This window comes from Cebidichthys violaceus, unplaced genomic scaffold (assembly GCF_023349555.1).
Source record: "Cebidichthys violaceus isolate CVI_PGR_0920_01 unplaced genomic scaffold, fCebVio1.0.p SCAF_20, whole genome shotgun sequence".
Taxonomy (NCBI): Eukaryota; Metazoa; Chordata; class Actinopteri; order Perciformes; family Stichaeidae; genus Cebidichthys; species Cebidichthys violaceus.
The window spans coordinates 3,669,040-3,739,188 of record NW_027176373.1 but is presented as its reverse complement, the minus strand read 5'-3'; the positions used below and the strand labels follow the sequence as shown (position 1 = coordinate 3,739,188).

Genomic DNA, 70,149 nt, shown 5'->3' with positions numbered 1-70,149 from the left:
ACCACTTCCTGCCCCATTTTCAAAATAAAATACTGGACTGGTGTTATAAATATTTAGACTGTATCAGAAATTTGTTCTATTTAATTTTTCCATGCCTTCACCAACGTACCTCTTGGATACCTCTTTCAAATTGTTTTTTAAATACTTCAGCTTTATAAGAGATACATGAAACTTTAAAAATGCCTTTGGGGAAGTTGGGATTATGCAAATAAAGACGACATAAACACTTGATCATTTTTGCCTCCCAAATTTTCCTTACTTGCTCTTCACACTTCTGTCATTTTATCCTCTTGATCCATGTTCCATCTCTCTTTCTTGCTCCCCTCATCCGTCTCCCCTCTCTGTCTGTTTTTTCCCCCGTTAATATTTCCTACCTTACCCCTCCCTTCCCTCTTTACCAGTCGCCCTCACCGCCTCCTCCTCCTCCTCCTCCTCCTCCTCCTCTCTCCAGCACCTGTGCCCCTGCGGTGGGGGAGTTCCGGGGAAGAGGAAACCCCCGGGGCAGCCAGGCACCTCACAGATGGTTAGCAAATTACACCTTCATTACCTCTCCTCTTCCTCTCTTCCTCTGGCCACTGCTTCACAATGACTCGCTGTTCCCGTGACTCCTCACATCTGTTAGCGGCTGACCAGTCTGCTCATAAAAGTAGCACATATTTAGGTCGTTTTGGATAATGAAACCTCAACATGGCTTTATTTACTTATATTTGCAAAAAAAAATAGTTAATGTACAGCAGTATAATCATAGTAATGTTGTAAAGCATGTCTTTGTTAACCTCGAAGGACAACTTGCTTTATGTCAATTACTCACTAAATTGTTGTACAAGGGGCATATAACAGGTACAAAGACATGACCACATAAGGCCCAGGAGGCATTATGTAAGGTGCAGTTTGCAGTTAATCATTAAAAGGGCTTGTTTATACGCTGCAAAAAATGACACGCCTGACATGTAATTTTATCATCCAATCTTGCCAGCAGTTTTCTGTTTCTTCTTCATTGTATTATGTTACTGCGCAGGGACATCGTTTTGCTAATTCCAGTCAATTGAACTTTCTCGACGGTAATTTGCGTTTAAAACCATATCAAAAACCTGTAGTTGAATTTTTCTAAATTGCCTCAAGACAATTTTTTTGTGTTTGATGTAATGTCCCTGAAAAATGTTAAATGTCCCTGAATAAATTGATTTTATTGAAACCAGAAAAATCAATCTGACACAAGTGATTAAACTTTAAGATATCCTGAGATAAGTTCCATGTCTAGATTTTTGCCCTGCACAGCAGTTACCACAGGGATATGTTGAACTTGTGTTATGGTTTGCCGGGGAACAGTGGAAACAGAAATCATATTTTGTTAGGAGTACTTTCATGAAAGGCAACACCAGAATACTTCGTTACTAAATCACAGTCATTAATAAGTCATATTAGGTAATAATTTAAACAATATCACCTTTCAAATAGATGATTTACGAGAACAATGGTCAGCTTTGAGCTTTCTCTTGGCTCACTCTGATGGCTCCACTTCTGGAGAGATCTTTGCACGTCGTCTCTATTGGACTGGAAAGTGAATGTGTCAAAAAGAGAGAGGTGAAATTATAAAACAGTTTGAGAGAAAGATGCTCATGGGAACCGTAAAATCGAGCTCTAATCGTGATTCATTGGGGTCTGATATATGACACAACATCAGTTCAACATCAGTGTCTCAAATTAAAGTTCCAAAACTCTGTATGATTTTTTAAGACTTTCCAGACGAACCCAGTGTAACGTAATCCTGTGCGAGGCTGTGTGGGAGCCGTGTACCTCAAACACAGAGGAGAAAGTTAATCATTGACCGACCCGTTTATAATAACGACCACAGAACAGTGATTATAAAGGGAACTCAACTACAATTACTTGGTTCATGACTATTTTGAAATATCAATATATGGGTACAAAATAGCATTATTATCATATAAATATATATATTTGTGTTCAATACTCAATATGCCTTGCAGATCAGCATTTTTATGGCTTTTTAAATCCACTGTTTGTGAGAAGCTTCTTCATTGAGTGTGGCAAATGTTAGGATGCTAACATGCTAAACAAAGATGGTGAGGACCATTGTTAAACATTATTCTGGACCTGCTAAAAAATCTGCATAAAGCATTGTCAAACCACATTTGCACATCAGTATGGGGAGATTCCACACTTTCATTACATGTCAGCCATGGTAGGAGTATTTTGCATAACAGACCATATATCACTGTTCAGGGACGTTTGAACCTTTTTAAGGTGCTTATTTTACATATGTATGTATACAGTTTTTTTAATTATACTTCCAGTGCCCTTACAAAAGAGGACACCAAAATATCAACCATATGCAGTGAAACTCATTATGGGGATACTTAAAAAAAGGTGCTCTCCATGTAGTACTGTATACTGGCACTGTATCGTATATTAAAGTATAATTCCCTCATAGCTAATAATAAGCAGCCCTGCACATTTATTTTTTTTCCAATTGAGAACACAGTAAGCAATGATAATTAATCATCAGACAGAACATGGGGACACAGAACTTAACTTATTCACCTTTCTAAGTTCTCCTAATTAAAGATCAGCGGTTTTGGTTGCTTAAAGTCTTAGATTACCAGCTGTTTGTTAATTTGTAATGACCACTGACTGACTCACACACCCTGTATCGTATTTCCAGCCCAGCGTAAAAGCACAGGGCCCAGTGCACCCATTAGTCAAGCCGAGGAAGGCATGGAATGAAAATGAATGCACCGCACACGCATGAGCAAGTAAAAGCCCCCACCACCCCCGCCGGTGAGTTTCCAGGAGGTATTTCCATCATGTAAAATGTATGTCCCTCTCACTTCAACAGATCTCTCCATCCTCTATCAAGATGGGAGTTTTTTCTGTTTTCAGCTCTATAGTGGACCAACTGAAATGGGTTGACAAAAATCACTTATCACTTATTTATGTTTTACTTCACGTCACTGTGTCTAAATGTTGTCCAGCATTTGGTTTGCTTATCTTCCAATGTTCTGCTGATTTTGGCGTCTTTAATAAGATCTTCTCACTTTTTTAATTATGGTGTGATTGTGTAACTATATACTTTACTGTGCAAACAAACTAAACAGACCAATATTGATTATTTAAAGATAAAATAATGTATTTTCCAAGGCCGATGCTGGATTGAGCACATTTAAAGGGAAGGGAAATTATTTCCTCACAGCTACACTCGGCAGCTCCGCAAAGCAGCAAGTTTGTATTTATTTCATGTGACGTCAGGGAACTGAATGAAGTATAGTATAGGTTGGCCAGTCTGTGAAAGACAGAAGCTTTAACACCCCACATGTGGCTGTGCATTGTAGCTGCATTGCTATGCGGCGAGTTAAACACACTTCCAGTAAAGGTTTAAGACAGCAGTTGGCCTTTGAGGATTCCCCTGAGATAATTTTCTTTAATGGTTTCACTTCATCATCAGAGATGTCTGATATTAACACCATCTGAAATATTGAAACCCAAGACGCAAGATGTTTTTTGTGGTTCCTGTACAAAATGTTATACTAATTTCGTATTTGGTGTCTTTTTCAATTCAAAATACATTTCTGTTGGTTTAGACAATGAGTTTTTACTGACTGACCCACCATCAGGGTTAGTGGGTTTAAGTGGTTAAAAGTCTTCCTCATCACCTGCATCGTTACAGAAAGAAGATCTTAAAAGGAGAGACCAGACATGGATGAGACAAAGCAACAATGCAGCAGCAGAGAAGCTGTGGAGCAAACGGAGAGGCAGACGGGGAGATGGAGATAAAGGAGGGAGAGCCCACAGCAGGCCAGAAGTCCTCCAATGCAGTGGAGTGACAATGAGAGAGGAGAGAGTATGAGTCATACACAAACCCCTCCCTCTTTCCCTCTCTGTCTCTCTCCCTGACTCCCTCGCCCCCTACCAACACCAGCCCATACCCCCCCCATACTCCCACCCCCCTCCCCTCCTGCCTACAGTGCCGATGTAGCCCGGTTACGTCGATCCTGACTCATTCATTCAAAGCAGAATCTCAAGCCTACTTTTGTTAAACAGATGAAATCGTGCTATACTTAAGAGACCGTCGCAGCTCTCATTATAGTGCTCTGACATACTTTACCGCTCTGGCTGCCGGATCCCCATTCATAAAAATGCTCCAGTGTCTGAGTATGTGAAGAGGATGGAGGACTCACACATACACACACACACACACACACACACACACATCTCCAATCCCTTATTTGGTCGTCTTGTATAGCTGAATGGGCTGTGGACCGGTGTGTGTCACTGCAAGGGTTTGGTGTTTAATCCCTGCAGCGGCAACCCACACCGAGTCTGTGAACCCGTCGTACTGTAACACTTTGGATGAATTCCTGTGAATGTGCTCCATTTCTCCTCTATCAAATGTGGCTTCCCCTTTGTGAAGATTCACCTCTATTTGGCTATTTCTCCCTCCTCACATTCCCTCTTTCTCAACATTGTTCCTCCTCTTCATCCCCTCTCGATGGAGCAGCATCTACCTCCATGTGGTTAGCTCATCTCCTTCTCTTCCTCTCCTTCTCACTCTGGTTAGCGCTTCTCATCTCTAGGCAGTCAGCTTTGCAGGCAGCTAATTATAGGCCACGCTGTGGAGCGCAGGGCCGGATGTGACAGCATGCTGTGTTTGTGCGTGTGCATGTGTGCTTATGTGTGTTAAGTTCAGACATATACGTTGCTGTTTGTCTCCTCACATGTCTTCCTGCATATGAGGAGTGTGTATAGTTGTGTGCATCTGTTCACGTGTTAGAGTTTTAGCCCCTGACAGTTAAAATCTTGCTGGTCCTTACATCTAAACATTTAAGAATGGATTTCGTCACTGAGGGTCCTCACAAATATAACAATACGAAAGTGTGTATGTGTGCGAGCATGTGTGTGGACGAGCCACTAGCAGGATATCCAATCCCAGCCCCTCCCACACTGTACTGCAGCTCTGACTCATACAAGGTGGAGGCAGAGACAACTAGGGTCTGATGAGTGTGCACACATACACACTCACACACTTATATGGTCTATATAGCAAAGTAAACAGGTATGGACGTAATATATATATATATATATATATATATATATATATATATATATATACTTATGCATACCACATATTGCACTGTGCATACATTCGATAGACATAAACAAAGGCTAAATTATATAGTCACTTACAACATATATCTATTTATAGCTATTTAGGATCATTTCAAAAGGTCATAGGATGAACTTAAAATTGATTTATTCCATGGCCACAGAAAATATTCGTGCCTGATTGGCTGACTGGTGTTTAAAATAATACCAGCTGAAGCATAGTTCCGGTTAACAGTTTAAACACGGTTCTAAGTCAGTGCACAAGGTATATTAATTGCAGGTAACCATAGGAACTGCACTGCTGTGTTTCGCTACTATTACCATCAACTCTTACTGGTGAAACAGACCTAATTATGAGTTAAACTGTCTTCAACTATTTCTGTCGTGCGAGAACTCCCATACGGCAAGGTACAGACCAGTTTCAGCCTCAAGTCCATCACAATTATACATCTCGCGAGCTAAAAACTTGGGAAATTGGGAAATAAAGCATCACTACCATTGTCACTTCAGGAACCAACTCCTGAGGGTTGGTTCCTGACTGTATTCATACTAGTTTGTTGCACTTATTGTATTCGTATTGGTTTGCTGCACTTATTGTATTTGTTTGTTGCTGCACAGTACTTTTGCTCTGGTTTATGCTCTGCTTCATGCTCTTAGATGCTTGCGTAAACAAGGAGATGCACTTATGACTTCTGGTGACTAGTAGTTCTTTTGAATACCTATGTTGAATACACTTATTGTAAGTTGCTTTGGATAAAAGTGTCTGCTAAATGATTGTAATGTAATGTACTGTAATGAGGGCAGGACCTGGCTCTTCATTTGCTATATACAATATGTTCACCAGCTAGTCACTAACTAACTAACTAACTAACTGTTTGGTGATGGGCAGGTTACGTGCAGAGGATTAACAGAATGATTGCAGCTGCTACATCTCGAAAAGAGGTTGAAAGAGACTTAACCTAACTCTAAAGATGTGGGCAGTAAAACCAAAACAATGAGCTGAAAGATGCTAAAATGCTCCGTATAGCTGAGGGGGAACTGCGGTGTCATGTGGTAATTCTGTGTGGGTTCATCGCAACAAGCTGCACATTTCCCATTACACATTCTTTACATTGTCAATAGAAAAATACTGATACAGTTGTAATAAAGTGTTTATTAAAATGATTTTATTTATTTTATTTTGATAATTTGAGCACAATGTCTCTCTTTGTCTCTGAAAGTGGCCATAAGTCAGCTTGATACTGCACACAGGGATGTTATATATAGATATGATATAGAAAATAATCAGCAGAGGAAACACCTGTATAACGTGGATACATGTCGTGAATGACCTAATTATCACCAGAAATATTTGCAGACTCTAAACCATGTGACAGCTCACTGTCACTGTCTCATTCATTCATAGTTTCTGTAAAAGCAGGAGATAGTGACACAAAGAGGAAGTATCTGCATAAGGCAGGAGGTTGTGCACATGGATTTCTCAATGCATGAAACAAGGTTGCATCTTTTCATATATTACACACATAAACCGGTTTGGCTGCACACACACACACACACACACACGCACAGACAGACAGATAATAGCAACAGCTTCACACGTAAAGGATGAGATCAGCAGTCAATGTGTATCCACTGAGATGCCATGGGAACTCTCTCTCCTCCTCCCTCTCTTTCTTCTTTATCACTCACTCTTTCCTCCACTCCTGCTCTGCGTCTGCCTCATGGCTTCCTGTGTCATCCCCTCCCCCACCGCTATAAAAGGAGCGAGGCCTGTTCATTCATGCATTCAGCCAGTCAGCTGAGCGAGGAGAGAGGAGGGAGGGAGGGAGGGAGGAAGGAGGGGAGACAGAGATAAAATGAGAGGAGAGGAGAGGAAGAGGAAGAGGAGGAAGGCTTCCTCTCTGTGATGAATAGGTCACCTGTATTACATCACTGATGGGGGATGGAACAATGGAAAGGAAAAAAAAACTAAAACTAAAGGTAGGACAAAAAAAAGGCCGGACCCCTCCTTTACTTCACTCTCTTCCTCATCCTCATCCTCTTCCTCTCTGTCTCCTCCTCCTCCTCCCTCTGCCCTTCTCTCGCTCTCTCTCTCTCTCTCTCTCTCTCTCTCCCCTCTCCATCACCCCCTCCCCGCCCCATCCTGACAGTATGAGTCACAGACAGACCAGTTCCCTTGATGCACTGCGGAAACGTAATGTGACGTAGCCTCCACATCTCTCCCTCCCTCGGCACATGCGTCCCTCCATCCCTCCCATTCATCCGCCCGTCGCTCCCTCCCATTCAACCATCCTCCCGTCATAGCACAGCAATTCTCCATTCACAAAAAAAGCCCTGTAAGCCGAGACAGAGGGAAAGGGCAGGTGGATTCACACAACTCGAACGAACACAAACTGTCTCACTCGAGAATATTATACATTTCAGTAGACTACAATAATGGAGAACAAAACAAAAATTATGATACAATTCTGCAGTAGTAAATAAATTATCAGCACTTACCGTGAAAGCTCACGGAATAAATATGATAAGAAAAACTGGAACTCTTGGCAAATGTAATGAGTATCTTTGGCTAGTTTCACCCTTACTTCGGCGTTTAACCATCACTGTTGTGCACGGTTTATTGTTGCCATGGTTACAGTGTGCATGTGAAGTCAAATGTGAGCAAGATTTCCAAGAGCACAGACTTGTAACAGTAATTAAACTGTTGACAGGAGGTATGTTTGAGGTGTCCGAGCATGTGACAACTCAGAGTCAAATGCAGTACAATATGCAGGAACACAATTCAATACAATACACGTTCTGCGTGATACATTGCAATAGGTGGCAGCCAAGAAGAGAACGTAATAGAATGGGAAGTATATAGAACATAACATGCTATGTGATTTATCACAATAAATGTGCAATAGAATACAAGACATTGCATGCAGTAGGAGCGGAGGGAAGATTATAGTCACAGCTTCAAACCAATAATCTACAATCTTTGAGGCAGAATTGAATAGTGTGAAGGCAAAAAGAAATCCAGGTCTCTGACGTCACTGCAGGATGAAGTCATGGGCAAACTCGCCTCTCTGTGTCTAATACAGCGGCATCTTATCAACTGCTGGCATTCACAGACGTTCTGCAAAGTTATTAACACAGGCAACACAACGGACCTGCGTTTTTATGACATTCAGAAACGTCTGCAAAACCTAACTCGTCAGCAGTCTGTGGAGGTGAGCAGTAAAGTGAGAAACAGGGGTCATTTTTCACGTTATAGACTAAATAGTGCCACACAGCAAGAAACATACAGGGAGAGATGTAATGACATTACATTATTGTCCATGGATGATTACCAGTAATACATCGAAGGGACAGTAAACCATTTTTGTACGCTGCAAAATCTGGTACATTTGATACATTTCCTGTAAAGGATGACAGAAAAGGCCACATAAAGCATATTCTATTGTACTGGCCTTTGACATTGTGTTATTTTTTATTCTTATGTGCAGACTACCTTGTATTGAGTGCAGCAGAAGAATATTCTTACATTACTTTGTGCCGACTGATTGTCAAGAGCCCAAGCTACAACAGCCATGAAAAATGTCTTAGTAGCGTTAATTTAGAACAAAGTATAAAAAATGGTACACTTAAAATGTCATGCATGTGGAATAATACTAACCGTAACAATATCCAAGTAGGTTATCCAGGATAGAGAATACATTTTGATTACTAGTGAAATGTTCTACTAACCAAGCGTCTCTCTTTGTGCAATATGAAGGTATTAAAAGGTGAGTTTAGTTTAATATCTGGATGTCTATGGCACCAAGCAACTCTGATTAAATGTTAACATTCAGTGTTTCTCACCAAAATGCATGAAATGTGTCCTTCACAGACATTTTCTTTATACTCTTAGTACATACCGCAGCTGCTCTAACAAAGTACATATTGTTGCATGAGATTATGCATTCAATTGGGACAAACTACTTCGTCATAACATGGCACCTTAAACTTTGACCCTCTTGCTCATATATCTGGTGCAGAGGATTGTGGGTCAGAATAGCCAGAAATACAGGCTGGCTTGCAAACTGCGAAATGCGAACGGATGCAGTAGGACATCCTGGTATTTTTAAATAAATGTTTCTGGCACACTAAATAGTATGGTAGTATGGGTGTTCAAATGCACAGTAACTTTGTTAGCTTGGTCTTTACTTCCTTTTTTTGGCTGCTTGTTTGCATGTTTGCACCACCACCTGCCTGAGCTGAACAGCATGAAACCGGTGGCACGTACGTATATTGAGTCTCCTATGTGCGTTACGAAGAAAATAGCCATGCTTGAAAGCATTCCTTTACTAGTGGTCAAACACACCAGTGAGTACTTAAACTGACCCTCCATCTTTTGAAACGTTGAACCTTTAAGCAGCTCCCACCTCCTGATTCTGTGGACTTCCAGTAACTCAGCCAGGAGACAAATCTTATCATTACATGTAGCCTTTAAACACACACAGACATGCAAATTGCATTTAGAGTAGGAGCTTTCTGTGACTCTGAAACCCTGCTCGTCTAATCCCCTTTGATTACATCACTGCACATATCTTATAATGGATGAAACCACTTAATGGTCACAGTGGTCAGAGACAAACGCTTCCGCAACTTGATTGTGATTTTATGAATGAATGGGTGATATTCAGGTGGTTGGCTGAGGAGAGGAGCCGAGAAAATCTCAACGTACAGTATGATTCACCACAACAAAGTGTTAGGGAGGGGGTGGTGATGTCATTGGTGATGGTGGGGGAGTCATCTGTGAGTCAGAGAGGAAAAAGAAGAGGAGGAGAAGGAGGGGGAGGAGAAGGAGGAAGAGGATAAGGAAGAGAGGTGGGTTAAAAAAAAGAAAGAAGGGGGGGGAGCTCATGGGGAGGTGGGGAACCTGCTGTGTGTGACCCATGGTAACAGGCAATGTTGGCCTGTGGATGAGTCACCACTGCTTTACCAACCTCACACACACACACACACACACACACACACACACACACGCACACGTGCGTACACACAATACAGAGGGATGCTCACGCCATTCGCCATGACACACATACAGGTAAAAATGACATCATAGCCTGTTTCTTGGCATTAGAAGCGCGCAGACTTCCAACATAAACACGCGTTGCCTACGCGTTGGGACGCTCACGCAAGCACATCCACATATACGCACACAATTATAAGCACACACATGAATACGCCAGATAGAGGAGGGGAGGGTCAGGATGACTCACACATCAATGATAACACCCCTCCCCCTGCCCCCAATCACACACACACTCACACACTGAAGAAAAAGACGGCCATGTCATTTGGATGCAGCCCACATCCTCCCCACATCCTGGGAAACCTCCCATCTGAAACTCAGACTGACAGCAGGAGGCTCTGACCGACTGCAGTTTGTCTAAAGTGATGGGAACTTCTGGCAGGATATTCTGACTTAGAAATAAATAACGATGAATTCAAAATGTGAAAAGTTGCCGGTGGAATGCCTGCAGCGGCTTTTAATCATGTAGGCGCTCATCTGTTAATATCAATTCATTTTGGTTGAAATTTGATATCGTGGTGTAATTTCAGTACTAGTGAGAGCGTGGAGGAGATGATCATCACTAGTATATATCAGACCACATTTCCCAGAACCCCCCTTGTGTTAACAGAATGGATCTTTTTAAAGCCGAGCGTTTTATCTACGCCTTACTGAGGAGGATAAACACGTTACAAGTGATTTTTCCACCGGCCTTTCGCTCGTTCCACCATCTGCCTTTCTGAGAAAACTAAGACAGCTTTAGCTCCATTTGAACAGAACAGTGCCCTCTGGAACTCTTATTAGCACAACATGCTGGTGCTGTAAACTGATTATTGCTGTATTGTTCCTCATGCACTTATTTTAACATGGACTAAGACCATGATTTGGTTTTTATATGTTCTGTTTTTGTGCACACGCTGCGAAACAGTTTCCCTTAGTGAGCAATCTACCTGATCTGTGTGGCAAAGCGAACACACATCTGATCCAGGGTCACATCATGTGAAATGTTCTTATCTTATGCAAATCGGTGTCTCTAATTTGATGTATCCCACGTGTCCCATGTATGGGAGGGATTTTTTTTTTAACCTTCATACAGCAGTAGTAGTTTCACACCTGGCAGCTGCTCAATATGGCCATTATTGTGCTGTTGAGCAACTTTAGTGGAGCAATTTAAATTCAAAGTGTCTTGCTCTCAAGCCCAAAAGTGGAAGTTGATGAGCGAGGTATAAAAAAAAAAGAGAAAGTGATGATCATGCAACACAATCCTTATCGCTCTCTTGCCGAAAGTTAAATGAGGAGGTCGATACCACTCTCGTGTTTGAGAGCTGTATCCGTCTTCTCATTTAACTGTCAACAGGAAAGCAAGTGTTTTGCCCAAAATGTCAAAGTATTCATTTGAGCCTGGATCAAAATCTATCTTTCTGTGTCACTAAAAAACTTTTTTATAGAAATCTAAAATTAGTCTTTTTCATGTAGGAATTTTGATATGTCACAGTAGAAAAAAAGCAGTTGTAAATTATATTACTGATTAATAACATCCAAGTATCACAAGCATTTATTGTTTGCAGAAAAGGTTTTAAAACAGCCTGTAGTGTCTTACCTACCTGGTGAAACAGCCACAAAAAAACACAACCTCCAAACAAACTTATAGTGATTATGTTAATTAAAGTCTCGCTATTGTTTCAGACAACAGGCTTTATGTCTTATTGTATCACTTCATCAGCTATTGTCAATTAAAATCGTTTGCACAAAAAGTCTACCTAACCCAAGCCAGAAAAGTTCAGCATGTCTCTTCGGAAAGATGGCTCACTCCCAGGCTCTCTGTAAATCAGAATGTCCCCTCTTATCTTTTGATAGCTAAAACATGCAAGCAGTGCAGGCACTTGGCTAGCACACATAATTCCCATCAATTACTCCAAGAAATACTTCCGTCTCTGTAAATCGAGGGCAGCTGACAAGACACAGACAGCTCTTGGCACAATGGAGTTATTTTATGAATGACATCTGGATAACGAGAACACCTGGACTGGGTGACCCTGCTGGAGCACAGGAGGAATGACGTTACAGAGGGATTGGAGTGGACTGAGGCTGAATCTGTGTACGATGTCGACGATAAGGAATTTAGCTGTGTGTGCTTTGCCAGAATTTACAGCTGAAACACTGTCAGCGATTAAACCCGTCTGCACCTGGCAAAATGAAGTTTGTTTATCCAGGGTCATCTGGTGACGTGGCGGTTCAGTGCACTGTAGTTGATGGTCTGGAGGAGGACCTTTAGCCCTATTTGTCTTATTCTCTCGCCTGTAGCTTTACAGGCTATTTTTGCAGAGTAAAATCTAATAAGTTAACAAACAGATTGTCTTAAAAATACTCATTTGTTTTCTAAAGCTGAGACAGTTTGAGTTCACATTTTCAGTCCCAGAGCTACTGCACATCTGCAATTTCTGACCAACAGCTGTTTCTGTTTTCTCCAAAGTGTACAGTGCATAGGAAGAAATTACTTCAGGAAATGTGATTTTCAGAAAGCAGTGGTGCAGCAAGTCAGAGGTAAACAGCAGAGGAAATGTATAGCTTATAGGGAAGAAAAACATTTGTTATTAATGTCACCCAGCATTCAAACAGTTGCCTCTCAGCATGCAGTCAAATTCAGAGTTTCCTGTCATCCAATCGTATGACTTTTCTAAAAAAGTATGGACCACATGGAGTGACTTTACAATTAATATCCACTTTAAGTTAAGCAAACCAATCTGGTTTGCTTGACTTCTTTATTATTCTCTTGAGAATACTGTCATCACATGCTGTAAAAATAATCATTTCTAGTGAATTGAGAGTGACATTTTCCCCTCTGTGCCCTGTGAAAGATGACCTGAAAGGAGCTAATGTCATGTCAACTGAGCACCACTAGAGGCCAATATCCAACCGTGCTGATGTGACACTGTACGTGACAGTAAAAGTTTCCAGTGAAACCAAACCCTGTGTCAGTTGGTGCCACATGTCTTCCAGGTGGGGTGACCTTCACTTCCTGTTCCAACTGCAAGGAAAAACACTGCTGACAGGTATAATTAACCGCCACCAGCAAATCATCTCAATTCCTGTGCACACACACACACACTCACACAGACACACACGCGCGTCTCCTGCGTGTTAAATTTAGCATGGCTAAAAGTACGTCTCATGTCAGTAACTGAACATCGTGGTCAGCTCAGCTTCCTCTCTCTGTGGCCGAGGACTGCTGGATCCCCACCTTTCTGAATCCTCCACACACCAGACACACTATGAAATACTTCACATGGAAGATTGCTTTCTGAGCGAGGTTGAGTTCAAATTAAAGTCTAAAACAAACTGTCATCCAATGTCATTTCTCAAATCCTTGATATATTCATCTAATTTAGGTAGTTTAGAGAAAAATAAATGTCTTCTTTATTTGTCTATGTTAATCTGTTGATTCTTTGAAATGCTTTGCTTTAAAGTTTTCCGAAAGTCAAGCCTCACCTGAAGGCAACAGCATGGAATGACTTGACTGAAATGTTTGTATGTAAATGTTATGTTATAAATAATAAAATCCAGCTGTGACAGAAATATCTCCTCCTTTTAGTTAATATCAACAAGCTTATCTGAGAGGAAGTGGCATACTGTAGCCTGAAACCTTAGTAAAACTAGAATGCCTGTTATGTTAGAGAGCTTATTAACATGTAATAAATAGCATAACACCAAAATCAACTTTTTCCAGTTTAATTCCAAACATTTTCCAAGCCAGATATTGAAATTCATCTAAAAAATAATCATTCCACTTCCACTACAATGAGGAGGTACATAAAAAGAATGACTCTTTCAATATTTCATTGTTGGGTCAAAGAAGAAGAAATAAAATCTCTGCTCTGTATAACGTATTCCTTGTTCTTCACAGAGCAGTTTTTCCCAAATCACTTCTGTCAATACGATCTTTTCTTTTCCTCATTGGAAACCTATGAGGGCGTCTAATTGCACATGTGAATGGAGCGACAGACTATCAGCTTATTCCATTCCTCTCACTGTGTCCTTGAGCAGGGCAGTGATCCCCAGCCTGTCAAAGAAGCTCTGCTTCACCTCTCTGCTGACATACATGCATTATATGTAAGGAAACAACACTCCTGATTACAGTGTGTGTGTGTGTGTGTGTGTGTGTGTGTGGGTGTGTGTGTAAGGACCATTTCTAATTATATGAGGGAAAACATGGCCCTTGATCTTCTCTATACCACCCTCAACCTTTTCAGCGCCTGTACAACAATAAAAGCTAATCATTTTCCGTTTTCAGTCTTATATTATCGGAATTGTACACTATTTCCCATGGGAATGACGCATTAGTCAAAAGGGTTAAAAGCACATTAAACTGGTACTTGAAATATATTATTTCACATGGAGTAAATCAACCCATAACCCCCAAAATTGCCCACTGAGTCCTGGGCTGAGAGCCATGACATCATCTGAAAGAAGACTGGTGAGAGAAAACACAAACCAGACTGCCCCCTGGTGGCTAACAGGAGAACAGCTCATGCTGCTGCTACCAACAGGCAGTAAAACGGTAAATAAGGCATTCATTTATACATCACACACTTCATAACTGCAAATAGCACTTGACAGTTCACCACTAACAACTGAAGGGTTTTACAGCATTTCACTATTTTACACCAAAAGGGGACAATAGTTGTATTGTCCAAATCATGTCAAGCAGAGGGGGAACGTGTTCTTTTCACCCGTTGTGATTGGATAAAACCAGACAAAATGTTTCACTGAAAAGGGGGGAAAAATGATGATGAAAACTGGTGGATTGTGAGCTCAGTAGATAAAGAGGACTCGGGTGCGGGGCAGGGTGGAGAAGGTGTCGGCCATCTTGCGGATTCGGGCATAGTTGATGAATCCTCGAAGGAAGAGCAGAAAGCCTGGAGAACAAAAAGAATTAAAAAATACAAAAGTGAGACACAACTGGAAGTGCCATAAAAGGGAGTTATAATTCACTACAATGATAATTTAATCTATGTGCTGTAGTCAATAACAGGATAGTTAGGGCCAACTATCCTTCTGTAACTATTCTGTAACATACATGACACCTCAACACTGCTGCAGTGGAGCTCCACTGAGCACTGATGTGTCACAAGCAGGACAAAAACATTCAAGTTCCTATTTGAATCATTCAAATTCAGAGGTTGGCTACTTACCCAACACCAGGAACACCCACCACAGCCAGTACTGTCCATCAAAGTAGCCGGGGAAGTATGTGGAGAACTAGAAGCCCAAGAGCAAGACAGAGGGGACTGGTTAGAATAAGCCAACCACTACGACAACAACTGAACATAGGGTGGGGGGGGGGGGGGGGTCTCCTTGTCGTACCCTGACTATGAGGATCCATTTGATTAGGGAGAGGCCAAAGCCTGAGATAGCCCCATAGCGGCCGGCTGCTGAGGTGGTCAGACAGAAAGACAGGAAGAAACCGATCCAGTTGAACAGGAATGCCACTGGACAGAGGGGGGGGGGAAACAAAAAGAGTGTTAGACATGTCAGCAGAAATCAGAAAATTGTGAAAAGATGGGAAATTCACTCATTTGTATCTCAAAAAAGTAAAAGATGTAATTTCTGCACAAATCTAGGAAGAGAAGAGCCGAAGGATGAAAGATGATGGGTGGAGAGAAGAGAGAGACAAACAGACGAATAGGTGGAGTAACTAACTGAAAAAAGTCAGCATGAAGATGCCGTCATTTCCTATCCTCAGCTGATCGGCGTCTTCGAAGTCGTCTCTGGTCACAAAGTCTTCATCCTGTGATAGAATAAGCGACAGGGGAGCAAAAAAAAAAAGAAAAAAAAAAAAAAAAGAGAGAAGAGAGCCCAGTTATTTAAGCATTCAAAGAGCTTCACCACAGCCAGGCAGTGGCAGAGCTTCCAAGGACTTTACTCTACTTCTATGAAACTATTCTCAGTCAACAAATCAATCACTCTGATAAAGTGTGTGTTTATTTTAACCAATTCACAAAGTACAAAGTAGTGACGGAGATCAAAGTGATAGTGATTGAGCACGGGCAAGCGCATGAGTGGAAACCAAGCTCTGCTCAAAACAGAGTAAATACAACACAAACAACCAAGAGACCAATGGAACCACCACAACACAGCAAGCCCATTAAACACCATCAGTGTCACGCTATCGAAAAGGTCTGGAGTCAGTTCCATTCAATGTGGGAGAACCGGTAGATGTTGTAGACTTATCAACGAAGCACTAGCACTCTGAATACACAAACATACAAGAAGGGTGAGGAACCGAATACATCCAACACTTGTGGGCACATCTGCGTTCCCACACAACAAATACTCTCCTCCCACTCCTCCCAGTTACCTCCAGTGAACTGCGAATTACATCGTCAAAAGTCTCCAGGCGCTCCCTGTGCTGAGGCTGCTGGTGCTGCTGCTGCTGCTGAGCACAAGGCAGCGTGTGGCAGAGAAACACAACACCAGCAAATCAAACAGGAGGGTCCCCACATGCAGACAAATGCAATGCATCACAGTGACCACTAGAGGCCAGCAATGAACTGTCTGAAACGTCTTAACAGAGAGTCATTCCTAAAAGGCATGTTGTTTAGTTTCTGGTAGATAAGACAGAGAGACTCGGAGGCTTTCATGGTGAAGCCTGCACATGGGAGGTGAGATTACCACTGTTCTTTTCAAAACACTCCCTTGGGTATTAAATGCAAGTTAATGACATCCTGTAGGCGAGGTGTGCTTTGCCCTTTGTAAATGAAAAAGACAGCTACACATTAACTGGAAAAGAAAAGGTTCCTGCCAACCAATGATTTGTCTTTATAAAAAGAACATGGATATCAAAAAGATTATGCTACCAAAAATAAACAACTTAATTTTAAAGATGAAAAAGAAGGTTTTTGGCTTTGTGTTTTTAGTAACATGTGGTTGCAGCCATGGAAAACTACAGCATCAAAACAACAACAGCTTGAATGGAGATTTCACTGCTTACTTCAACCTTACCCCCCCGTGAGGTAACTAATACAGAGATAAATCTGCAAGGCTGCATAACATAACAATTTTGGGAACCACTGGAAACATTTGGTCAAATGCAGACAATTTTTAAATGATCGCAAATATTGTCCTATACCAACATAGCTTAAATATCAGCTCCCTTTGATTTGATTAACCCAAAAATAAGTAAATGACAAAAAATTTGAGCAATAGTTGATGTTAATTCAGTCAATAGATGGATTGTAAGAAATTATAATTACATTGATACTTTACGTTATTCTTTTCTGACCTGAAAAACATGGTCAGAGGTTTTTTGGATCAAAGCTTCATTATTATGAATTAATAAAAATCCTGTTTGCATGTTCAAAAAGAAGCAAGCCAAATCTTTGTGCCAAATCTTTTTCCTTCCCTTAAGTTGCATTTAAAGCACTTTTTTTTAAATATAAGGCTTATTTTTAATCCGTAAAATATGTCTATAATAACAACTTGCTAAAGCACCGGACATTAGATCTGTATTTTAACAGTATGACATCCAACTTCATTATGTGATAGAATATCAAGAAACTGGACCGCTCTTCAGAATTGCAGCGATAATTGTATATTAATACTTGTTTCTGGATTTAACTGCTAAAATATAATGGTGTCACTACCTGATAGTATTCCCAACTGCAATAAATTCTCTATGAATTAAGCTACATCACAGGTTCAATACCATGTAATGTCAACCCTGCATCAGTACAGACAATGTTAAAGTGTGAAGCGTCACGTTTCAAATGCTTGCACCAATATTTACTCCGATTTTACTCAGAAACAAACCCGGGTGCAAAGTGCACAGAGGATAGTTCAGGGGGCCTGGGAGATTGAGGCATTAAAACATAGACTGTGGTCATTACGTGCAAAAATATTACTGAATGTCATTTAATCTGAGTGATAATAAATGTCCCGTCGGAAAGACAAATAGACTCAATCATTACTGAAGACAGAACAAGAAGAGAAAAGCTTTCCATTGCAGGGTGGTAAACACTTCCTGCCTTGCAAGACAACACAGGAAGTGTTTGGGCACAAGAAGCTACAGTGTGCAGAGTGAATGTGACCACAGGCAAAATGTAAAAAAAAGAAGAAAAAAAGTGAGATACTCACTCTCCCAGTTACCAGGGGAACAGCAGTCTCAGTCTTGGTTCTTTCTGCTTCATCATAGGAAGGCAGCGTGGTCGCTACGCTGTATGATGGAGGCTTGGGGAAAGCCCCGTCTTCCTTGTAGTCAAAGTAGGCTGAAGAAGAAAAACGGCACAGTTTCACAAACTAAAGGCTGAAGTTTAACCAACACAACGTACTTCGTGTTGCATCACTAGTCACTGCGCGCCGCTCTGAAAGTGGAAACGGGCTCAAGACGTGGAGGTGATCTCTGAACTACAATTTCCTACTAATCCCCAGAGACAGAAAACAGACTTTTTAGATTACAATAAAAGTGCTGCTCATGCAAACGAGACAAATCTCTACTGGGTGAGAATTTGCTTAGAGCAAATGTTTGACTGCAGTTCTGTAAGAGGGTTAAACATGTATGAGCCAACTATTATATCCCATTAAGAGGCCCACTGACTGTCACGTTCTCCCAGTTAGACTTTTATTCATATCATATCAATCATTTAAGCCAATCAACTTTATAGCTTTGAATCAACACCTTCAGTATTTGGATCAAGACAGCTCGTGAATAATAAAATGTGCCAAATTTAGAAGGCGACAGCTGTTATTTGAGTGTGTCAGATACGTATTTAATCAACATTGTGGTTAATATAAGTATAGGATCGGACTCAGTATCAGCAGATACCAAATATTAAAAGGAAATAGAACTTGATCGGAACATCCCTGAAGGAATAATTTATTTCTGACCTGTGTGTTGTTATTTATTCATCCTTTTGGTGCGGTATACTGAAGTTATATCAAGTAGACATCAATATTAATACCCCATACAATGCCCGTGTGTTCTTTCTGCAGTCCACAGTTATGTATTATTCACTGGCTCAAGATATCTTACGGGGCCGTGTTTCCTCTGGTTATCTCCATGAGCCACCATTGCAAATCCCCTCAGCACCAGGGAAACATCTGGATGAGTCATGGTCTTACCGGCATTGTCCACTGTGACGCTGCTGTATGGAGGCGGAGCATCAGCTGCTACCTGTGGACTCTCCTCTGGGTCCTCCTCATTGGGCAGCTGTGGGAGGAGGAGGAATAACCACATCCTGGTTCATTTACAGACTCACAGGGAATGTTTAGTGCAGGCAAACACTGTTAACTCCGTCACTATTGCAGAGTGTTTCAAGCATGTAGAACATTAAAAATGATTGCTCATTTCTCCTTATTTCTTTCTCTTATTAAGAGTTGGACACACGGGACTCTTGATTCAGCTAGATTTTAAAACCGAGACCATTTGATCATCAGTCAGGAAAGACCACGGGAATAGTGCTGAATACCAAGTCAGCAACACTGGTTTAACAGCACTGTCCGCCACCAAAGAAATGCTTAGTCGACTAAAACTCTGTGTCTCTCGTGGTCCTATAGTTTATCATTTCCTATTAAGGAACTGTAATCCCACCGTACATTAGTAAGATTACATTAGAAGGAAAATGGGGACAACATGTGCATTTCCAAATATCTATTTCCAATGAATTAACTCCAAGCACTAGAGAGACAGTGAGTCTCTAGAGTGACACCTCTTTCCTCACACAGTCATTTGATCTGTGGTTAATATAAAAAAAATATTGGTAAGTGCATCTTTTCATCACATATACTGAAGATGGAGGACATTGTACATACTGCCCACTATTATAAGACTCTAATGAACTCCTTTCATTTGACATTTTCCTTTATTGTTGCTGCTAATAACACATTTCCTCGTGGCGGCCAGATGATAACCAGGTGATCAAACTGATTTTTACACTTAATTTAGGAAACTCTTTAATGAAGTTACTGGCGTGCTTCAACTAATAATATCCCCCTTCCAAATAATATAAATGAATGATGAGGGACCTCGCTAAACAGGTTACCCAGTGGGTTTAGATGACCACCAAACACGCCCACTCGCTGTGCCGTGGGTCACGTGCCACATCCAAACACGGAACACGTTAGCGTTGGATTCACGCCATCTCCACCCGATTGAAAATGAAACGACGTGAATCGCAAAACACATTCGATCTAATTGACGATAATCACAATGAGATCACTTTTCAGAACACAAGTGTGTCATCGTTTTTTAACAGTATGTAAAGCCGACGTTAACACGTTGATGTTAAATCTTTTAAATGTTAAATGTTTAGTAACCGATAGTGTTTCCATACCTGCTGATATCTGCCGCTCGGTTCGGCCATTCCGGTTGTTTGGACGGGTGGGGATCAACAACAGAGGAGAGGAACGAGCTGACGAGACACCAAACGACTGCTAAATTATATAACAGCACAAACTGTAAACTCAGTCTTCGGGAAACGAAAACCTGTTTCTCCCTCGACTGTTCAGCGGTCGCTCCACTGTCAAGTTACAATTTGTTAGCATAAAACACGAGGCTTCCGGTTATCTTTTTTTTATAAAAAAAAAAAAGTCCAGATTGAAAACTATAAATAGAAAAAAGGCTCAGTTTTTTTGGTAGCCTACATTAGTGCTACTATATCTATTCAGTCCATCTATATCATGAATACATGTTACCATTTTTGTTGAAATATGGACATTTCCGCTGCTTTTATTCTGAAACCACAACCGGATAATCTTTTCTTCATTCCTGCTAACTTGATAAAGGTCTTGCTCGCCAATCGATTGACGTCATTGGCCACAACAAACCCTCTACCGCCCCCATTTGGAACAAAGTGAAACAACCATCACTATCTATAGAAAGTTACTGACAGAATGAGCTAGGAAAGTCTAACCGCGAGGGAAATTTAAATACTGAGGAAATTTAAATACTGAGTAAAAGTCATCAATCATCTGTGGTGGAGGAAGTACTCAGATGCCTTCAAAAATGTACTGAAGACAAAGTACATAAATATTAGCATCAAAATATACTTAAAGTATCAAAAGGAAAAACACTCACTTTGCAAAATGCGAACTATCATGTTACTGGATTATAATTATTGGTGTATTAATGTGTTAGTCACTGGTAATTGTGGAGCTTATTTATATATAAATGTATCATTTGAATGTAGACACATGTAGAGAGAGAGAGAGAGAGAGAGAGAGAGAGAGCGAGAGAGAGACTTGAGAAAATATACTCATACATTTTTTAGGCATCACAATAAATAATAATCAGCAATAAAAACAAATGCAATTTGGTCTTGTAGGGTTTTATTGTATCTTTATCTAGAATAAGAAGACAACAACAACACCTGTGACACTTTGTATGCATGCTCAAGTGTTGGAGAAGTTACATCTCAGATTGGATTACTAGTCAAGTTACTAGGTAGGTTTCCGGTACTTAAGGAGCACAGGGTAAGTGGTGCCGATGTGCTTTTGGTTGTAGTGGTGGCAAACGATCTCGACGTCGTAGAAGCTAAACTGGACTTTGACTCGCTCGTTGGGCGAGGTGAGGAAACAGAGGGTGTAGAGGGCGAACTCAAACTCGGGACTGACACCGATGAAGATGCTGCCTTTGGGCTTTATACCGTCCTTCCAGCTGAACTGTAGGGCCAGGATGTGTTTGTTCTCGTCGGGCTGCAGTGAGAGAGAGAGAGAGAGAGAGAGAGAGAGAGAAAAAGAAACGGCAGGTGATGAGTAATATTGAAGATGGGTCCAGTGCTCCATGCAAATACTTTGGCATGCAGTGTGTTGCATGATCATTGGAAACTGGGATAGGAGATTGGTGAAAAATATGCAAATACGATATGAAAATTAGACACTGTTTTAAACTACAGGAGACTCCTTACCATGTTTAAATAGAAAATTGGCCCAAAAATGCTCAGAAATTTGCATTAGGCTCAGGTTAGAAAGACAAAATACAAAGAGCTGGGCAGAGTGAGAGAAGGGAAAACATGGTCATAGCAGGATGTGAGGTTTCTCATCACCGTGCAAGAACGATGATGTGTGAAAGAGATAAGAACAAGACTGCAAAGAGTGCAAGTCAACTTTGGGGGAGTCGAGGAGACGAGAAAGGACAGAAGAAAGATGAGAGATTTGTCAGATATACAATACAATACAGATATATGAAAACATATTCATTCCCCCATCGAGGTCCAACTTAAAAGTAACAATTACACCGTACCTGGGGGGAATTTGCATTGACGCTGTAGCCTTTGTAATCGATGTGTCCCAGCTTCTCCTGCAGGTAGAGCTGGATCCAGTTGTGAAAGCCGATGACCGTCCTCCCTCCTCTCGTCTCTCCAACGAACACATGTTCAAATCCAGAGGAGTCAGGCCTGGTGGGAGACACGCAGACACATTGGCTGATTTGTTGTCGACCCGATGTAGTGTAGGCTCAGTTCATTTAAAGGCAGATGGAACTCTAAACTTTGCATCTTGGCATTTATTGATACTACTAAATTGTATTAACTTGTATGCCATTTGGACAAAATGTGGTTCTTAGTGGCTGTTTCCTTCCTGAACGTGCAGCAATTATGCATTTTTTCAGTAGTTCACAGCGATGCTGACTGGATGTGTTAGACAGAGCCAGTTTCTCACAGTATGAAGGTTACCACCGTAGTGCTAGATTCCACGGGTGAAGTTATATTTAGGTGCTGTGCCAGATTCCACCCACTTGCTGGATCCTCTCCTCGCGTAAAGTTCAAACCAGATCCTGTACAGCTGCTCCTTGAATTGTGTATCATCCTTTGGAGAGAGGTTCTTCTCTACCAGGTATTTATGAGCTAGCTGCAAACAAACAAGAATTTACTGGTGAAATGTTTATATTTACATTTTTAGCGGCATGGCTCATTGGATGGCGATGTCACTTGCTCGGTCCACCACTTTGGTCCAGACTGAAATGTCTCAACAGCTACTGGATGGATTGCCAGTACATTTTGTGCAGACATTCATGGTTCTCAGACAATCAATCTTACTGACTTTCATGACCCCCCTGACTTTTCATCTTCCACCATCATCAGGTGAAAAATATATCTGCAAAACTAATGATATCCCCATCAGCCTCTAATGTACTTTGTGTTTGGTGCCAATAATAAGTAAATGTTAGCTTGCTAACTTGCTACATTAAGATACTGAACATAGTGAACATTATACATGCTAAACATCGATCAACTTGTTAGCTTTGTCATGGAGAGCATGTTAGCATGCTAACATTAGCATTTAGCTAAAAGCAAAGCTGTGTCTGTGTACAACCTCACAGAGTCTGTAGCATGTGCGTAGACTTGTAGTATAAAAGTAATAATTCAATCACTGTGAGAGTCAGTTTAATTGTATTATATGAATATTTAAAAAAAGGTGCAACTCTTAATACATTCTCTTTAATGTTTTAGTATGGGCCTTTATGAGCAAGAGGGGAGAGTGTATTTCCAAACGTCGCAGCAAGTACCTTCATAGTGGGACTCTGAATGATGGAGTCCAGGAATTTGTGGTTCTCTGCCACCTCCTCAGGGGTTACAATTTCTGGCTCGCCGGTGTCACTCACATAGTTATCCAACAGGGAGATAAAGGCTGTAGAAACAAACACAGACACTCTTCAATAAGGGATTGTGTTCAGACTGGGACATGGATACAATGACAATTATGAAAGCTGAATACAGAAACCACTAGCTCAGTATAGTATAGACGGAAAAAGTCTCAAAACAGATTTTGTGTCTACTTGGATACATTTGGCCTGAAAAAAAAATCACCAGCTCCAGGACCCGGATGAGGAGCAGTGAAGCAGGTTGCTAGGACAATCCTCCTTTTTTTCATGAGGGCAGCTGCCTCAGAGTGATCTCTGATTACCAACTGTTACATAATTCTCCAATAACTCCCTTTACAGCTGTGTGTGAGGGCAACATGATACACAGCATAAATCTGCGAAAACATCCTGGGACAAGAATTGTCCGAATGAAGCATTCTTCAGCAGTTTTCACGCCTAGGAAGATTTAAAGAAGCCAGTGTTTATAGAGGAGCATGTTTCTGCACCCAGCGCAGTGAACTCCACATGCTCTGTGGTTATGCAACATGCCACTGTTCGTCATAAGGAGATTATTAGTAGATGAAGAAGCTTTACTCTGAAGGGGAGGCGAGGAGGAGGATGGTATCAAACTGGTAAACAGTACAGTGGAATGTGTGAAGGGGTTACGTCAACTCAAACATTTTTGACAGAGCAGTTGTGTAAGATAATTCACTTTTAATGGCCTTACCTAAAAAAGTCTCCTTTTTGAAAAGGTTCTCATCGACAAATGTAAACAGAGGATACCCGGCTGCATCATTGTTGTCGTTGATGGCCATGGTGTCTCCAGCTTTGCCCTGCAGCAGGAAGAGAACCACTCCAACTTAATAATTGGACTCATGCATATATTTCTGGCACATCTCAGATGCTTTATTTGCTTGCTTTCGTACATTGCGCGTGCCGTTAGAGATACATTTGCAACATGGATGCACTGCCACAGTGAAAAACAATAACCAAACCACCAAACAGTAAAAAAATATATATAGGTGATACAGAAAAGCTTCTACATCAAACAACAGAACCAAACATAGATATCAAAATGTTCTGTTGTCTAATTTGAGCTGGCGGTTGAGATTAAGACCACATTCCCCACAATCCTCATTGCTCCCTGTCGCATGTTCTTTACCTCTCCAGTAGGGTTTCTCTTTTCATACTGAAGTTGGAAAGCATATACAAAGTATATTATATACATATAAAGTATAACGTATATAGCTTGGGTATGTATGTTAATGTATTTGGCACCAACTAAACTACACATAACAAGCTGTGAGCCATGAGTAATGAAGGCCTCATGTCTGAGAGTGTGTACGTGTGGTGCACCTGCAGAGAGATCCTGTAGTCTTTTCCAGGTTTGAACCTATTGACGTCATTGTCCCACAGCTCCTGCACCATGGCCGACAGCTCTCTGTCACTCTCAATCATGATGCGACCGCTCCGTTGTGTTCTTGGTCCCGCAGTGGATGAGCTATGGATGGTCTGGTCCCGGTGTACGTCTGCTACGGGGGAGTCAATAAAGCTCACTGTTAACAATGGTGGGCAGTAACAAAAAGCACATTTACTCCATGAACTAAAGTACAGTTTGAGCAACCGGTACTTTCAATTTGATTCTTTTTCGTTTTTTGTACTTTAAGATAGATTATTTCACTATTTCAGAGGGAGATGTTGGACTTTTTAGTTGATTTTTAGTTTTGTTTTTAAATGCAAAACATCTGATGGGCTAGTAAAACACGATGCAGTGCTATACTCAACAAAGACTCTTTCAAAATGGAAAATCATTACGTTATTTTCACATTTTATTTATGAAAGAGTTAAATTCAGTAGAAACCTTTCAGTGTGTCATGGTAGCCTAAAATCATCTGTTAAGACACTAATCAGCTGATAAAAGTTTTCAATCAAGCAATTTAGCCAACTGTTTGCAATTGCTGATTATCATAAAGATACATTTCAATCCCTTGAAATTGTGTTTTTGACTGGGAAAGTCAAAGTCAGAAATGAGAACGCCATACACAAGGTGTACTGTTGCTTAATTATGTTACAACTTATCTAAAAGCCAAGGTATCAAGGTGTGCAGATTCAAAAAAATATTCAGGAAGAAAATTTGTGTGAGCTGTGAGATTTGAGCGATGTTGACAAAGAGTCCCATTCTTTTTAGTGACTGAACACACAATGATGATTCACTAATAACAGTGATCAACAAAACCCTGAAATATTCTGGCGTAATATATCCAAAGAATTTGAATTGCTGTTTAATTTTGATGTGTTTAAGCTGGTTAACTTTGTCTCTGAGGCCTGGAAAAGAAGGCAAGTAAGCCCATGCGGGCCGATCACAGTTGTGTGCATGAGACAATAATCCAACTTAATTTATTCATTCGTATTAAACTGTCCCTTGCTAAAGATAGCTTTGATTTATACAGCCATTTGCTGGCTCTCCATGGGGATATTCATTTCAGAATAATAGAAAGCCATCGTATCAAAAATACCACAGTAAAACTTTTGGAGTTATTTCGCACCTGCTTCTTAAATAAACAAATTGATTGATAAAGTTTTACACACACAAAGGCGATCATCAGGTTAATGTGTAGTCCACAGCATTGTAAAAACACAGTAGCTTCCCCAGCCAGACACAGCTCATCCATCCAGCTCCAACATCACCACTGCATTCCACAAAAACATGTCTGACAACAGAACATCCACGACACCGAGCTCTGGGATCCAGGCCCCCGGGCCGCTTCCCATCAGAGATCCACTGACCTTATTCCTTTAGAGTCTCGTCCTGCTTTTTCTGGTTCAGAAAAAGAAGTAAAGAACGAGTGATTTGGGGGTTTCTCAGTGTCGGCCAGGTGCTGCTGCTTGTGGTTTCCTGAGAGCAGGTGTCTTTATGGGCATAGTAACAGTTCAGTCAGTCAGTATGTGGTGAAAGACAAGCAGGGGCTGGAGGGGAGGGGGGGTCACGGGGCAGGGGATGGGGATGGGACAGGAGAGAGGGGCCATTTTAAAAGGGTTATCCCCTGTCAGCAACTCTAGCCAAAGGGATTACACCATGTTGTCGTCTCTTTTCAATCTCAGGCTAAAACGTGGGCCCTTTGTTCCTTTAGTGTTGCATTGTTTCTCTTGCTGTCACAGTATAACCTCTGGATTACAGGGTAGATGTGGGTCATGTTTCAGGTAACAAGGTGTTCTAAAAGCTCACTTAGAGCACCACACAGAGCTCGTTTTTTTTTTAATCGAACAGAAAATTCTCAGTCGTGTTAACATTCCTGATTTTGCAGTTTAATTTATCGATCTTAACTCTCAATACTAAATAGAGGAAAACTTAAATCAATCCGTTAGAACATCTGAAAAGGCTAGTGGCTTTTCAATTTGACAATTTCTAATTGTATTGTTTCACTTGTCTTTAAAGAACCATAACAAAGGAGAGGAAAAACTACTTCTTGGCTGCTCTTGTACTAAATTCTGTTTCGTCTTACTATACATTTACGAATCATCCTTTTACAATAGCTCAGAGGAAATTGGACTGGAAGCCTACATGTGGTCCACATCGGGGGTGTACATTTGTGAGGACCAACTTAAGAGTCTAACAGCTTAAAATACCAGTGAACACCAGCAATAAAATGTTTCACCAACTCACAGCAACTGAAACAGTATTACTGTTCTGCCACCGGCGGTTGACTGACATCGTTACATCCACTTTTTTGTCAGATCTGTAACCAAGCAAATACTGACTGGCAGTATCTACTCCTTAAAATCCCTTGTTGGAGCTTTATCTATACGTACTCTTTTATTCAAGCTGTTTTGTGGTTTAGTAGAACTTATTCTATGATCAAGCTTACTGCTAACCAAGCTAGCCTTATATTGTACGAATGATTCTTTGTTTCTTACTGGCATGAAGCACAACGTAACAAATTTGACAGATATACTTTTGTGAATGCAGTTTCTTTGTTACTCACTTCATAGCTTTAGCCTAACTCTTGTCTTTCGGTCACAAATCAAAAGAGTTTCATCGACAAACTGTAAAGTGGGAACATTTATTTTGACAAAACTTATGCCGAATGCATTTTAACAGAAATCTGCAGGTCCTGTTTTCAAATGTTTCTTACATGAGGCATGAAGAGACAGCAACACTGAAGGAAAAGTGGATCCGTGTGCATTCTAAAGCAAAAGATTGTCTTTTTAACATACCACACCTGCATCCATGTTTGAAGTAATCTGCACTTTTAATGCAGTGTGGAGCAAATCATTGAACGTTGATGAAGAACAGATTTAGGGTTCAATTTCAAACAGAACTGTCTCCATGAGACAAACTCCTTTCTGATCAAATGCAAACAAAATATATATATATATATAATAAAAAATAAATTAACATTATACAAAATATTTTTGTATCTCTAGACATCAAGATCATATGGCCTCTCTTTGACACTTAACTTTGGCAACATTCAAGTAACAAGTTGTGCAAAGGAGGGGGTGTGTGTGTCAGGGTTGTTTATCGAGTGATCTCCGTTCTCACAGCTCAGTCCCCGAATGACTCAACACACACACACCATAATCACGATCCCAGGAACCCCATCAGAGGACTGACTGTCATGAATAATTACTGCAGTGCTCTCCGTTGGTCTGTACGGAAAAATACAGACAACTCAAACCAATTATGAAACCCATTCTACCAAAATCTCATACAATGTGTCTTTCAAACAAGCCTGATTTCAATCATATGACGTGCAAAGGCAAGTTTCTGTAAATTAACTCATCAAGAAAAAGCAAATCCAAACATCATTTTCAGAAAAGAGAAGAAAAAAAAAATGTCACGGGATTCCCATTCTGGTAATCAACCCAAAACCAACAACAAAAAACCTAGGTATTTCTGTAATTATGTATCTACAGGTTTACTTATATTTATGTTAATCCTGTATCATGTGCGATTGTCTCGGTTAGATTTTGAAACTCACTAAATCCAACTGGAAGTTTGTCTGAAGAAAAGTTAGCGGTTAGTTAGTGTCATAGTTATGACATACGACAGAGAGACGGCCAGCGGGTAGATACTGAATATGACAAAGAAGAGCAAACATAGTTCTAATTGTAAGCAAACACCTCGACCAGCGGCTCCAGTATCACCTGGTGATCATTACAAGCCTGCGAGTGTCAAAACTCATCGTGAAAAAGTCTAATTTAAGGAGAGAGTAGATATCTAGAATACAGTAAAGAGAGACTTGCATTTCTTTTTTTTCTCTTTTGAAATTACAGTCCAGTTCTATGTCATTGTCATATCTAAAAGATTCACTACCTCTATCAATGTATTCTTGATGTTTTTAAGAAAAATGACCACAGTCCTTTCTCCATTACTCTCTGAAAACTAAAAACGGTTCTTTCCATTTCCTGAATACCTTATGTACATGAAATCTGTCATTATATTAAGCATGAACAACTGACACACAGACATTGAATGTTTTATACCCAAGATGCCTGAAAACATAATCTTGTAGGACCGCGGTACATGTTGTAGAGGGGCACTGTTGTGCTGACGCAGGCATAGTTAGTGTCACAGGTGAAGTGATGGTTTATGGGGGATAAAGTGCATTCGAATGGAGCATACAGTGGCGAAGTACCGCGCGGGCGTCAGTCCTCCTCCTCCTCCTCATCACTCCAGAAGGCCTCTTCTTCATCGAGATCCACGCCTTGGAAGAGTCTGCAACAGGGAAAAGAACAGGTCAGACGTCAGAGATGTACACTAAGTGTCGGTGACTACTTGGCTAGAGTGGTGAACAGAGAGAAGATCACTCACTGGTTGTAACAGAGTGAATGTGGGTTGTTAAAGTGGCTGTATGGGTTGACTTTGCTGAGGAGGCCCAGGCACAGCCAACAGAAGTATTGTTTACAGGAGGTACAGGACATCTTATTACAGCCATCTGCTTTCTAGAAAGACACAAGAGACAGTGAACATGGGGCTCTTCAGGGACAGTATGGAAGAGATGATAGCATTTTGAAATACTTAATCATCTGAACTAGAATGGCTTAAAAGGCCATTTATCTATATAATTTAAGTAAAATAAATGTTTGTTTCATTTTCTAAAGAGGCAGCAGTGCCCCCTGGTGGTGAAGTCACAGCCCAACCTGTATATTGGTTCCACAGCGCGGGCAGCATTTGCAGTTCTCATTGAGCCAGTCTCTGCTAAAGGACTCTTCCACTGCTTTCTGGATCACCCTCTTCCCAAAGCGTTTCTCCATGAACTTCTTCCCCGCATCTGTGGCCGACAGGTACTCGTCTCTGAGGTTACGCAACTCATCTGTCGAACGAGGCGGGGAAACGGGGACACAAAGTCAGGGTTGACGTGACATAAAATAGAACTCCTCAACCATCTATTTGCAATATTCCAATAAGTCTTTTATTGACACGTGTAATGTATTTTCAGTTACATTACCTGCAGGGATTTTACAGTGGGAGAGGCCGTGATAGCCCAGCTTGCACAGTGTGCAAAAGGCATACTGGCAAGCCGAGCAGATCCCCATGGTCGAGTCCGGCTCCACCATAACAGCGGTGGCGCAGGACTGGCGGGGACAGTAGACCACGTCGGCCATGAGGTCCAGACTGGACTGGAGCAGCAGACGGTCATAACGGGCAAACAGCTCCTCGTCCACCAGCTGCTTCACCTGAGAGATGAAGACAAGAGTGATACGGGGAAACTTAAATCTTCAAACAAGCTCACAGACCCACGTCGACTTTGCTGCTCTTTTACCTGCGATGGTGTGGCTATGGAGGTACATTTGGGCTCAGGGCAGTTAAGGCACTGAACGTTGCCGTCCCGTATTTGGATCTGGAAGTATTGCGTCATGCAGGCCTTGCAGTAGACGTGCTGGCACTCCTTAAAGCAGAGGCAGTTTGAGCCCAGCTTCCCCAGGAAGCAGATCCCACAGCCGAACACCTTGCTGTCGAACATCTTCTGGCGCTGCTCCTCGTCAAAGTCCAGGAGCTGAGGTAGGAGGTCGGCCCGCGGGTCCATCACCAAGACGGCCCGCGGGTCCATTTGAGAAGACAACGAAAACTGTGGCGGAGACTTTTCCTTCTTCGCTTCTCTTTTCTTCTCCTCAGCGTGTTCAGAATGACTCCCACTCTGAGTCACAGCTGAAAAAGAAAAAAAAAAGAAATCGATAAACATATTAGTCACAAAGAAAAACACTACATTAATTTAACAAAACACCTACATACCTGTGGCTGCTGGGTCTGTTTTCCTGCGCTCACCACACGCTTTACTTCCTCCCCTGATGACTACAAGAGGAGACTGGATGCCCAGAAATTCCAGAACTTCCTCTTTGAGGAATTGGATCCACGTGAAAAGAATCACACAGCCTTGGTTCTCCTCGTACAGCTCATCCAGACGTCTGCACAGAGAGCTCATCTGAGGATGTACAATGGAGCAGATGTTGAGACAATAACTCCTTTTTCAATGTGAAGCCACTCACTTTTTTCTGAGTCAACCCTCAATTTGAATACTTAACCAAACCTGTATAGTGACGTAGTGATTCTCACCTGTGCTCTGGTCATCCATTTAGAGCTGAGAGTGAAGACCGGCGAGGACGTAGATGGATAGTCTGCAGGAAGCTCAAAGTTGAGCACCAAAGGAGGTAAGAAGCAGACATTATATTCAGTGGGCTTCTCTCCTGCAACACACAGAGAAGATTTTAGTTACTTTCCTAATGACAGAGAGACCAATACATGTGCCATCATCTACAGAATAGACCTATGGCAAAAGTGCGAGAAGTGTCGACTACATTTAACAGCTCACTGACAGCTGTACCTTTGACAACAACTTTGAAGTCAGGAGGGAGCTCCAGACAGAGCTGGATCTCTCCCCCCTGTGCAGACTCCGCCTGGTGGAACTCCTCTTCATCGTAGATACTTGCTAAAGCAAGCAGCTCATCCTCCTGGGCTTCCTTGTCCTCGGACATTTACATTCCTAAAAAAACAATAACAATACAAGCAACACATGGATGTTAGCGAGGGCCAAGCTAGCACACATCATATACCGGTTTATCACGAGCTACTATCAATACCTTGTCTAGCTTGTCATATATTGATGATTTAGTCTACAGTTAGTGAATTCCTATTTACTCAAAGCACTCTTATACACAGAGGAGTGAACGCTACGTTAATGGTGAAGCAACTTCGCCGTCACATAGCGTCAGCTTGCCTTTAGATAACGTAACATTACAGCCTGTGGCCTCAGAGTTATTAGCACGCTAGCTAGCAAAAAGTAAACTTTATTAATTTTAAACGTGGTCGACATTGTTCCTAAATATATATCTCGCCAAAATAAGACGTGTGCTGTTTTTGGACACAGTGGTAAAACTGGCAAACTTTGCCGCTAGCATACAAGTTAAGCTAGCGAACTAGGAAACTTAAGTTAGCAGCAGTGCTAAGCTAGCTAGCAACGTTAGCTGATGTCAACAGTGACTATGGCTACAGTCTCTGTGACAACATCAAACCGTGGCAACACTGCTTCCGTACTTCTGAGCTAAGCTACATCACGCTAATATAAGTGCGGTGACACAGCGAAATATGTGGAAACATAACGCGTTTCTTACCTTTTCAGACCAAATACTAGTGAGTCCTGCCCTATGACTGGTGCATGACTGGAGGCAGTGTGGGTGTGACAGCGACGCCTGCTGGATGGTTCATGTACTGCAGGCTTAATTCATTCAAACTACGCTAATAGTTAAATCATTGACACTATTTTAATTTAATTAGTTTTATTATATTCATATTATCAAATACCAGATCAAATCCAATATGAAATGCTTCCCTGGCTTTATTATTATTATCTTTGATTACTGATTGCGTGATTTAGGTAAGTAACTGACAATTATTTTGATGATTGTTAAATCCTGTTTTATTTTGTAGTTTCCTGTTAAGCCCTCTAGGTTGGATCACCTGATTGGCAGGCACCTGTGCCTACTAGGGCAGGGGTTCTTAACCTTTTTCACCTCGGGGCCCAACTTTTCAAGTACAAAGTGGCCCGGGGCCCATTGAAATATTAACACTGTATTGGTTTAAGTAATTGATCTCACTCTTGGTTTGATTTGTATTCAATAACAAAATCAAATTCACTTACAGTTTAACAAGCAAAAACTTTGTCAAATAAATGACATCTATTTAACATGTGTATGTAAACCTGCATACAAATACAACAAGACGCCCAACATGCTAACAATTCATGGAACAAATCAAGGTAATACAAGAACAAATTTAAAGGCTCAAGTCAGGCTTATTAACACAAAAATAATTAATAATTAGGTTTTACTACAGAAAAAAAGGAGGGACTCTCAAAAAAACTGAGAAAAAAAATGGAAATTTGATAAATATGTGGTAATAAAATACAAATAAGTAAAATTAAATAAAATGTAAATAGAATTGAAATGAAGTGCAAATGAAAATATAGCCTTATAATATGCAAATTATATGCTTCAGCAGTCTTCATTTTTGTATGGCAGAACCAGAAGTTGTTCTTCATATCTGTGACAAATGAACAATAACAACAGTCACAACAGTCCACACACTGGGCTCTCGGCTCTGCCTCGTTGCTTCCATTCACAAACCCGTACTTAATTAAGTCAGGATTGTAAATTTAGACTTTTCATGGGGTTTGGCACCACTTTAGTCTTCATTTTTTTTGTTTTAAATTAGTGCTGGGCAACAATTAACATTTTGAATCGCAATTAATCGCACGATTTTCTGTGATTAAACGCATTGTTATGCGCAATGTTCAATAATGAATTCAAAAGTAGTGTATTGTGCACCTTTATTTTAAAAGTACTGCTATATGAACAAAAGTGCAATAACATTTGGTTTGCAAACACTTTAAACAAATCAGGTTCTTTTTAACAGCAGTATTCCCTTTACACTGTTAAAATACATTTAAAATTATTCTGATCATAGATATTCAGGCGGTGTTCACAACTTTATTTTCTTTATTTTATTTTTATTTAATAGATGAAATTTGAAATATACACTTTGAAAATCTATGTCATGTTTTTTATGTTTGTTAAATTCTCAGTAGGATAACTAAATGATATGCTTATTATACATATTCCAAACAAAACAACACTAACAAATCTAAATAAATGATTTAAATGAATCATTTCTTTTTCGATTTTTTTGGTCAGACACAGCAACGCTGAGTACCTTGTACTATGTGTAGTATTTGTTATAAATTCACGTTGGTACATAGAGGGTGATAAGAAACTGTACTTCGAGGGACTTAGGACCCAGGGGAATGTAGGTGAAGCATGGAACGTGGAGGGAGTCTGTACCGGGGCAGTAACGTGCATGTGAAGTTATGCTAATAAAGAGTTAAGAGCAGTTTGTTCTCACGTGCTTATATGTTTATTTAAAAGCACAACAATATGTATTTTGATATTGTCACGTTTGATCCTGTAACGAGACGTGTTACCCGGGGGGGCAGGAAGACACGCCACACAAACAGCTGTTCACCGCTCGCTGCCCGGTTCTTGTGTTAAAAATGTCTGCTTAATAATAATATAAAAACTGTGTTAATGCGCGATAAAATAATTGTAGGCGTTACTTACTTAATGCGTCTATGTGATAATAACACGTTAACTTACCCAGCACTATTTTAAATACTTCTCCATAACTTTCGCTACAGACTAGCGGCTAGCTGAGTATCTTCTTCTGCTTATTTGAGCTTGTTAAACAACTGACTGACGCATTACCGCCACCAAGTGGTGGGAAGCTATATTGTAGCTGAGCGTCTCATGGATAACATCAATATCTCTGGTGTCTTCAATTGATACCCGAAAAATACGTGATATTGTGGTAAATCTTCTAGTTGATTGTATTAGTTGTGTAGAATTGTGTTTGGAGTTTGTAAAAATGGTTTACATGATAGTATTGGCCAGACTTTTTTTTAATCTGGTATATAACGTGCTCTGGATAAATGCATTTTTTTCGATGGTATATGCTACTCGTCTGAGCCCTCAAGCCCCCGAATTCGGGGGCATTGTGCAAAACAGGTTTTAATAGGCTACCTGTTGGGATGTACTGGTTGATATTATTATGCATACACTGTAAAAAAAAGCCAACTAGCAATCGTTGATCATACATGTTTTCAAATGAACCTGACTCAGAAACAAAATTTTGTCATATTCAACTAACAAAAACGTGCCTGGCCAGTAAACTCCTCCCTATCGTTGCCCTAATAAGTAATTTCAAAACGGGTTAACAAGCATTTCTGAGTGGAGCCTTATTTTTCATGACGAAAACCGCTTAACGACCCTTGCGCATGCGTGTTGCTGTCATGTACGTGCGTCTGAGTCGGGGCTGAAAGCGATGCGGAGCGTGGTGGTCGGACATCTTGTGGGCAGTAAGTCTAACTGCGTGGGACCGAAATTGGACATTATCGAACTATTTGTCGACCTGAAGTTTCCCCAAGTTAGGTAAGTGTGTTTTTTTACTAGACAACCAATGTTATCAGTAATGTGCACTGACCTATTTCAACCTACAGATTAATTCAATGAGTTCAACTAGCTAGCTACCACATGTAGCTTTGTTAGCTATGTTATTAACTGTGTAGAATGCTGTGTCAGCCCCACTTAACCGGTATAACCGTGATGTTTACAGTTACATGCAGCATTTACTGCTTCGGCAATGCGCCAGCGCTATAGTGGACACTTGAATTGTATTTGTTTAACAAAGGCCAGTCTTTCCCGGCCCTGTGGAATCCTGTTTACCCGACTAAACACGGTCCAATATGGCGGTTACGTTCACGTACAAGCCAGTTCTAACTTTTTACACAGACTCTTTACAGCGGTAATATATGTAACGTTATGTATGTTTTGTGTCTAACATGGGGACATGAGATGGGTAATATCATTCCGTTTGGGCGGCAGCGGAGGTAACGTTAGTAACATGTTGAATCAACGTCTGTTCAAATGGGGGAGACGGCGGCACTTGGCGGCGGCGCTGACTTTGTTGTGTTATACGTCACTTTGTTCGGAGTAAAAATGCCGGCATGTGAAGCATTCTTTAACGTCTGTATTGCGGGGCTTTGTGACTGTTGGCGCGTGTGAACTGGTAAAGCTTTGTTGATTCTCGCGCTTGCCTCTGCAGCGCGAGCATCCGCAAATCGCGTGTGAGCTTCGAGCAAGAACGGAGGCGTTTATACTGTATGTGCTGTGCACGATAAAATCCTATACTGTACGGTGGGTGATAGCAACTGTGCTGTTGAGTCACAATTTTAACCTTTCTTTTTAAAACGTCCACAAGCCGAATGGCAAGAGTCAGTAGAATGGTGCTAAAGTTAGAATGAATAGAAATGTATTTTGTCTTTAAATTTCCCTTAGCACTCAATCGTGCATGTGTTGCTTTTCCTCAGGACACTGATCATGAAGAAAGAGAACTCAGAGGTGTGTCTGTTGCCATCATTGAAGATGATGATGCAGCCATATCACCAAATGTGCGAGATGTAGCGGCTGTGTTGGAAGGGACCATCGTGCTTCATGACCTACCAGACCTCTCTACTGCCTCTGCGTACCTCTTTGGTCTACTGTATGCCATGAACGTTGATTATCGAAAGGAGATGAGGTAAACCTTCGAAGCGATTCAGACTATCTTTTTCGAGCTTGGCTTTTGATGCTCGCAGCGCATACGGTCTCTGAAAACAAAGCTTTTGCTCTAAATGTGATGGGGATCCAGACCTAAAGCTTTGTTTTTGTTTCCTGTTTGAGTGCATAGCTGTTCGTTCTCATGTTTAACCAATTAAGTCACCTTCGCCTCAGATTCACCGAATTTGTAAAAATATCAGTTGCCAGTTCACAATAGGGACAAATCAAGTGTTTGAACTATTCATGTTCATTGTCGGTACTCGGGTATAAGTTATATAATATAATACCTATTATATATATATATATACATATACTGTATACAGACGCATATATATGTACATGTATATATTCAGGGACATATTCACTTGACTATTGTTAACATAGTTGCCGTGCTGAATCCAGTGTCAATCCATTGTTTACTGAAGGCCAGACTGACCTCATTGAGTACTTTTAACTCATGTTCAAAACCTTTTTACCAAGGAGAAATCAACAAGGTTTGAGCTAACTTTGAGCTGTGCCCTTTTATTATATGTATTAATGTATTTCTTGAGAATTCCTTTAATACAATTACAGCAACATGCATTTTCATTGAGTTAACTGGGAAGATTTCTATCTCACTGAAGCAAGAATTATCTGTTTATTCAACTAGTATATCTGTGTTTGTTGAAGGCATAAATACATGGCATTGAAACAATGATTTTATTGTTAGCCTCACAGAAGTTTCATAATTCTGCGGAATTTTGTGAACTAACTAGAATGCTTTAGGCACTCCAGGCACCCCCAGCCTGGAGTGGAGGATCTGCACGGTGGTGACGGGCGTGGGCTGTGGCCTCCTCCTGCTGGTGGCCCTCACTGCTCTCATGGGCTGCTGCATCTCTGACCTCATCTCACGTACAATCGGCCGCGTCGCCGGCGGCATTCAGTTTGTTGGAGGTGAGTTTATGTTTCTGTGTTTGTGTTCCCTCCCCTAGTGGGTGATTCTCATCTGACTGCTGGTGTGCAGAGCCACGGCTCTGGTTGGAATTATGAGGCGATATGCAACAATTTACAAATTTGTTGGCATGAAATATAGTTCTTGGCCTCAATTCAAGTCAGTTAATTTCCCCTTATTTGATAATTTGTGTGCAGGAGATAAGTGTACCTGAAGAGAGCCAGCACAGTGCACCACACTGCTCTCTGTTACTGCAGTGATGTTGCACTCTGTCGATCCAAAATGACACGTGGGAGATCCGCTTGTTACATTTTGGGCAACAAGCATCAGACTGCTGTAAGAGAACACAACATCCTGTGTTCATGTGCACATCAAACATGTCGTTTTGATTAATTATGCTTTCATCCGCACGTAACCATGGCTGGCTCCACATTTTTCTTTATAATAGCCTACAGGTAGATGTGTGGCTGCGATGAGCAACATGATTGAAGTGATCAATTCTCTGGGCAATATGGCCGACATCTTAACTATAAAACATCAACTGTCGAATAGTTTGCCCATCAACTTTGACTGTATTTGAGCACCAAGCATCAATGATGCAAACAGAGTCTCCCTGCACTCCACCCGTCAAGTGCAGCTTGATCCACAATGGAACCAGGTCTTTGTGTGGCCACTTGTCTCTGGTTGATGGGTTAGCCTGAGTTTTCCTGCAGACTGGGCGGTGGAATAGCAGAGTTAGCTTAGCGTCTGTCTTGGCTCTCCTCCCTCTCGACTCTACTTTCAGTGGCAGCAGGTCTGGCTGGGTGGTCCGCCGTAAGCAGTTATCATTTCAACGTCTGCTAAGCCTAACCCCACGAATGAATCCAATCCCCACGCTTCCTTCTCCGATGTTGAGTGTATTCTGTCATTAGTGCTCCATTAATAAAGACAACATGACAAAAATGTAGCTCCGTGAATTAAGGGGGTGAAAGTAGTGAATGTAATAAGCCATGATTGTCACAGTAAATGGACTGTACTTGTATAGCGCTTTTCTAGTCTTTCCGACCACTTAACACTACATGTCATCATTCACACCCATTCATACTTTCATACATATTCATAGCCAAAAGTGCGTGAACATGCTACTGATGCACATGGCAGGGCGCCCCTGACTGCGATCTAGCTGCATCGCTACAATAGTTACCACAATAGTTACCACAGCTGAATGAAAAACATCAGACCTGGAGAAAGAATAACTCTTCTCGCCTTTCTTCCTGCTCTTTTAGCGAGGCCAAATGTAAGCATTAAAGCAGAGATGGCACAACGAGGAGGAAGTGAGTTCAGGGTGGTCTCGTGCATTTCATCTGGAGTGAGACCTGATGCTGACATCGCCTTGGCTTTGAACGGCGACGAAGAGCTGCAGAGAGAGGACAACACAGACTCAGACATGCAGACGAGCTCGGTCGTCCTCCTGCAACAGTGTATGAGGGCCGTAATGTCACTCGTGTGTTCGACCGCCCCAGATTTACACACCAAGTGTCATGAGTCACAACACTGCCGTCTGTTTGTGAGTATGAGCAGTATGATTTTGAGCCATTTTATTTCATCTACACTTCGTTTATATTAAAAAAAAGAGAAACTAGATGAACAAGGAAGTGTTTCTCTGTCCCCGATGTCCCTTGTTTGTTGTCTCTCCTCGATCACCATCTTGAATCCCAGACGAAGTTCCGCACATTCTGGAATCTGCTCGCCTCTTCTGCTATTTTCAGGACACCCCTACAACAAATGTGCAAATCAGTTATCCAGACATGTCCTATACATGCACCAAAGAAACCTGCCGTGCCTGTTCTAAATCAGTGACATATTTGACCCCTTCTTTAACACACGGTTGGCCTCTGCTAGAAAATCTGCCAGGTTGGTTCCCATGAGAGAGAGGCAGAACACGGCGATGTCCACAGAGCCGTCACCAAGCGGGACCTGCAGAGACGAAGCATTTTATTAAATTCTGTTTACTGTTTTGGCGGTGTAGAGGGACGGCCTTGTTAATGTTTTGAGAAAAAGCTGAACTAAAGAGGCGTGTCTGTAACGATGCATTTTATACATTGATTATAACGTCTCACTTTTGTCTGATGTAAGAGATGATGGCGTCCACTGGATTGGCGGGCCGTCTCTGAACCTGCGCCATGTGTCCTCTGTGGTAGATCCAGAAGGCCTGTGGGTCCTGCTTGAACATACGCTTCGCCTCGCCGCTGGACGCACCGTACGAAACCTCATTGATGTATCGGAAACGGGCCGACTCCAGCCGCCGCTCCATGCGGGACCTCAGGGAGGCGGAGCGGTCCTCTTTCGCCTCTTCTTCTGGGACCGCGGGCTCGTCTGTCGTCTCCGCGGGACTCTCCTGCTGGACCGGTTCCTGTCTGCGAAGCAACTTCCGGAGCTTCTCTTTTTTCAGAATCTGTTCTTTGCTCAGCTCAGGTTTCAGTCTTTTCATGGGCCGCTCACCTGCGATCTCCACTTCAGGTACGTCTGCTTTCTGTTTTTATCCATCGGCAGAAGATGCAGTCGCATCTTTTTCAACTTTGCCACCGACTCGCTGCTTTTCCTCTCCGAGCGTCTGTGTGTCTGTTGTCCCGGATAAGTCTGTGTCCTCTTCTGGCTTTTTCATTTCTGTGGTTTACTTTGCTTTTCCTTTTTCTTGGCTGGTGTCTGACCGTTGTTGTTGCTACATGAATCTATTTTGACTTCTTCCGTTTTTAAATTGATGAAATGTAAGCCTTTAACTAGTTAATTACTCACCAAATTTGTTGTCTTTCTTCCTCTGTTTTGTTGCAAGTGTCTCCTCATTAACCGTCTGATCCAAGTCTCCATCGTCTCGCTGCTCTCCTGTTGTCTCCGCTTGCTTTCGCTTCTTCTTCCTCCTCCTCTTCTTCTTCTTTTTCTTGCCAGGTGATGGGACCACGTCTGCCTCACTGTCGCTGTCCTGCTGATGGTCATCCTTCTTCCACTCTGGTACTGACCCGAGTGTCTGCAGGGTCCGCAGCCGGCTCTTCTTTCCAACCAGCTTGGGCTGATCTGGGGATAAATTCAGATAATGTAATAAGTCACGCCTGCGTGCGCTTCTTTTTTTATTCAATTATTTATCTATTTCTTAAAATCTGATTCAACATCAGCAAATGTTTCCCTGCTTGATTTTTTCTTAGAACAGGAAACATTAAAAACTAAAACAAAACAACCTACAGAGAACCAGCTGTTACATTTCCTGACTGTCATCGGTCCTTTTTAAAGGTTTCACCATCTTCACAACTAGTTCTTAGATCGAGCCGACATCCTCTGCTCTTATTCAGGATGTGTAGAGTTCAAAATGTAACGAGGCTATTTGTATCACTAATAATATTTATCATAAGCACTCTGAACCTGAATGAATGAATACGTGTTTATAAAGTCTTGTTTCACATTTATACTCTACTGTACTATATGCATTTTACTTAAACATGCTTAGATCCGTTACTGACAGGTTTGTTGACATGTTTACACATGCAAGGACTTTGTATTAGTAATTTAGTGCATAACGGTCATAATATAGTAATATATATGTATATAAATTATATACATATATAACGGCTGTTCCACAAACACATTGATGTTCTGCTTGTTTGCTTCATGTTGTGATAAACTGCTGCTGCTTCCTCTCTTACTTGTGAGGGTTTTATTGTGAAAACAGATTCATAAAAACATGCAGACCTTATAACATGTCCTGTGATGTGAAGGGATCACTTTGATTCTACTTATCAACAACTTCATCTGTCAGCTTCTAGTCAAATAAATATCTTTAAAAACACAAATGTATAGTTTCATTCTTTATAAAAAGGTTCAGTAGTTGCTTAAAAAAAGCTGGTGGATTTAGTTTTTATCAAACACACTTTATGTTTCATACTGATGAGTTTCATGCAGATCCAAACGTTAAAGTGCTTCAACATTGTCTATGACATCCTGTAGCTGCCGACTCATGTAGCCACAGGTGTCCTCAGTGTTAGCCAATTCATAAACAAACAAACCAAAACACTCAAAAAACACACACACAGAAATGATATGTATCCATGGAGATGGATTGTTTGGCTTCAAATGAAGAGACATTTCTTCACAGCCATCCAGCCACCAGAGAGCAGTGAGCAAAGAGCATTTAGCAGAAAGCATTTAACAGAGGAGTGAACAGAGAGGATTAAACAGAGGAATAAACTGAGGATTTAACAGAGGAATAAACTGAGGATTGAACAGCGAGGATTAAACAGAGGTTTGAACAGAGGAATAAACAGAGGATTTAACTGAGGATTGAACAGAGAGGATTGAACAGAGGAATAAACTGAGGATTGAACAGAGGATTAAACAGAGGATTTAACTGAGAGGATTTAACAGAGAAGATTTACTGTCTTTTTAAAGACACAACAACAGTCTTTTTAAAGACTGAAGATAAACCAACAGTCTTTTTAAAGACTGAAGATAAACCATCAGTCTTTTCAAAGACACGTCTGTTGGTGCAATGGATAAAGTCATGGATATCCGAAACAACGTCGAGCGCAGGATAACTAGCAAGGACACCTGCATTCTGATACCGATTCCCACCGAAACCACCGTGGTTTCCTCACCACCGCAGGTCGCTAGACCTCTGAGGACTAACCTCTTTAAGATGGACTCCGAGCTCGTTGATGCAAACAAGGAGATCTACCGTCTGAGGCAGCAGATCGGAGACCTGGAAGCAGCTAACCAGAAGTCTGACCCTGCGAAGTGGGATTTCTGTCGGCGTTTTCATGACGGTGTGCTAAAAGCTACCCGTCTACACCGGAGTCTGACGGTCGCTGACGGCAGGATCGTCACACTCAAGCAGCAGCTTAACGAGTCCGAAGATCTACTCGTTACTGTGCAAGAGAACCTCGCTCAGAACCTTAGGGCCTGGAAGATGAACTATGACATCCAGAGCAATAAGGTCCTGGACCGAAGGGACGAGACCTGGAGAGCCATCGTGGCCGAGTTGGAATCGGCCAACCAAGAACTCACTGAAAAACTGAGCACGGAGATGGCTAAGAGTCACCTGTTGGCCGAGATACATCGGAGCCAGGAGGCTGACATCCAGGAGCTGATAGAGGTCAATAAAGACCTGCTAGACCTCTGTCAACCAGCAAAGGAGGAGAAGAAGAAGAGATGGTTCTTCTCCAGAAGGTTGGGAAATCCAAGGAAAGTGGTGGAGGAGAAGGAAAAGAAGAAAGCTACAGGGTGCTTCAGCTTTCTGTCACGAAAAAGACGTGACAGAAATGTTGAATAGCAACACCTTCCTCTCCGCTTCACCTCTCCCTCCACCCCCACCTCCCTACTCCATCTCCCCTACCTTCATCCAACCTCTGTTCCATCTCTCCTGTCTCTCCATTGCCGCCACCGCTGCCGTCGACTCCGGGCTCGGAGCGACCGGCTGCCGTCGCCGCAGGACTGCCAGCCGCAAGACAGCCGCCGCTGCCGTCGACTCCAGGCTTGGAGCGACCGGCTGCCGCCGCCGTAGGACTGCCAGACACAAGCCAGACCATTGCCGCCACCGCTGCCGTCGACTCCGGGCTCGGAGCGACCGGCTGCCGTCGCCGCAGGACTGCCAGCCGCAAGACAGCCACCGCGGCCGCCGCTGCCGTCGACTCCAGGCTTGGAGCGACCGGCTGCCGCCGCCGTAGGACTGCCAGACACAAGCCAGACCATTGCCGCCACCGCTGCCGTCGACTCCGGGCTCGGAGCGACCGGCTGCCGTCGCCGCAGGACTGCCAGCCGCAAGACAGCCACCGCGGCCGCCGCTGCCGTCGACTCCAGGCTTGGAGCGACCGGCTGCCGCCGCCGTAGGACTGCCAGACACAAGCCAGACCATTGCCGCCACCGCTGCCGTCGACTCCGGGCTCGGAGCGACCGGCTGCCGTCGCCGCAGGACTGCCAGCCGCAAGACAGCCACCGCGGCCGCCGCTGCCGTCGACTCCAGGCTTGGAGCGACCGGCTGCCGCCGCCGTAGGACTGCCAGACACAAGCCAGACCATTGCCGCCACCGCTGCCGTCGACTCCGGGCTCGGAGCGACCGGCTGCCGTCGCCGCAGGACTGCCAGCCGCAAGACAGCCACCGCGGCCGCCGCTGCCGTCGACTCCAGGCTTGGAGCGACCGGCTGCCGCCGCCGTAGGACTGCCAGACACAAGCCAGACCATTGCCGCCACCGCTGCCGTCGACTCCGGGCTCGGAGCGACCGGCTGCCGTCGCCGCAGGACTGCCAGCCGCAAGACAGCCACCGCGGCCGCCGCTGCCGTCGACTCCAGGCTTGGAGCGACCGGCTGCCGCCGCCGTAGGACTGCCAGACACAAGCCAGACCATTGCCGCCACCGCTGCCGTCGACTCCGGGCTCGGAGCGACCGGCTGCCGTCGCCGCAGGACTGCCAGCCGCAAGACAGCCACCGCGGCCGCCGCTGCCGTCGACTCCAGGCTTGGAGCGACCGGCTGCCGCCGCCGTAGGACTGCCAGACACAAGCCAGACCATCGCCACCACCGCCGCCGCCGCCGCTGTCCACTCCGGGCTCGGAGCTACCGGCCAGACCATCGCGGCCGCAGGACTGCCAGATGCAAGCCGTCCTTCTGAGCACCTGTGTCCAGAGCCCTTCTGCCCTCCGGTGTCGATCCACGTGACACCACCAGCATCCGGACAGTCCGCCGAACATGTTCCAGACACAGGTGCTCAGGCGTACCAGACTCGACAGCGGAGGGCAGGCAGATCGACGGCGTGATGTCCTGAGGATCGACACCGGAGGGCAGGCAGATCGACGGCGTGATGTCCCGTGGATCGACACCGGAGGGCAGAAGGGCTCCAGACACCGGTGATCCGGCGGACGGTCGGACTGCCGAACCTGCTCCGGACACAGGTGCTCAGAAGGACGGCCGGACTGCCGAACCTGCTCCGAAGACAGGTGCTCAGGCGGACCAGACTCGGGCTCTCGGAGTCGGGTCTCCGGGGAACAGGATGCTGGCGGGAGCTGGAGGTCGCTGCCTGCCCTCCGGTGTCGATTCACGGGACACCACGCCGCCGATCTGCCTGCCCTCCGGTGTCGATCCACGGGACACCACGCCGTCGAGCTGCAGCGACCTTCAGTTTCCGCCGCCGGGCCAGCATCCTGTATCTCGGAGCCTCGACTCCGAGAGTCCGATCCGCCTGAGCACCTTTGTCGGGAGCAAGGTCGGCAGTCCGACCGTCCTTCTGAGCACCTGTGTCCGAAGCCCTTCTGCCCTCCGGTGTCGATCCATGGGACAGATCGACGGCGTGATGTCTCGTGAATCGACACCGGAAGGAATGCAGATCGACGGCGTGATGTCCCGTGAATCGACACCGGAGGGAAGGCAGATCGCCGGCGTGATGTCCCGTGAATCGACACCGGAGGGAAGGCAGATCGACGGCGTGATGTCCCGTGAATCGACACCGGAGGGAAGGCAGATCGACGGCGTGATGTCCCGTGAATCGACACCGGAGGGAAGGCAGATCGACGGCGTGATGTCCCGTGAATCGACACCGGAGGGAAGGCAGATCGACGGCGTGATGTCCCGTGAATCGACACCGGAGGGAGGACAAGCAGATCGACATATCTCCGACTCCGAGAGTCCGAGTCCGCTCCGCCTGAGCACCTCAGTCCTTTCAATCAACAAAATCAAATAAAAAATCAAATCAATGTTCTATGTTTCTAGCTCTCTAATTAATTATATATCGTATTAATACAGTTGTATGACATGATGGTGACTATATGGAAGAAGTACTGGAATCGGTTTAAGTTTAAGTGATTTTAACTGCAGCTAGAAGAATAAAATGATCAAAGTTTCATAAAAGAAGTTCCAAATGGTATTTGAGTTTAAAAACAAAGATTTCATTCTACAGTAAAAACATGTGACCTTCATCACTGACGGGTTTATGGATATTTTTAATATTAGCATTATTTACCGGTATTATAATTGAATTAACAGAGAGTTGTAAACTATTTCAACATGTTGTCTTTGTGATTGTGATTCACTGCTTCTTGTGTTGAATACATGAAGCTGGACAGAATCTACGTATCGACACTTTTAAGATGCAAAGTGTCTCTGAATAACTGCAGATCATAGTATCGTATCAATACTAGTACTATCAATACTCGTATCGGTTCTTTGTGATTATTTTGTGAGAAAAAGATAATTAAAGATAATTAATTTAAAACAGAATCAACATTGCTTTATTATTCATGTCAACAAATAGCGTTTAACAGCGACAGCAGAAATGTTTAAATAACTCACTATTGTTGACTCTACTGTCTCCATGGCAACAACAAATGTAACTCTGAGAACATTCCTACAGGGAGTATATTATTATTATTATTATTATTATTATTATTATTATTATGTATTAAGATATATTTGGAGTTGAGAGCTACTCTTATTGAACTCTTAAACTATTTAAACTTAAGGTGTGTTGGGTGGAGTGGTAGTGGGACGAGCAGCTTCAAAATAACTTCTAACACTAACTTATAACAACACAGCTGCTTCCCTTATTAATAACTATGTATGAAACAAATCAATATACACTGACAGACGTAATAGTTGTTCCCTAAATCCCTTAGACTTTACTGTTGAGAAGGGGTGCAGTCTTGAACAGTGAACTGTTCTATGAACAGTTCTATGACACTCGGTCACCCTCTACAAACACAGGAACACTCTGAAGCGCTGCTCTCCGGTTGTAATCGTCCGGCTTCCGTGAGATAAGGGAGTAACACAACGTAAACAAGAACTACTTTGATGTGTATCTCAAAGTCAAACATCACAGACTCTACAAAAAGTTTCCTAATCCTTAAAATCATTCTCAGGCTAATCAATGGTCTAAGTGATTATATTTCATTGATGACCCTGTTCTTCTGATCAAACTCTGTATGACATCACTAACTTTACCTGACGGCTGTTCCACAAACACATTGATGTTCTGCTTGTTTGCTTCATGTTGTGATAAACTGCTGCTGCTTCCTCTCTTACTTGTGAGGGTTTTATTGTGAAAACAGATTCATAAAAACATGCAGACCTTATAACATGTCCTGTGATGTGAAGGGATCACTTTGATTCTACTTATCAACAACTTCATCTGTCAGCTTCTAGTCAAATAAATATGTTTAAAAACACAAATGTATAGTTTCATTCTTTATAAAAAGGTTCAGTAGTTGCTTAAAAAAAGCTGGTGGATTTAGTTTTTATCAAACACACTTTATGTTTCATACTGATGAGTTTCATGCAGATCCAAACGTTAAAGTGCTTCAACATTGTCTATGACATCCTGTAGCTGCCGACTCATGTAGCCACAGGTGTCCTCAGTGTTAGCCAATTCATAAGTTTGGGACAGTTTTCACAAAGTACAGTTGAGTTACAACAGCTTGATGGATGATGGCGAATCATGTAAAATGGCCGCTACACCAAGTCCAAGTTGTTCGATGAAACATCAAGCTTTTAGTAACTTTTAATCGCTACGGTCTTTAGATTGTTTAAGCTGATCGGATTAATTCCCTAGGAGGAGTTCGTAGTACAGCACCTGGAAAAGGAAAAAAAACTCGAGAAATTCATCCTGTAACGAGATGTTACAGGATGACGCACACGCACACGCGCACACACACACACACACACACACACACACACACACACACACACACACACACACACACACACACACACACACACACACACACAAACAGCTGTTCACCGCTCGCTGCCCGTTTCTTGTGTTAAAAATGTCCTTAATAATAATACAAAAACTGCGTTAATGCACGATAAAATAAATGTCGGCGTTACTTAACTAATGTGTTAATAACACATTAACTTGTCCAGCACTATTTTAAATACTTCTCCATAACTTTCGCTAAAGGATAGCGGCTAGCTGAGTGTCTTCTTCTGCTTATTGGAGCTTGTTAAACAACTGACTGACGCATTACCGCCACCAAGTGGTGGGAAGCTATATTGTAACTGAGCGTCTCATGATAACAGTAATATCTCTGGTGTCTTCAATTGCTAACCTATGCGGTCCCGCCCCATGGTTAAGAATCACTGTACTAGGGTATGGTTCAACTCCCTCTCTTTCTGCTGCAGCAGCACCTCAGTGGTGCCTGGTATTTGGTTTTCATTTATTTATTTTAATAAACTTACATTACATTAAAACTTGTGTCCATTGTTATGTTCAGAGTTGAGCCAGCCAAAACAAAATATGTCATTTAATCACCCATATATTCACTCGATTATTTAAGAAAATAGAAGATAAAGAAAACCAGTAGTAACATTTATGACCATTGTGACCAGTGTAGTTTTGGAATTTGCATCATTTGTCTGTCAAAATTGTAATGAAATGTCCTCCTAGTACACTTTACCTATTATGGTATCATCCACTAACAACAAATGTCTATTCATTTTTTTTTTTGTTCAAGGTTTATTTATGCTTTTTTTTTGGTGATGCGGCAACAACAGCAGCACCCAGAAGGAGATTTGTTGGACCGCCAGTAGAAAAAAAAAAAAAAACAGTACAAGGCTACCAGACCAACTAACCAAAAGACCATCGTTTTTGAATGAGAAAAGCCAAACAATGAAATACTGCATGACAGTAACTTATAGTATCTAGTTTCAACATACAATTCACGTAAACTCAGTAAAAACTCTTTCCTTAACCTTAAACTAAATACATCATAATCCAGCAGTTACAATTATTTGAAGTCATGTACAACTTGGAACAGTCCATGTTCGTTTACATATGCATCATTACCAATACCGTATTTAGACATTATTTTACATTGTAACGTCACTAGTTTTCTTCTGCACAGCCACTTTGCTTACAATTCTTCAAATCTGACATTCTTAGCTTAAATGTGCTCAGGAGATGCTGAACTAAACAATCGTTAACATAATGGCCATCAAAGCAACAGGGAGAAAGCAGTTTCCACCCGACACTGACAACTTTCATGTCGTAAAGTAGTCTATTCATTACTAATATTATGCATTGTATTCATCCAACGAAAAAAGAGAAATGACATGCCGATGAGGCTGGCTGATGAACACTATTAATTAGGGATGCTGTTATTTGCGTTTTCTGTGTCGTTGATAGAAATCTCGGAAGAGCGACAGCGAGTAGCAGGACAAACGGAGGAGAAACTCAGCTCGCAGCTGCAACAGTTAGTCAATGTCCATTTCAGGAAGCTTGTTCTCCGCCGCTCCTTGTTCCATGCACGCAGATGTGGCTTTGTCTGAGTTGCACGACTGGCTCTCTGTTGCCTCCTGCCCGTTAACTGGCCCATTCTCCGTCTTCTCCTCCTTGGGAGGCTCCACCTTGGGCTTGGGTTTGGATACTACAGGGTTACAGGCTGAATAAAGCTCCTGTACAAGGAAGAAGGAAGCATTGGTCAGAGGAAGGGTTAAATAAAACTATCTCTTCTCCAGCAACCACGTTCTGCTCACTTGATCAGTTTTTAAATAAAAATACATTGATTTCTACAACCAATCACTGATCTACAGGGAGTGGATTTGGTGAAGCTACCTTCACATTTTCAAAGTGTGTGTGTGTGTGTGTGTGTGTGTGTGTGTGTGTGTGTGTGTGTGTGTGTGTGTGTGTGTGTGTCTTGAATGCACTCTCGGTACCTTAATCTTGGCCTGGATCTCTCCGACTTTGACCACTGGTTCCACAGTGAGGTCCTGATTGTTCTGCTGGTTCATCTTGCCGTTCATCCAGATCATGGCGTCCTTCGCCTGCTTTTCCACCCGAGTCACTTCCAGCTCATCCAGATGGTCGTACAGCTCATCCTGTTGGGAGAAACACAGATAAATTACGATTTTTCATAAATAATCTCACATTGAACCACATTAACTGTTATTAAAATGTATAATATAACACCAACATTAACAAACTAAGCAAGCCTTTGGTCAGTCAACACACTAGCTCTCTCCGTGCCAGGTTACCTTTGCCTTGTACGCTTCAATGATCTTCATGTACATCTGGATCAGTCTGCCGAGCTCCTCAAAAGCTTTTGGTCTCTCCTCGGCTTCCATGTATCGCTCACAAATTGGCTGGCCCAGTTTCTGTAGAAAAGGGACGACATCATGTTCAGTCAGAAGACGAAACACTTAAGAAACAAAGCGTAGTCATCGGGAAAAAATAAACCCATTAACTTCTGAGAAATAGTGATATCGTAGAGGATGAAGCCAGTCTCCTATTTCAAATATTAAACTATTAATATCAGCTTTCTATTACAGTCACAGAATACAGTCGACAAACGTATATTCTAAAGCACAGTCATCTTAACAAGCAGGGTGCCTGGTCCAATGACTGTCCAAATGAGTTCACTTTTGAGTGAGAGTATCATTACTTCTGTCCAGCTACACACTGCATGCCTGGTTACCTTCAGTTCAGCCAGTTTGTCAATGTAAACTTGTTTCTGTTGGTCCTCTCCGTCTTCATACAGCCAGTTCTCTGTGTCCTCCAGCTTTAAGGAGAACGTGTCACGATCCTACATGTCAGACAAGGAGCAAGATTCAATTTACAAAGTACAAAAACAACAGAACAAAACACGACATAGATCAATGTCTGTTAACATGCGTCTCTAGTGCGATCTATACTCACAGCCTCGTTCACAAACTTCTCCAGGACCCCGTGCAGTTTGTCCCTCATGTCGTACACATACTCTTCTACGTAATTCTTTGCGTCGTTCCTCTCCTTCTCTAGCTTATCCTGCATGATCATCTTCCCCTGGAAGAGCCACAAGGTAGGTGTTACTGAGTCAGCAAAAGTGCACACACACACAAAACACTTGAGGATGGACCAAATGGACATTAAATATCAAAACAAATTTAAACCTTGTAAAGTGTATAAGTGGGAAAGTTAAAAAGCTCTGTGGTGGGGAAAAAAACAAATCCACCTGTTATAAATCTTAAATAACAATGTGGAAAGAAGTACGATGTTATTATTAGGTCATCAGATAAAAGCACAGCTGCTATATCATTAACATACATTATAAAGTGGCCAAAAGTCTGTCCTCTTTGTTTTAAAGAAAAAGCAAATGAACGCTGGACCAGTAAGTTTCAGTAGCACATGACTCAGACGAATACCGTGAGTGCATGGCAGACATTCGTGATGATTTTTAGAACATTACCTCATTCTCCACAGACATATTTAGTACGTCATCCGACAGCTGCCCGTGCAAACTGTTCTCTATGGGCAGCTCCACCGTCTTCGTCTTCACTTTGGGCTTCTTGGCCTGAGGGGGCTGGTCGTTCTTCTTCGCCTGCTTGGCGTCTTCTGTCGTCTGAAAAAGGAGAGATGAAAATCATTTTAGTCTGTGCAAATAAAACATTTACCTATGACATATCTAAAGGCTGTGGTAAATATTTAACATGTGCTTCAGTCGATGACGGTTTCAATAATGCTCCACTAGTTATTAGCCACGTACTGGAATCTGACAATAACTTTATAATCTCTTGTCATGTTTCCCTTTCTCCATACTTTATTACTTTCTTGTTTACTTTCTCCTTTCCTTCCTATGTTCTTAGCATGGAAATAGGGAAAAAGGGAAGTAAAAAAGGTGCGATTCTGCCACATATAGTATCGAACGTGTATTGGCATAATGGTGATTGTCTTAACGCCATGCACAAGGTTACCTCCATCTCCTCAACCTCGGATTTGTTGTCTGCGTTGTCTCCAGACTGGTGTTTGTGATCCTCCTGGTCCACGTGCATTTTGTTCTGACGCACAGGTAACACAATGAAAGACACATTACATCGATTGTGTTCAAGATAACACAATGCATTAAGCAGCTGGTAAAAAATAAAAAATAAAAAATGTTTTGATTGTTTCAACTCTGAGTTTATACTCGCAGTCTTTTGAGTGACATTCAAACCAGAAGAACACTTATGATGCAGTACTTTGGGGAAAAAGGTCAAACAGTTGGCTCTGGAGTGCAAATGGTGACGAGCGAACCAATATAAAATGTCAAACTAATTACAAAAGGAGGCATCAGTGAGAGAAAAACGCAACACAATTAAGTGTTCTTGAGCTTGTTAAGGCAAGACATCTAAATTCCATTTTGATGAGATTACTGACTTTTAAAAAAACAAGGTGTGGCCAGACGGACTGTGTGAATGAGATCTCTGAGGTGAAACAAAGCAAACAGCACAGAATAAAACCTGTCTGTGTGTGTGTGTGTGTGTGTGTGTGTGTGTGTGTGTGTGTGTGTGTGTGTGTGTGTCTCTCATTCTCTTACACACAGTGCAAATACAAGCAGTACACACCTCCTCTTCCTTTGCTGGCTGGTCCGTCTCTATCGCCTCTTCACCCTCAGCGGTTTTCATGACCTCTATGAGCGAGGCGCTCGACACACTGAACATGCCATGAACGTTGACCCGAACTTTCACCTTGACTTTGGAACTCTCCCCAGATGCCTGAGGAACCACATTGTGGACCAGGAACTTGCCTATAGGGCGAGAGAAAGGTGCGACAGCTTAGAATATGTGAGAATCCCTTTTTATGTCAAATGCGGAGGGGTGAGGAAGCTAATGCTTGGTTTGTGCGTGATATTGCATATTTGTTTCCAGGAAATTAAACTATTTGGATTTCACAATTAAATTAAATAACATGTTTAAGCGATCAGCATGTCAAACATCTTGTGACTAACGGCTGGATAGAGTTGGTTGATTATTGAATACTTGCTCACTACTCAAAAATATGAGCAAAACAAATCTAACATGGAGCTCCAAGTTAAAAAGTTAAGTGTCTTTAAGCTACTGATAATTGGCAAACTTTGGACTTAAGCTTGAAACAAATTGTTTTAATTATTAATTACGAAAGTTTCCCAGAAACAGCTTTTTTTCATGACAAGCACTTGTGCTGTTGTGCCGTTGAACCTGCAGTACCTATGGTGCTGTTGGGGTAGGGCAGCTCCTTGGGGCTGCTGTAGTAACCCTCAAGGGTGAAGGGCTCCTTCCGGAAGAACGTCAACACTTTGGAAAAGGGAGCCGCATGGTTCTTCTGGAAGACCTCACAATCACTGTAAAAACACAGCAGGAGAAGGTTAGTGAGCAAGCAAAAGTAAACCATCGAAGCAAATATTTCACAGTGCTGGATACTAGTGAGGATTTTAAAATGATCGAGAATAATGTGAATGAAACTGGCAGAAATTTCAGAAAGATCCAAGTCAGACTTCTAACCTCGTCTTAGCTGCAAGGTAAGATTTTTAAAGTCCACTCATATCTCAATATTGAGAGTTCTATGATATAAAATAACAGACATAATACCAGAGGAAAACCTTAAACTGATAATGCCACTCTAAACATGTTAAGGCTTTCTAAAAACAAACTCCTGAAAGCTCAAATATCAATGGAGTCCATTGATATCCATATCAACACTGAAGTATTAGCAAAGCGTGATGTCCAAAGTTAACAGGTGTGATGGACTCCCCTGTTGTTCTCAGGGGACACAGATCATACCTCAGTCCCTCCTCAGCAGCTGAATTCCATTTTAGAGAGATGGAGTAGGGGACAACATCTGTAATGGAGAACTCTCGGACTTTGAATGCTGGTGACAAGATCGCACACTGGGGAGGGGAGGAGAAAAATACAAGTTATTAAAAGCTCAAACTTTTGCCTTGAAGCTGTTACCATCAAATGTTTAGTGTTTTTTTACCTCAAAATGTTTTAACACAGATCCTGCATTAACAACAAATAAGTTGTTACTTAAACATTATACATGCGCATGCATGTCATATTCCTCCCACTCTACTTGCACAGCTGTCAGCGAGGGAGTTTTCTGTGTGAGTCACACAGGTGAGCCGTACCTGCAGAGCACAGCCTCGAGCCACGGCCTCGTCTGCGTTCAGGGTGGTGTTCAGCTCTTTGCCAAAGAATTTGCCAATTCGCTCTTTGATGGATGGGATTCTGGAGGCCCCGCCCACAATCTCCACCGCATACACATCTTCCTTTTTCAGCTCTGCCAAAACAGGCGTGTTAAAGTAGAATCACAGCTCCATTTTCTAACACTCTGATCAAGACGTTGTGAGTTTGTTTGCAGAAAAATGACATTCAGGATATATTTTCTTCAAAGTTGTATATTTTGGTGAAAGCACATTAAACACTTAACACAACTACTCTGGCACACCCAAATATATATTTGCATTATTCCACGACTTTGTTAACTACTTCTGTCAAGCATTCAAAGGTCTGTTATTTCTTTATAACAGATCGTTGCTATGAATAACAAACAGTTGCTCCGGACGCAGTTCTGATCTCTATACACAGCGAGAAGACTATTCTTTTTAGCTGAAGCAATAAAATCAGTTTTGAGTAAAATTACGGATTTCTTTAGTAAGCAGCCATGTAATAAGAGGGATAATGTACAGCGAGCCTAATCGTTATTGCAAAACGAACCTCTTCAGGGTGATTCAAGACCACGACATATCCTGCTCACCCTGTCAAAGTTCATTTCGCAATAATGAGCTGTGCGCTATGTATTATCCCTGACCTAATTATTTACCATATGACAACCTCAGAATGGACGAGCAAGAGCGAGCAGAGGTAGAGAGATAGCAATGACTGATTAAAGGGAGGCCGTGTCTGGGCGGAGGGGCTATCTCAGCACTCTGTGAGAGTGTGCACGTGCTGACGGGGATAGTCCACATGCTATTAAAGTCAGATGCACTCACTGGCTTGTTCCATGACGCTGCGAAGGGGACCCTCTACTTTGGTCAGCAGCCCCGCACACATCTCCTCAAAGTGACCTCTGGGGACACATGGTGAAGGGTTATTAATAGACACTCACTCACACACTCACACACACACACACACACACACACACACACACACACACACACACACACACACACACACACACACACACACACACACACTTTTGTTTATCCATGCTTATTTATAGCAGCTCTGTATAATATTCAGACATGAGTCACTGGGAAAAGAAAAGTCAAAAAGACTGTAAAAAGACTCTTGCATCTCACCTGTTAAGTTTACCGGAAACGTCGATGTCATTCATGAAGCACTCAATGTTGAGCGGCAGGTCGGAGGAGTTGGCGCTCATCAGCTTCTTGAGTTTCTCACACTCTTGGTGCAGTCGGACCAGCGCCCGGGGCTTGGACTTGACGTCCAGCTTGTACTTTTTCCCAAACTCCTCGCAGAAGTGGTTGACCAGGATGTCGTCGAAGGCCTTGCCACAGAGCTCGGAATCGAACGCTGTGGCCAGGATCTGACGGTGGAGAAAGTGTTGGATGAATATTTCCTAAATCACTGCATAGCTGTATGTCTAGGATGGCCGCAAGTGAGGATCAACGTAAAAAAATGTATCCATCTTTTGAATACATATATTTCAATTGAACAACCTTCATTAGCTGCATTAGGTATCAAGGTATCTAAAATGTTTTAGCAATTAAATAAATTGGCAAAAGCTGCTAAGATCTTAGGGCTGTATCATCAAAACCTCCCCTGCCTTTTCCTAATATTGCTTTTCAAAGTGGCCACACAAATTATTCATTCCTCACCTTGAGCTTTCCCTTGTTGAAGGCACAGACTGACACCTGGTAACCCGAGTGGCCAACGTCCACAAACACCACTATCCTGGGCTTGTCCTCTGGAGCCGGCAGGTCCTGCTTGTAGATGCCATATGCCAGACTCACTGCAACAAACAGGCAGCATCGGGTGTCAGTTTGGGCACGCGACTGCGCTAACTACATCTGACCTACAGAGAACTACGACAATGCGAATACATATCATTGTCTAAAACCCCGATGACTAGTGTCAATGACTGAGATGCTGCTTGTCCTGCATAGAGAATTGTGTGCTTCAACATACCTGCGGTGGTGTCATTCATTAGTCGCAGACAGTTGAGGCCTGCGATCTGAGCTGCATCCATGACAGACCTCCTGTCTGAGTCAGTGAAATAACTCGGGACCTGGGAGGGGAAAAACAATGCAGATGAGGGATTTGACTGGAACCATTTCTAATAAACTAACTGTATACACATGGTATCACTGCAAGGCATTGATAACGTGCCAAATATGTCAAAAAGGTTCAAACATATCCTTCAATCCTTGTGTGTGAATGATCACTTTGAACACTATTGATGCATGAATCGGCTGCATCATCTGGATGACTTTGCTGTGTTGGTTACTCCGGGTGCCAAAAACAAAACTTCTCCTTGTGGAAAAGGTCTAAATTTATCTCCTGGCCACCGTAAGAATAACATCTTATCTATCTCTAGGGCTGATGCAAGCTGTAAATTAAAGGACCAGTGAAAGGAACAGCCTCCCTGTGTGAGATCATTACATAACAGATGCTGTTGGCTGAATTCATATACGGCGCACAGCAAGAAACACAGCCCGCTATTCACCCACAAGGAAATCGAGCTTTCAAAACATCTGGTGAAGTGCTTAGAGCTCAAAATCTCACACGAACAGGTGGCAATACATTTATACACCTTGAAGTACAGTAATTAAAGTGAGTCACACCAAAGCCACATCTTTAAAAAGCAACGTGGCGTGATCCAACAAGTAAATTAACACCCGTTAGACATTTAAAGCCAATTAGCTAAGATGTGTTGCCAGAAAGAAAAAGCCAAAGAGCATCCAGTTGGACATTGAGAAGCAGATATTCACAATAAAATGCACTGTACTGACAAGTGTATTTCAGAAGTTTTATAGATTTTCAGACACCCTGCTGAAGCTGTGAAACCGCTGCGCTCACCGAGATGACGCAGTCTGCTACTGGTTTCTTCAGTGCACTTTCAGCAGTCTCCTTCAGCTTGGTCAGCAGCATGCCGGTGACCTGCTCAATGCTGAACACTCTCTCCTCCTCCATGTACATGACCTAGAGGTGAGGAACATTTGGAAGATGAACACTCTTGAGGCAAATTGTTTGAATAGTTTATAAATAACCGTAAACAGCTATAAATAATAATGAAAAGGTCCGCCAGTTTCATCTTAACAGATTGAAAGCTCATAAAAAACAGGCCCCACAGGACCCTAAGAACTCATGTGTACATAATGTGTAACTTTGCAATCTGAAAACTCTTAATACAAAAAACTGATTTTGTGGGCAACAACAGGTTGCTGCAAGCTTCTCCGATTTGTCATTTCTTCTGAGGATTCACATCAATTATCTCCACAGGGACACACAAACATGCCGGACTGTGTGTTTACAGTGTGCTAGCCGTACACAAGAGTCTGACACACTCAGCCTGATGGCACCAAGGGTTAGCAACATTCATATTTATGCAATCAGCTAATTGAAAGGTTCAGAGACACAGCACACTGATCATTTCTTACCGCAGAGGAGACAAAACGCCAACGAAATATACAACAGCTTAAGACAGAGGTACGGGTAAGACTGTTTTTAGGATAAGAGCACAGAGGACTGGATAGACAGTGAAAGATGACGGAGAAGGATTTACATTTTGGAAACCAGCAGGTGAGAGAGGGGTAAGCAATAAAGTGAGGAATAAGCTGTTGTGCTTTCTGTCTGTTAAATGTCTTACTGCTGTCCCTTTTAATCTGGACCTAGCTCAGGATACAGTACCACTGATGAACACAGCACCTGGTTGTTGAATGCGCTAACCCATACATTACTTTGATATTTTGTTGTAAATAATTGCGTCTTTTTCTCCAGCTAGTTGTGGTTACCTATGTTATCTCTACTACAGCAGAGGCACCGTGATATTCTTCATCTTACCTTTATGCCGGTGGCTCCAGACGGCATCTGTGCCAGGTCGTACACCAAGTTAGACTTGGCCAACTGGACATAAGGGTCTGTGAACGCCCTGCTGTGGAAACGCTTGAAGCCCTGCACCGTGTTACGACAGTTGGTCACCACCTGGACATGACAGGAGAAAACACAATAAATAAAAAGTTTCCATTTTTTTCGGCATTTAATTACAAGGAACTCCAAAGATGTCAACAGAGAAAATTACTGATCTTACCTGGCTCTTTGCAGCGGCTCCTATGGATCGATTTCGTGGTCCAAACGATACGACTGAGCTGGAGGACAACCAACGAAAATGTTACGCTACAACATACATTCTCTTACGAGCAAGCGGTTTGTGTTGTCCACCTGCTTGTGAATACACCGCAAGTCAAGACAGATGTTTTTGCCAGTTAAGTTATGCCTACACATAACATGACATCTCTGAGCCCAACACACATAAAAAAGGGACAGACCGTTTCCCACATCTGCAGCAGCAACGATTGACGTTTTCTTTTACCCAAGACAGATCATAATATTCTTTCATAGAAAGCTTTATTAAAACTAAGATTGTGGCTGCATGTGGGCTTAGTACGATTCATCTCTCACAGTTCACACAGTACTGTGTAAAAACAGTCTGAAGTGGTCTCAACATGCCTGTCATCATCAGCCCTATCAAATACAGATGTCAGAGCTACGTTCGCTGTGATCACACATCTGGCTCGTCAGGTACTGGACCACATCTTGATGCAGGACCAGAGTAGTAAGTATTATGTTGTGGTGTTTTTTGATCATCTCTAGTGATGTAAAGGGCAGAAAACAGGGACATAAGAGCATTTCGATAAAACTAAAATTAAAAAGATAAACTAATACTTGTTTGATTAAATATTTAGAAAATCTAAAACATCTCGATCACAAGAGAGCAAACTGATGTCTTGAAATTGCACATTTGATCAAAATCTATTCTCTCTCTTGCAATTGACAAATTAAATAATGCAACTAATTGCTTCAGTAATAACTAGTTTCTTACAGTCATGTTGGTTCATAGGTTCACCAAAAACATCAGTGTATGCTTCCTATTCATTTTACAATAATAATAATAATGTCAACAAGTAAAAATAATAAATGAATACTGTAAATCCATCCATCCTCAGTGGCTTAAATGTTGTCATCAGCGTAAAATGCTTTATATGAATGCAATCAAGTGTATCATTAGCCTACAGACCTTAATCATGATCATTTAAAGAAATGTAACATTGAGGGTACAAAGTGTACCATGTCAGCCAAATAAGCTAAAATTAGACGATGTACAAAAAAAGAGCTTTATGACAACATTCTTTAAAAAAAGGCATTTTTTTAGGCGCAATACAAACAGTATGGTTACATCTTTAGTGCCAACAACTTGCTAGAAATTTCCAACAAGCTGTTGGAAGCTGTCGTCATAGTTGACAACGTAAACGCAAGACGCACGGTTTTACCACACGGCGCACACCGGATGGTTGGTCGGGGCTTTCGCCTTCAAGAAATGACCAACGGCGATTATAACGGGTGCGGAACACACCGCCCGCGCATGTTCTCCGGGTAACGAAAGCCCCGTATTTCAGAAATGTACAGTAACGGTACTAAAAACCTGCGAGCTTACGCTAACTAGCTGCTAGCTCGATGGGGAGGACCAGCTATGTACAGTGGGGATTAGCCTAGCTAGCGTTAATTCTAGACGGTTCCATGTTGAAAACATTCACACACGTGTAACTAATATACTCCTACTTAGAGGATATGTTAGCCGTAGAGATGCAAGCCAATGGGAGCTTGTAAGTAAAAGCTGCATTCGCATGTAACGTTATCAACTAGAAAATAAAAAAACTCTTCTCTTCTTAAGCTATCCGCTCATAAATCCAATAGGTACTTACGGTGTGCATCTGTCGCTGTATTCATTAGCGACTGTCTCGATCCCTCCGGCTCGGGCTACAGCTACATAGCAGCTTTGAAAGCCCAAGTCAAATCCCACCACTGACATCTTCAGACTGTCTTCTAGCTATCACGTTATCTACAGTTGGACTAACACAAATAGAAACCAATTGTTCCGCTTCAAATGGATGTAAAAAGCCAGGTGAAGTGGCGTGTTGCTCTGTGTTAAGTATAGCAACTTGTAGTTATAATCCACAGGGCTGACTGTTACCGGTGTCTCTGCAGCATAGACATATATACAGTACAGCAGCAAGGTTGGTGGAACTGACTTCTCGTCAAGGAGTTATCGCGAGATTTGCGTTGTTCTAGATACCTCTAGATGTTTCTATAGCCATGGGAATATTCGAGATTTAGGGGGAAATATCCTGTGATTCCTGCTTATTAAAAGATAATTTCGGTGCTCAAGCCTTTGCTGTGAATGCAAATTGCATAGAGAAATCAACGACTTATTGTTTTGATGATGCCTGATGGGCTCAGCTATCGGTGGGAAAACAAAAATAGACTGTGCTGCACGAGGGTGTTGGAAGTATGAAGTCATATTTTAAGCCTACCACACAGTTTTTCATAAATGTCTATCTAACAATATACGCATAACACGAAACACAAATGCAATCCAACTTGGACAAAATATAAGAATCTAATTTAATTAATTAATTAAAAATATCATCTAATTGAGTTGAGTTAATTTTAGTCTTTGTGAATCTGTCTCTCTTCTGTCAGCACAAGAACCACATGAGTATTTAAAGGAGACTCCGTGAGGTCACTGTTCCAAGCCAAGGAGTCTTTCAGCTCTTACTGCCCCGTAAAACCTCCACTTAACACGGCTCTGCCTCCGCCGAAACTTGCCCCGGAACAACCCTTAACCCGAACCTGTCCCGAACCAACTACCGAAAGGGGGCGCTATCATTTTACAGGAGGGGAAAACAGACTTTCGACACAACACCGGAAATAGGTACTTCTGATACCAACGAAGAAGAAAAAGTAAACTGCAACATGGCGACTCCCATGCACAGGATAATAGCCAGGAGGCAAGCGTGAGTATACTTAAGATACACCAGTAAAAATGCATCGTTTTTCACCGTTGTGTGAACGTGGTGGTCTGTTAAACACTAATCACATCAAACTCGCCGAGGTTCGTGTTAGATAAAGGAGGTAAAATACGAACCTTCAGGGTTTAATGGAGCACAAATGCGCCACGGTCTTTCTTACCGATACATCATTTTTATTCAACTGTCGGACTATTATGTACTCAAACATTTGTTTTTTGGGGTTTGAACTCGTAACTGATATGTTTTAATAAACAAATAACCGGGAAGAGTCCGGTTTATTCGGGATATAGTGAAAGATATGTCAAGTAACATCATCTGTCGTTAACCGTGTGTTTTTTCAAGTCCGTTGAATTAGTTATATTTTTTGCCTAATATGGAAAACACATCAGGATAATCTTGTTTGTTTATATCGATCTATAGCATTTCATAATATCAGTTATGATATAATAAATCACACGTGTGATGTTTATAACATTCCCCGCGCTGGAAAAATAGCTTGACATGTATCGTTAGACAATGTTCTGAGTTTTTTTTAATTATTTTAACGGGTTATGAAATTATGACTTCCTCGTACCACAATATATATTTCAAATGTATCTAAAGAGAGCTCTCATCACTATATAATAGTCTGCATAATTTACATATTGCTGAAGACATAAACTGGCCCTTTAGATATTGAATGATTATTTCCAATCTGGAAAATCCTGCTGATTAACATTTTGTTGATTCGACCGTTTTTACAATAGAACTTCATTAATAAATTGTATTTGTTTGTTAGATTTCGTTGCCAGTGCGCAGTGGCTCAGATGATGTATGTTTTATTCCCTCACTCTTAAGCCAAAAAGAGAAAAAATAATTTAACTCCCTTAACTTAAGAAATGAGTAGACCTGCAGAGCTATCCTAACTAATTGTTATTAATGTAACGTGTGAGCTTTATTTAATCTGGTACTCTCATTTAGATCGAGATCTCATTTACAAGAGCGATATGAGTACAGCAGCTTAAATAGGAACACAGATAAGACACAACGAAACACAGCCAGTCACACACATGCACATACAAACATCAGTAAAATCACAGACCTCCCTAAAACAGTCCTTCCCAGCAGATGGAAAATGACATAAGCGAGTGGAAGTTAAGGTGATAAATTGGATTTACGCAACGTTTCAGTTTGCTACTTCTACTTTTTTTTTACCGCGTTGTTTCCAGAACCTTAACCATGAACGGAATGTTTTAGTTTAGTCCCTAAGTTTTAGTTACCCAACCTTAACCACAGGGATGGGAGATCAGACGGCAGTCTTATACATGGTTTAGTAATTTATTGACAGACAATGCTCTCTGTTGTTTAGGTGTCAGGACTTGTTGGACAAACATGCATACACATACTCCTGCACATACTCCTTCAGAAACATTGATAGGATTCCAAGTATTTCTTGACAAATAATGAACACAAGGAAATGCAGCGTCTATCCTCATTCACATGTTCGTTCTTTTATTCCACACAGGGAGGCAAACAAACAGCATGTGCGTTGCCAGAAGTGTTTGGAGGTCGGACACTGGACTTACGAATGCACGGGGAAGAGGAAATACGTGCACAGACCGTCAAGAACAGTAGAGATGAAAAAGAAACTCAAGGAGAATGAAAACAAACCCCTCAGCATTACTGGGTAAGGCTGATTCTGTTTCATGCTACTAACGCAGCAACTTTGGATAACTAGCGGTGTACCGATAGTGACTGTGAGTTCACTTTTAAGGTGTACAGTTTCTGGCATTCCATGGTAGTTTTTGAGGAAGCCAAAAGTCTCTTTTGTTCACTTCAAGGGGTTCATTTGTATATATGTGTGGCTCAGTAATCACAAGTCAGAACTCTGCTGAACTTTCTGGAATGAGGTGGGCGACCAGACTAAAATGATTTTCTTGGTCGTCTTAGTCAGTCAGGGAGTTTGACTCTTAGTTTAGTTTTGTCCCAGTGTACTGCAGGCTCATGTCTTTTTAACTTCATTATGTAACATTTCATATGAATCATGATTGGATAATGATATTCATTAAATTAGCTTGTTTTGTAGCATTATTACTTGGTATCATGTGGAAATGTTATCATACTATGATAATGTCTTTCTCGTGTACATCACCATATTTCTCAAGTATTCTCTTCTCATCCCACTAATGTGTTTATCACAAAGTTTAGCCATAACTTTCCAAAATCTCTAACATATTGTGAATCTGTCAATGGGCAGAAACTGACCCGTCAGCAGAGGACAAGGATATAGATTTTTATCGCCATCTAGAGGACGTATTGATAAATACAGCCTCAGAGTTACTGGTGAAGAATATTCCCATTTCTAATAGTTTTCTTTGGACAAAATTGATTATTCCACACCAGAAACAGTGTTTAATGATCTATTCAATGTCAAAAGAAGAAAAAAAAAAAAAAACAGGTCCTGCAACACATATTCCTACTTTATCACTTGTGAATACCCAATTCAAGCTCAGCTTAATAATAATAATAATAATAATAATAATAATAATATGTCTCTAAGTCTGTTTATTTTATTCTCTTTACAGACCAGGAATTGAAGGCCCCAGTGAGAAGAAAATGAAAAAGAAGTAAGTAAGATTATATGTTTTGGCTCCACACAATATATGTTTGATGTGAAACAAGTGCTAGAGGTGCACGTTTTATATGCAATCTACTCAGAAATACTTCAATACTAGACCCACGGTTCTTTTTGAGCCTTTGGCCAAATTACAGTGACTTGCAAAACTATTCACCCCCTTTGATGTTATTTCCTGTTTTGTTGCATTACAACCTATAAATGAAATAGATTTTTATTTGGATTTTATGTAATGGACCTACACAAAAAAGGTCAAAATGTGAAATGAGAAAGGACTTCTTTTTTTTAAACTGAAAAGAGATAAGTGCATATTCATATAAAGAACATGGCACCACAACAAACTTGCCAAGAGAGTTGTAATGCAATGAAATAGGAAAAATGCTGAGAAGGTGAATTCTTTAGCCAGGCTCTGTATACTTTTAGTTACATTTTTGGTGATTGTGCGTAATAGGTTGTATTGCTGAGAAGGTCTCACGTGAGAGTCGTAGTCACGTGAGTTTAAGTTTGACTTGGAGTGAGATTGTTCCTCGGAGGGGATGACGTTGGGATCACGTGGTGTCTCTGGAAGCTAGATGGCCTTTGCAGTGTTAATCTTCCACTCTCGAGTCAAAGTCCAAACCGCAGACGTCTGTCTCAACATTGTTGACTGAAGTGTGACACAACAGCTCCCTCTAGTGGAGACTATTGATGACCATGACGAGCCACTACAGTTTGTTCAGAACTGCTTAAAGACGAGCAGTAAAACAATCCAGTACTTCTAATGCCTTCTTCTCACAATGTGTTTGCTCCAAAAGGTCACGCGTGTTGATCTTAATCAATTTCATAACACGTTTCACATTTTTTTGGGTTGTCCTCAACTTTTCCTTTGTTTTTTTCATGTGTTTTACTGTTTATAATCAAATTAGAATATTTAATGTGTTGAAAGATCCTTTTCACAGCAGACATTTTGACTGCTGGTGGTCGCAACAGCACAGGTGTTACTAACGAGGACCCTGCAGCAGCAGCAGCAGCAGCAGCAGCAGCAGCAGCAGCAGCAGCAGCAGCAGCAGCAGCAGCAGCAGCAGCAGCAGCAGCAGCAGCAGCAGCAGCAGCAGCAGCAGCAGCCGTCGTAAATTTAATTATTTACACCTTTGCTTATTCTGCTGTGACAAAAAGAATCAGTGTCGTAGACCTTTTCCACCGCAGAGATTTGACTCGTAGCAGGGGAAGCACAGGTGGAACTAACATTGTGAACAATAGCTTAGTTCCTGCTATGCAGCAATTAATAATGTTATTAGCTACACCTGTGTTTGCCAAGTCAAAGGGTCTATTCAGCTGATTTCACTCCAGCCCCCCCTGCCCCCCCCCCCCCCTGCTGACCGCTGACCGCTGACTCACGTCATCACAGGTTGAATGTTGACTTGTGGCTATTGACTTCAAAAAATGTCACCAAACAGGTATTACGGTGTATAATTTAGCAGTGGACTTCAGCAACTCTACAGACAGGTTGGCTCCAGCATAAATGATGGTGTTTCGTCACGTGTAATTGCTTTATTTGTTTTGTAGTGGCAGGCCGTGGTTGTCTGGTGGTGGGAGGGGCCGTTGCACTATTTAGCATATAAAGGTGTCGCTCCACCCTCATAAATGACAACAAAAAAACCCACTGAGGAAGCCCTGATGGGTGACACTCATCATATTGCCTTACCTTTGGCGTGACTACACTGGTTTAAACAACATCCAAAGAGCAGAATAAAGAGTACTTTGTTCCCAGTTTGCCCCGGTTTTCTCAGTTTAAGTAACACAACCAAACAAATACCTTCCAGATCAGCACTCGTAACATCATAGACATCGTGTCATTTCACTTTCAAAGAAGGTAAACCGAGCATGTCAGTGTTGCTTAAGAACAGTCAACACAAAGAGAAACAGCTGCCAGACTGTAACAGGTACAGCATGAGGCCTTAACACCAACACACGCTCTTTCTGTTCTCTGAATGTATCTTCACGTGTTTCCTTTGTGCTCTGCCGTTTGCTCTCAGGGCTAAAGATGGTGGCGACAGCAGCAGCGATTCCGACGGCTCCTCAAGTGACTCCTCGTCAGACAGCAGCGACTCCTCTAGCTCCTCTTCAGATGACAGCGACGGCAGCAGTGACAGCGACGATGACAGCTCTTCCTCATCTTCCTCCTCCTCCTCCTCCTCTTCGTCCTCGGGTAGCTCAGACTCAGGAAGCAGCAGCGATTCAGATCAGGGACCTCCAAAGAAGAAGAAAAAGAAGAAATGAATAAATATGTTGGATTAAGTGGGTGTTCTTGTTTCTTGTTGTTTGTTACCCTAAGTAGATTTTAGCTGTCCACTGTTTTTCTTTTTTTTCCTCCCTGTAATTCGTTGTTGGATCTGATTGGACAGGACACCTTTAGGGCTGTAATACTGCTCCAGTAGTTTTAGCAAAAATGGAAATTGGAGAAGAGATTTTTTTTGGGGGGGTTGGTCAATGTGTCATGTTCTGTTTTCAAAACACATTTTCTCCTGTTAGTTTTATTAATGCGATATTTTCTCAAATTTGTAGGTCTACTGAGGATATTCATTTTAAATATCTGAAGAAACTAATGTGCTTATTCATGTTGAATTTGTGATTTTGTATTAAAGTATATTTTTAGTCGGACTCTAAGTATGGTGCTCACAAGCTAAATAATACGACCATTGCTGGTAGTCAACAGACCTTTGAGAGCTATTAAAGGATAAGGAATAAAAGTTTGTTAAATTTTACATTAGTTTGAAATTAGAGGGTCTGTTTGCGATGAAATTGCAGTTCCTTGTTTCACTGTAAAATAAACTTGGCTTTATTTTATTTTCACGGCTCTTGTAATTTGCCAATGTAATAGGTTTTATTTTGAGAATCACATAATGACTTTACATATGCATTTGAGAATAAAATGGTAATAAATTGACTTATTTAGAAACTAATTTACAAAAAGGATATTTAAAAATAAAGAGCATCTCACTTTGTCTGGAACATGATGGTATGCATGATGCTATTTCCTAGGTTTGTATAAAAAGTGTTATGAATTTTTATTTTGCAATCATGAGTTCAATATGTTGCCTCTCGGACTACCGGACCCTGTATGATGATTCATTTGGGTGTGGCAGACCACACACATGTCCATAATGCCACAGCCTAATCATCACAATATGTAGTACATATGTGGAGCTTGAGTAACCTTTACAGTGCATTTTAAAGACATTTGTAAAGGACTGAAATGGCAGGAAACTATATTTCTTAATATGCTTGATCAAACACAACTAATCTTTTTGGGGAATAGTTTATGGATTTCTTCTTCTATCGAAGAAATTGGATCATAAGTATCAAAACAAATTATACAATCTAATCAGTGAACTCTGTAAATGAGAATATTAAATCACAAAAGACTGAAGTTGATGGCATAAATTAAGCACCATAAAGTCATCATTAATGGATGTGAGGAAACATACATGAACATGTGTAAAACTTAATTTACAGTATTTTTAAATAGCCAAAAAGAGACATGTGACAATTGAATTTAGTAGTCCAGTTGTATATTTATAAATAGATAAGAGAACAATGAAACGCTCTTCATGATTTCCGTCTTGACCGTCAAGTCTGGTACAATCTTGTACTATCTGTGCGTCACACGAATGTTGCATTCCGAACGTCGGAATTACCATAATCATGTGCGGCTAGTGAAACTGCACATTTCAAATTTACATATGGCTCTTTTACGTTTGACTCAACTTCCTTATCGGGGAATTTGGAATCCGGTGACCTGAATGACAAAATAATAATTTCTCTAAAATACAAAAAAAAACAACAACTTCCATGTCATGTTTCCTTGATTAGGTGGACGGCTACAGATTTTTCCCACGGCAAATGAAGGCAGCACCGCTTGCTGCCATCCATGCATCCAGTCCTGTCTGTGGTACCTGCTGTGCTACTTAACTTAGCAGCCTTACCTATCACTCACTTATGTTCAGGAATAACAACACGAACGACAGACAAAATGAATTTATTCAGTTTGCTACTCGATGCGCAGTTGCGTTTTAGGGAAAAGATGGACACCATCCATTCGGTGTTAGTGTTTTAGCTGTTATAGCGTTTTGCTTGAGTCCATTTTGCGTGTAAGTGGAAGTGGAAAAAGACAAAGAGAAAAAGAGCTTTCCAATAGCTACAATGGTTTGGGCCTAAAAAGAAGACAAGAGGTAAGGATGGCGAACATCACAGAATACGTTATTTGGTTATTAACTATACTCAATGGTTATCTGACATTTTGGGAGGATGTTAATTTAAATTTCTGCAGGAAATTTCAATGGTTTCATAGCTATGCTAGCCGCTAGCCTAGCCTCAAAAAACGCTAACATTATGCTAAAGGAACTATGCAGGTAGTCTTGTAGGTTGCGTGTTAGCTTCCTGCTAAACGGACAGACGTTGAGGCTACTTTTGAGTTCTGATAATGGCAACAATTGACCCTTAAAATGATGATATCGATAAATGTTATTTTGTAATTCGTGCGGTGGCTTCCGCGTCCTCGAAAAAGTGAGAAAGAGATCGTAGTGATACTGTTCATGTGACGTCTGGTGTTTGTTTTTTTTTTTTACTGTTAAGCCATCGTTGACATACCATAGTTTAATATGGTTATATCTAGTTTATAAATACTTGATTATTGGTATTTGTTAAATGTAATAAAACAGAAGCTGCTCGCAGTTTGTTCATCGTGCTTTAGTAACTGTTATGTTCTTAAACTGCAGATGAACTCTTAAAGCGTAACAATTCAAATTCGAGCAACAATTATTTTTACTTGCTTGCAGTTTTCTGTGCCCCCTGAACGGGACAGTCTAACTAATCCTAGGCCCACAACAATCGTCGGGTTTTCTCACAGTGACTAGCGAAAACTTTTGGTTTGTTGTGTCCTGTGGCCTCCGCACATTGATCCTGCATTTATTAAAGCACATTGGTGGCAGTCCTAGCTGTGTTTTTAGTCAAAAATCGCAATCACTCAAAAATCACCCATTGAATTAGGAAAGGCAACATAATAGCTGATGTGTCAAGCTTTTTTTGGTCTAGCAAAAGAACAGCTGATATGCTTTTTCTAGGAAGCCATTTTACGTGCCTCAGTTGGGGGAAGGGCCAGAAAATGCATCATAAAGTCCACAGTTCAGAAAGTAAGTAACAATTAGCAGTATCACGGCTACATGTCTGTAGTTAGCCGGGGTGTTCTCTGCAAAAAGGAGACGAGGACATAAGCAATCGACTTGTTTATCTTGGTTGACACATCGTGGTGGGGGGGAGGCCTTGGGTCATGAACTCATTTATGGCAAAACATCTGTAGTCAGGTGGTGGTAGATTGAGGTTTAGGCTGTTGGAGTTATGGGTGCAGATGTTTATGAAGTATATGTTGCTTGGAAGTGTAAGAATGTTTTATTTTGGCAGCTATCTGACAATGTGCTCCTGTGTTTAGCAGTTTAAAGCATAATGCTTGTGCTTAACTCATAGGAAGCGTGTAATATGATAGCAATGTATCAAACTTTAATTGAAACTGGTATTGATAAGACTCAAAATCAGCATTATCGTTTGACAATATTGACCATGATATTGAATAATAAAGGAGACGGTTCAGATAAATCGTGTTACACCAGAGTAAAAACTCACATATATAGCTCACGGCCCTTTTTTTTTTTTTTTAAATGAAAATGTTGCGATGAGTTGGAAGTATTCGACTGTAAGATGGCTGAGTGTTGTTGTTTTTATTTAGGGTAAGCACAGAGGTGCCTAGGGAAATCTTAAGCGGACGTTTTAGGGATTTATCGGCCTTAAAATTAGGTTACTCCCAACATCGGCACTGTTGCATTATGGGAATATTAACCAAACAGTCCTGTAAACCAGTAAATGTCTGTTTATTTTGGTGGATAGCGGTTTCTTTTCTGTCATCTTGTCCTCCACTGTGAAATCCTCTTCACTTCCTGTTTAGGTTTTTGCTCTGTGGCTTCAGTATAACTGTTTCCTCTGTAGCCAAGCGAGGGCACTTCATGCGCATGTTCTAGCTGAGATGTTATGGTGACTTGTTTGTCCATTCCAGACAGAGGAGTGGGTGCATGTTTCTTTGGCTTTGACACGTCCATTGTACATTGTGGTCCAGTGTGGTTTTCCAGGCTGGTGTTTTTGGAAAATGAGCAATACCTCGCTCCAGACTGTTCGACAACAATAAGTAATTGTACAAGGTTGTCGAGCTCGCCCTCTCAAAACTGAGTATTCCTTGTCTGAATGAACTGCATGCTTTACAATACTCCTTTATCCTGTTCTTATCACCTCCAGCTCTCTTTGATTATTGAAATGTATTTAATATGTGAAGTCAAAAAGGGAATCATAGCAGTCATCCCGTTCGTTTATTGTACGGATGCTATTCTTCTCGTCAACCAAAAGTAAGAGCTAATTGTGTCTTCAGCGTGTGAGTTTATAACAAAATCGTATCTCCTTTTTAAAGAGAAGCTTGTGAAAAGTAGGATGTTTGAAGGCTTTTCCAGAGTCTGCTAGTTTTAATAAGCCCAAATCTAATCAGACATCAGCAGCTCTTTATTTATTTATTTTTATCCCTCAGTACTGTTGCTCACACAGCAGAAAAATGTGCTACTCACTGTGTCCTGACCTCATGCATCTGTTCTTCAGCTTTTTGTTCTCTTGGATGTGAGTTAAGCTCTCGTGTGGCTCGCTATATAGTCCAGTGGAGGTGAAGCTCATTAAGGACGTTTCATCTCACAGACCTGGCAAGCATCTGTTCTGTTAGATACTGCACTATAATATCGGTCTGAGCATCACAGCATCAGTCTTAGACTGGTGTAACAGTAATGCCTCTAGTCAAGGGAAGTTAAAATGTCTATTGTAATATGTATGGGTAAAATAAGACGTATAGCAAGTAGTGATTTATTTAATACAAAGGTAAATCGTTTGTAATAAGCAATTTTTCAATAGGAACCAGTATTGCTAAGTTAAGCTTCTTAAGAGTTGAGAACCTTTTATGAATCATGCAATTTAATCAACTAGTCTCTTCTTTCACGTTCCCATTTGGCCACAGCTCGTATCAAAACACACGTTCTGGTGAGTGGGGAGGTTTATTTTGAGGTTCGGAGTAGTAAGCTCTGTGTTAGCATGTTTCTATTTGTAGGCAGGCAGATATCCCAGTGTCAAATTTAGCCCGGACTGCTCCCTGAGGAATAAGATTGTGACTGATATATGGAACACTACACATCCCTCTGACTCTGTTTTCCCATGTGATGAGCAGGATCCACTGCATGTGCTGTTTGCATGATGCCTTCGGTTTTTATATAGTTATGTTTCAGGTCGGTACTTTAAGCTTTCTGAACAACGATTTATTCGGGTTCGGGGCGAGTAATAGACTGTTAATCTTTTAGCCTGAATGCTTCAGGCTAAAAGAAGACCTGATACAAAGG

At 41.8% G+C, this 70,149-nt stretch overlaps 6 protein-coding genes, 1 long non-coding RNA gene and 1 pseudogene across 13 annotated transcripts in view; 3 read left to right on the top strand and 5 right to left on the bottom strand.

Moving 5' to 3' along the window:
- Nucleotides 1–13,875: 13,875 nt before the first annotated feature.
- Nucleotides 13,876–20,683, bottom strand: LOC137876279 (NEDD4 family-interacting protein 1-like). Of its 6 annotated transcripts, none has more exons than XM_068715713.1 (8): nt 20,491–20,683; nt 19,280–19,367; nt 18,296–18,426; nt 16,521–16,598; nt 15,863–15,950; nt 15,527–15,651; nt 15,355–15,421; nt 13,876–15,078 (listed from the first exon to the last, which is right to left on the bottom strand). In XM_068715713.1, exons 1-8 carry the CDS (start codon nt 20,518–20,520, stop codon nt 14,975–14,977), a joined length of 711 nt encoding a protein of 236 aa, XP_068571814.1. In that variant the 5' UTR covers nt 20,521–20,683; the 3' UTR covers nt 13,876–14,974. The 6 variants fall into 6 exon arrangements, with proteins under 6 accessions (XP_068571814.1, XP_068571815.1, XP_068571816.1 ...); XM_068715714.1 differs by having other exon boundaries at nt 16,521–16,595; XM_068715715.1 differs by having other exon boundaries at nt 18,308–18,426.
- Nucleotides 20,684–21,477: 794 nt separating this feature from the next.
- On the bottom strand, nt 21,478–27,365 carry endou2 (endonuclease, polyU-specific 2). Of its 2 annotated transcripts, XM_068716448.1 has the most exons (7): nt 26,523–27,365; nt 25,092–25,267; nt 24,463–24,568; nt 23,661–23,782; nt 22,890–23,002; nt 22,398–22,551; nt 21,478–21,850 (listed from the first exon to the last, which is right to left on the bottom strand). In XM_068716448.1, exons 2-7 carry the CDS (start codon nt 25,191–25,193, stop codon nt 21,596–21,598), a joined length of 852 nt encoding a protein of 283 aa, XP_068572549.1. In that variant the 5' UTR covers nt 25,194–25,267; nt 26,523–27,365; the 3' UTR covers nt 21,478–21,595. The 2 variants fall into 2 exon arrangements, with proteins under 2 accessions (XP_068572549.1, XP_068572548.1); XM_068716447.1 differs by lacking the exon at nt 26,523–27,365 and having other exon boundaries at nt 25,092–26,475.
- A 412-nt stretch (nt 27,366–27,777) lies between these two features.
- Nucleotides 27,778–32,414, bottom strand: rnf14 (ring finger protein 14). The gene is made up of 9 exons (XM_068715712.1): nt 32,349–32,414; nt 31,562–31,720; nt 31,294–31,424; nt 30,973–31,162; nt 30,503–30,888; nt 30,188–30,416; nt 29,880–30,052; nt 29,551–29,681; nt 27,778–29,454 (listed from the first exon to the last, which is right to left on the bottom strand). The coding sequence occupies exons 2-9, from the start codon at nt 31,710–31,712 to the stop codon at nt 29,385–29,387; spliced, it is 1,461 nt and encodes a 486-aa protein (XP_068571813.1). The 5' UTR covers nt 31,713–31,720; nt 32,349–32,414; the 3' UTR covers nt 27,778–29,384.
- Nucleotides 32,415–35,126: 2,712 nt separating this feature from the next.
- Nucleotides 35,127–39,585, top strand: LOC137876673 (uncharacterized). The gene is made up of 5 exons (XR_011103452.1): nt 35,127–35,216; nt 36,155–36,363; nt 37,139–37,316; nt 38,580–38,860; nt 39,495–39,585. It is a non-coding gene; the product is annotated as an uncharacterized lncRNA (long non-coding RNA).
- LOC137876672 (ribosomal RNA-processing protein 8-like) lies at nt 39,071–40,176 on the bottom strand (annotated as a pseudogene).
- Nucleotides 40,177–47,753: 7,577 nt separating this feature from the next.
- Nucleotides 47,754–59,273, bottom strand: hspa4a (heat shock protein 4a). Its single transcript, XM_068715710.1, has 19 exons — nt 58,975–59,273; nt 57,303–57,360; nt 57,056–57,196; nt 56,072–56,194; nt 55,181–55,280; nt 54,871–55,004; nt 54,334–54,578; nt 54,025–54,101; nt 53,161–53,312; nt 52,814–52,920; nt 52,241–52,374; nt 51,620–51,801; nt 50,990–51,073; nt 50,485–50,637; nt 49,956–50,081; nt 49,735–49,842; nt 49,295–49,414; nt 48,977–49,138; nt 47,754–48,715 (listed from the first exon to the last, which is right to left on the bottom strand). The coding sequence occupies exons 1-19, from the start codon at nt 59,079–59,081 to the stop codon at nt 48,515–48,517; spliced, it is 2,514 nt and encodes an 837-aa protein (XP_068571811.1). The 5' UTR covers nt 59,082–59,273; the 3' UTR covers nt 47,754–48,514.
- A 691-nt stretch (nt 59,274–59,964) lies between these two features.
- zcchc10 (zinc finger, CCHC domain containing 10) lies at nt 59,965–65,521 on the top strand. Its single transcript, XM_068715711.1, has 4 exons — nt 59,965–60,066; nt 61,586–61,747; nt 62,646–62,687; nt 64,711–65,521. Exons 1-4 carry the CDS (start codon nt 60,026–60,028, stop codon nt 64,952–64,954), a joined length of 489 nt encoding a protein of 162 aa, XP_068571812.1. The 5' UTR covers nt 59,965–60,025; the 3' UTR covers nt 64,955–65,521.
- A 1,096-nt stretch (nt 65,522–66,617) lies between these two features.
- The window catches only part of aff4 (AF4/FMR2 family, member 4), a 27,966-nt gene continuing 24,434 nt past the window's right edge, over nt 66,618–70,149 (top strand). Inside the window, exon 1 of the mRNA XM_068715709.1 lies at nt 66,618–66,906. The gene's annotated coding sequence lies outside the window, so the exon portion shown is untranslated. The remainder of the gene's footprint in view (nt 66,907–70,149) is intronic.

What these genes read in the sequence shown, in the direction of transcription:
- LOC137876279 (XM_068715713.1), bottom strand. Translation starts at nt 20,520, where the DNA reads ATGGCCGAACCGAGCGGCAGATATCAGCAG. An exon ending in CTTCATGCTGACTTTTTTCA is followed by an intron (nt 15,652 to 15,862) that starts GTTAGTTACTCC and finishes CCCTCTGTCCAG; the next exon opens with TGGCATTCCTGTTCAACTGG. An exon ending in AATGGATCCTCATAGTCAGG is followed by an intron (nt 15,422 to 15,526) that starts GTACGACAAGGA and finishes TTGGGCTTCTAG; the next exon opens with TTCTCCACATACTTCCCCGG.
- endou2 (XM_068716448.1), bottom strand. Translation starts at nt 25,193, where the DNA reads ATGATTGAGAGTGACAGAGAGCTGTCGGCCATGGTGCAGGAGCTGTGG. An exon ending in GCGAGGAGAGGATCCAGCAA is followed by an intron (nt 22,552 to 22,889) that starts GTGGGTGGAATC and finishes GTCTCCCACCAG; the next exon opens with GCCTGACTCCTCTGGATTTG. An exon ending in TCAATGCAAATTCCCCCCAG is followed by an intron (nt 21,851 to 22,397) that starts GTACGGTGTAAT and finishes CTCTCACTGCAG; the next exon opens with CCCGACGAGAACAAACACAT.
- rnf14 (XM_068715712.1), bottom strand. Translation starts at nt 31,712, where the DNA reads ATGTCCGAGGACAAGGAAGCCCAGGAGGATGAGCTGCTTGCTTTAGCA. An exon ending in AACAGACCCAGCAGCCACAG is followed by an intron (nt 30,889 to 30,972) that starts GTATGTAGGTGT and finishes TTTCTTTTTCAG; the next exon opens with CTGTGACTCAGAGTGGGAGT. An exon ending in CCATAGCCACACCATCGCAG is followed by an intron (nt 30,417 to 30,502) that starts GTAAAAGAGCAG and finishes TTCATCTCTCAG; the next exon opens with GTGAAGCAGCTGGTGGACGA.
- hspa4a (XM_068715710.1), bottom strand. Translation starts at nt 59,081, where the DNA reads ATGTCAGTGGTGGGATTTGACTTGGGCTTTCAAAGCTGCTATGTAGCT. An exon ending in GAGCCGCTGCAAAGAGCCAG is followed by an intron (nt 57,197 to 57,302) that starts GTAAGATCAGTA and finishes TGTCATGTCCAG; the next exon opens with GTGGTGACCAACTGTCGTAA. An exon ending in TCAACAAGGGAAAGCTCAAG is followed by an intron (nt 54,579 to 54,870) that starts GTGAGGAATGAA and finishes CTCCACCGTCAG; the next exon opens with ATCCTGGCCACAGCGTTCGA.
- zcchc10 (XM_068715711.1), top strand. Translation starts at nt 60,026, where the DNA reads ATGGCGACTCCCATGCACAGGATAATAGCCAGGAGGCAAGC. An exon ending in ATAATAGCCAGGAGGCAAGC is followed by an intron (nt 60,067 to 61,585) that starts GTGAGTATACTT and finishes TATTCCACACAG; the next exon opens with GGAGGCAAACAAACAGCATG. An exon ending in AAACCCCTCAGCATTACTGG is followed by an intron (nt 61,748 to 62,645) that starts GTAAGGCTGATT and finishes TTCTCTTTACAG; the next exon opens with ACCAGGAATTGAAGGCCCCA.